The sequence below is a fragment of the Xiphophorus hellerii genome, chromosome 18 (genome assembly GCF_003331165.1).
Source record: "Xiphophorus hellerii strain 12219 chromosome 18, Xiphophorus_hellerii-4.1, whole genome shotgun sequence".
NCBI lineage: Eukaryota > Metazoa > Chordata > Actinopteri > Cyprinodontiformes > Poeciliidae > Xiphophorus > Xiphophorus hellerii.
In genome coordinates this window covers 3495753-3556490 of record NC_045689.1, presented here as the reverse complement: position 1 = coordinate 3556490, position 60738 = coordinate 3495753, and the positions used below count along the sequence as shown (strand labels likewise).

The 60738-nt window shown below is 36.6% G+C and overlaps 5 protein-coding genes across 5 annotated transcripts; 3 read left to right on the top strand and 2 right to left on the bottom strand.

The window, feature by feature from the left end:
• The first annotated feature begins 7096 nt into the window (after nucleotides 1-7096).
• On the top strand, nucleotides 7097-9246 carry LOC116707583 (claudin-4). Its single transcript, XM_032544992.1, has one exon. The coding sequence runs from the start codon at nucleotides 8052-8054 to the stop codon at nucleotides 8718-8720; it is 669 nt and encodes a 222-aa protein (XP_032400883.1). The 5' UTR covers nucleotides 7097-8051; the 3' UTR covers nucleotides 8721-9246.
• Nucleotides 9247-15720: 6474 nt separating this feature from the next.
• Nucleotides 15721-16724, top strand: LOC116707588 (claudin-4-like). Its single transcript, XM_032544999.1, has one exon. It carries the CDS (start codon nucleotides 15944-15946, stop codon nucleotides 16586-16588), a length of 645 nt encoding a protein of 214 aa, XP_032400890.1. The 5' UTR covers nucleotides 15721-15943; the 3' UTR covers nucleotides 16589-16724.
• A 3521-nt stretch (nucleotides 16725-20245) lies between these two features.
• LOC116707587 (claudin-3-like) lies at nucleotides 20246-21489 on the top strand. The gene has a single exon (XM_032544998.1). The coding sequence runs from the start codon at nucleotides 20496-20498 to the stop codon at nucleotides 21138-21140; it is 645 nt and encodes a 214-aa protein (XP_032400889.1). The 5' UTR covers nucleotides 20246-20495; the 3' UTR covers nucleotides 21141-21489.
• A 4256-nt stretch (nucleotides 21490-25745) lies between these two features.
• LOC116707506 (THAP domain-containing protein 5-like) lies at nucleotides 25746-32956 on the bottom strand. Its single transcript, XM_032544880.1, has 5 exons — nucleotides 32717-32956; nucleotides 30919-31102; nucleotides 29249-29925; nucleotides 27725-27911; nucleotides 25746-26160 (listed from the first exon to the last, which is right to left on the bottom strand). Exons 1-5 carry the CDS (start codon nucleotides 32788-32790, stop codon nucleotides 26020-26022), a joined length of 1263 nt encoding a protein of 420 aa, XP_032400771.1. The 5' UTR covers nucleotides 32791-32956; the 3' UTR covers nucleotides 25746-26019.
• A 1665-nt stretch (nucleotides 32957-34621) lies between these two features.
• Nucleotides 34622-45419, bottom strand: ppp5c (protein phosphatase 5, catalytic subunit). Its single transcript, XM_032544845.1, has 13 exons — nucleotides 45299-45419; nucleotides 43327-43568; nucleotides 41100-41247; nucleotides 40894-41015; nucleotides 40746-40811; nucleotides 40136-40234; nucleotides 39872-39977; nucleotides 38784-38926; nucleotides 37402-37489; nucleotides 36917-36957; nucleotides 36653-36831; nucleotides 36200-36281; nucleotides 34622-36093 (listed from the first exon to the last, which is right to left on the bottom strand). Exons 1-13 carry the CDS (start codon nucleotides 45357-45359, stop codon nucleotides 36031-36033), a joined length of 1440 nt encoding a protein of 479 aa, XP_032400736.1. The 5' UTR covers nucleotides 45360-45419; the 3' UTR covers nucleotides 34622-36030.
• Nucleotides 45420-60738: the final 15319 nt, after the last annotated feature.

Below are 60738 nucleotides of genomic sequence, written 5' to 3'. Positions count from 1 at the left end.
AATGGCCCTAATACGCCGCTGTGGATTTTGCACAAAAATCATCTAGTTTTCAGGGGTTTTTTGGGGCTTGATTGAATAAATTTATTTTCAGTAATAAGAAACAGGATTTAGGTCTTTTTTTTCTTTTTGTTTCAAAATGCTCGCTACATTTAGCCGAGTTTAAGAAAGAACAAAAGCTGATTTTGGTGCAGCTTTTCAGTAAAAGTCTTTGGATAAACAAATACTTTGTGTTGTACTTTACATTTTACTGTAAAATAGTTTTTATCCTGATAACAAATTAAAAGTTTCCATCTGCATTTACAGGCCAAATTTGTATCTTGTTTTGAATTGCAGCTGGGGGGGCCGCACAAAATCAGTCCAAGGGCCACAAATGGTCCCCGGGCCACACTTTGGACACCCGTGAAGCATAGCAATGCCTGAAATCTGTAGCCATTTAAAATCCACAAGTTTGAAAAAGATAACAGAACTTGTTGAGCACAATTACAAAAATGTGGGACATTGGTAATTTAGTCCAGAAATACTACTTTGGGTCACAAAAAAAAAGATTTAAAAAATGTATAAATAATTTCAGAGGGGCACGGATTTATCCAGAGGAAAATAAGCAGGTTAATAAAAAATAAATAAAAATACTATTCATTTTGTTTAGCCAATTCTTCGTCACAAAGCAGACAGATAAACTCGCTGCGTGTCTCTGCAGCAACCGCTGAAAAGTTTGACTTTAGAGTCGTGAGAAAATTCCAGAGGGAGAAGCAACAAGTACCAGCAGGTAAACCGAACCAAGCCCAGACTGCAGAGTGTAAGAGCTGCCGATCGCTGTAACTCAGCCCAGCACTTCATCCAGCCTGGGTCGGGAATCACAATTCAAAGAATAGTTTGGATATTCAATTATCTCATTAGCTGAAGCATCTGCTGCCTCGTCTGGGAACAAAAGTAACAAAGTGCTTTCAGGAACGTTGTTTTAACTCCGAGCGGGAAGGAAGTGTGTTTGGTGACCTGTGTGACGCGCCGGCGCACCTCAGAGCGTTGCTCACCGGGAGTCACAGTTTCTGTGGCTATTTATAAAAACGCATGTGGAGCGTGACATAAACATCGACCTCCTGATTCATCGTTTCTACACAGAACCTTATGATCAAGAAATCATTGTAACTGGATTAACTGTAACACATGTCAAATTAGATGCTGTAATGCATTTTATCCATGTATTAAATAATATTTTATACTGCAAGAAACATTTCATCCTACCAGGTATTTTTAAGGAAGACGGTCAGGGCCACTGGGGGGGAGGGGAAAAAAATGTATTCTGACTTTAATCTCAGAAATCTGAGATTTAAGAATTCTGAAATTTAAAGAAGAAATTCTTTAAATTCTTTCTAAAATTAAAGAATTCTGATTTTAATCTCACAGTTCTGAGAAAACTCAGAATTCTGAGATTAAAGTCACTTTGCAGCAAGATATAGGACTTTGTTAATTACTTAATACTGGTGAAAAATGACTAGTTCCACTGCCAGATTAAGTCATTTATAGCAAGACATTTTGCCATGTTAAAAGTGAAATAATGTAATTCTTTTTCATAAATATATATATATTTTTTATTTAGAACAAGCTCCTATTTCTTACTTACAAGAAACTTTTCATTAGCATATAGGTGCCATGATATGTTTAGATTGTGGACCCAAATGCAGAAAAGCAGAGAGTAAATGAAGAATGTTTCATGAAAAAAAAAAAAAAGATGGACAAACTTACAAGGAGCCCAGGGAGCCAGAGCAGAGCAAAAAGCACAAATCCAAGGGAAAATAATCCAGCAGTGAAATAATGTGGAAAATAATGGGGTACAACAGGAGGAACCAGCAAAGAGCGTGAGCAGGAGACCGGTTTAAATACTGCGAGGGACAAAAAACCCGATGAGCTAACGGGTCACAGGAGTGAGGGGAGAGAGAGAGAAAATGGCACAGGGGTAACAACAAGGAATAACTAGAGACAAGAAATAAACATAACTAGAAACTCTAAGGACTGAACTAAAGTAAAACAGAAACAAGACGAATCTAATCAGAATAATCGAACCTTAAAAACAACACAGGAGGACATAACAATAAAAGCTTGTTTTATGTCAATAATTCCTTAATATTGATGAAGAATAACTAGTTCAACTGGCAGATTATTTCACTGATAATATGGCAAAAACATCTTACTATAAGTGAAATAATCTGTCAGTGGAACTAGTCATTTTTCATCAATACTAAGGAATTATTGACTTAAAACAAACTCTTGTTTCTTGCTGAAAAGTTACTTGTCGGTAAGTTTTGTCTTGTTTAAAGTGTACTAACATATTTCCACTAGAAACTAGGCTAAAAGTATTTGGTAAGATTTTGTGTTTTTGCAGTGCAACATGAACATGCAGCAGATCCAATGGGATTCCCTGTTTCTTTTCATTGGGTCAAGTTGAAATGATCTGATTTTATTTGAGATTAAAGTAAAACATAAAACCCAACGTCGTTTCGGAGGTGAACTAGAAAGAAACGCTTTTTTAACTTTGGCTTGTGAAACTGTTGAGTTCAGTTTAATTCAAGGAACAACCGTTTCTTTATCTCCCGCGTTATTGTTCTGGTTCTCTTCCGGTTGCATATTTTCATATTATTCACATCGTACAACTAAACAGCAACAGGAATAAACAAACAAAAGAGGCTGAATAAATAAATAAACAAACCCGTTTGCGCCGGAAGCGACACATGAAGGTGCTTGTGTTTGTTTTTAAAGACCGCCTCGGGTCGTAATGTGCCAACAGAAACGTATTAAAAGGAAAACCTGCTGTAGCTTCTTGGAAGTGGTGCGACTGGTTGCCACTCCCAGGTGGATACCCAGGTGTTCCTTCTCTGACTGCACACCTGCTGCTAGGAAACGGTCCAGACATGTTCGCTGCGCCTGCTGCAACACAAGAGGAACCACAATCAGACCACTTTGAGCAACAGAAAAGTTTTTTTGTTTGTATTATTAAAAGGTTTTTCTTCCTTTTGCTTCTTCTGTGTTGTTATTACCATATTAGCTAATTATTAGCTTTTTTTCTCTGTGGTTTTTAATTTTATTTTTTTTTAATATTTTTTTTTAAAGTGTTTTATTTAACATTTTATATACATATTTTTTTTATTTTATGTAAGAATAAAAATATAGAGACTTTATTGAAAAGTCAAAACTTCTAAGAACATCGAGGGAAATACTAATACTAGGAACCTGGAAGCTACTGAAAAAAATCAAACTCATGACTCAAAATGTGACTTTCTGCTTCTGCACGTTTCAGAATATGTAGTGCATGTTTGGTATTTGTTATGTGACAGTTTGCCCAGGGCGTCACTGAGCCAGGGGACGACACAAGAGACAAAAGCAGCTTATTGGTATGTCTAGTCATACCAATATGACTAGAGGTTTAAATAACCTCCCTGAGATTATTTAAAGGTGATTTGTTATGCTTCCTTGAACAGGTTATGACAGGTAAACAAAACATGTTCATTACGTTTTTTTGGACAAAATAATTTTTTATTAAATTTCAGTCTGCCCAGTTCTGCCTATTTTCAGGTGTTTTAGGGCGTCCTGTCACTTTAAATCTAAATGAGCTGCTGCTGGCCACGCCCCCAAGCTCAACATGAACACTCACACATGAAGATGGCTGCAAAAAGATCCGCAATTATGCGACTGTACATCTTTGAACAGCATTAGTAGAGCCTCCTGCACAACCAACAAGAATGCAGCAACTGGTTTCTGGATAGTAAGTCACCAACAAAACACTTGTGCAGCACATACAGCGGTAAAACCAGCTGACCAAACATGCTGGAGATTCACCGGGGTTGCTAGGTAACGGAGCAGTGCCTGCTGATTTGTGGCGTTACATTCAGAAAGTTTCTGAAACAGCAAATTTTCCAGACAACAAAAGAATATTAACTTATTGCTAAAAAATGACTGGATGTTTGTTTTTAGCGCTTGCGTTGTTTGTAGAAGCAGCTGGAGGATAAAAATGTGCAAAAAGGGAATTTTGCATAGTAGCTTCCTGCTAAGGCTGTGATATTCCTGAGATCTTTATTTGTTTTGTGACAAAAGAGTTTCTGTCTGATACCAGCATGAAAACAATCTGAACTGAATTATCCTACTTGGTTTGTTTTTTTTACTACTCAAATCTCGGTTTTGGCTTTTAAAATCTTTTTTTTAAATAAATAAAATGTCTCTGGCGCAAAGGAGAGGGATTAATGGAAGCATGTTTAAAGTGTAATTTCCAGAATTGAACCAGATTTTACAGAAAAACGTCACAATCTGCAGAGTAAAACAAAGACGGGAAAAAAAGTTAATTTGGGTTTAGTTATTCTTTAATAACCCGTCTACTGGAGAACATTCCTCCTCCTGTGTGACAGGAAGTTTAATCTGTGTTCAAATCTTCTGCTGATTGCTTCACATTTACGCCTCCTGCGGTGACTTCATTGCTTTTAAAGAACGTTCTGTGAAGAAACGAGTTACAACACGTTCACAGTGGACACTCCCTAAAACTCCTGGAACAAACTGTTACAGGAAAAACCCTGCTGTAGCTTAAATCATGGAGTTAAATCATGAAGCAGAGATTAGTACTTGATGATTTAACTTACAGTTAACTTACAGAGAAACAATGGCAACACGGAGAGGGTGGAGAGGAACGGCTAAATGGCTTTGTTCTTCTTTTTTTACATTTCAGCTTTTTGATTCGAGCAGAATTACACAAAACAAACCAAATTTAAGTGACTGGTTGCCTTCTTTTATATGAAGAATGTGACAGTTTAACAGTGATGTGTCTGTTATCCTTGATTTTAGGCCTCAGGATTCTTTGTTTGGACTCTGAGAATCAATATTTGTCTTATTCTGTCAGTTTGTGAGAAAAAGAGAAATGGTGAAGATTCCTGCTCCTTTAAGTGCAACATTTAATTGTATGGTGGAGTATTATGGCCAGACTAACACAAAATAAAACATGAAAATATATAATTAGGAGAATAAAGTTATGCAAGCATAAAGTCATAATAATACAGGAATAAAGTCACAATAATACTTGAAAACAAAGTCATGATATTATGTTATTCATGTAATTTAATGTTTTTATCCTTATAATTTTATTATTTATTTATTTTATTAGCATGTTAGTGAAAAAGTTCAAGCTAAAATTGTTTTTTTTTCTTCTTTTTTAAAATCTGATCCTGCTTTTCCTTTCATGTCTGTGTTTTATTATGGTGATTTAATCTTTATGCGTCATCACAAAGCCTTGAAATGCTGGACTCAGGTTACAGTGGAGCTTCAAGATTTAGACCAAATCTTAATTTGAATTTACGTCTGGATTATGATTAAGCTGCTCCAAAACTTTATTATTTCCACAGAAAATCAATCAATTGACTGATTGTCTGACTGATTTTTGAACTCACCGTTATTTGACTTCATGTTTATCTTTTATCTTTTCATCTCAACTGTCTGACATTTTAAAAACACCAGCATTTTTTAAAATTATAAAACGGTTTGCATAACATGTTTTAGATTCTGACTGATCCTGAGATCAGGAGTTTCAGGAATGCACTGCAAAAACACAAAATCTCACCAAGTATTTGTGTCTAGTTTCTAGTGCAAATATCTTATAAGACATAGTTAACTTACAAGTAACTTTTCAGCAAGACACAAGAGCTTGTGCTGATTCCTTAATATTGATTAAAAAAATACTATTTCCACTGGAAAATTATTTCACTTACAACAAGGGGAAAAATGTCCTGTTTTAAGTGAAATAATTTGCATGTGGAACTAAAACTTTTCATCAATATCAACAAATTATTGACTTAGAACAAGCGTCCTTATCTGGCAGGAAAAAACAAAAATACTTGGTGAGATTTTATATTTTTCTCTACCAATTATGGCTTAAGTGCAACGATGCGGATGAGCAAATGTCAGGAAAATGTAACTGATGGAAATGTGAACCAAAAAACTGAATGCTGGAACAGAAATACAAGCTGAACCAACAAAGTATCACATGTCTGCACATTAAAGCATCCAGGCGTTTTATTTTTAACCTGGTTCTTATTTGAATAAAGCAGATTAGAATTTGCATTAAAGGCAAATCCAAACAAATTCCTGCTTTGACCATATGGACCAATTAAGAGACAGCGGGAGAGACTGGCTCCCCCTGCCGGTGGAACTATGCAATAACAGTTTAATTCAAAGACATTTATTGGGAATTAAATCACGTTTTTTGCTTTTTATTATAAATATTGTCTAATTCTAAAACTGTGTGCTACGATACTTCCACTAGAAACTAGACACAAATACTTGGTTAGATTTTGTGTTTTTGCAGTGCATCAGACAAAAACACAATGAAAGCAAAGATCCTTCACCTGACTTGATCTCTGACCCCCCCGGTGACCTTTGTTAATGAGTGGAGAGTCTTTAATGACAGAGAGTTCCTCATTTATTCCTCTGCTGTCTGTCAGGTAAAAGGATCATTTAGGAGATAATTCCTGGTTCAGGGTTTTGTCTGTTCAGCAGGAAACAATAAAAAGGGATAAAGATGAAAGCAGCTTTAATGGACTCTTCCAGCATGCATTCACCTCTTAACTTTACATTTTCTCATTACATTTACAGCTGAAGTCCACAAAACTTATCTTCTATTCTTTTTAGATGTATGCATGCCAAAAACTAGCAACATTGGAGGAAAAAATTTGAAATGAAGGCTTGTTTTTCTTCTGTTTGCATGACTGACCAGCTAAAAACAAAACGCTGCGTTGTTTTGTCATTTTTAATGCAGAAAAGTCTTATTTAAACAATGAGCCAATCTTTTTCTGCCATGCCGTCATATCTGATCGACATACAGTAAATACGATCTAAAAGAATATATGCCACAATTTTAGCAATTTTACTAATAACAGTAACTTTTTTTTTTGTGGAAATCTAATTTAGATTAAAACACTCATTTTATTTCAAACGCTTTCTTCAAAATTCGTAATGAAAATGTCCAACAACAAATAATTGGGCAGCTTTCACACAAAAACAAAATATTGCCAAATATTTTGGTCTAGTTTCTACTGCAAATATCTTATTATACTTTTTGCAATGTTTTCTCCATTTGGGAGAAATGGAGAAACATTTAATGTGCACACCTCCACTGGGCTCCATTTTAAGTCGCCCCAATGGGTTAAATGCAGCACCATCAGATTATTTCACTATAAAATTGGGAAAATGTATTTTTATGAGTAAAATAATCTGCCGTTGGAACTAGTACCTTCATTGTTATCAATATGAAGGAGTTATTGACTTAAAACAAACTAAAACAGTTACTTCACTAAAAAATTACTAGTAAGTTAGTTTTGTCGAGACAAACTGGACAAAAATACTTTGTAAGATTTTGTGCTTTGTTGAAAGAAACCATCCCAAGTCTTGTTTTGATATTTTAGAAAACGTTTGAACTAAAGATATTGTTATTCTAAATCTAAATTAAACTTCTACACAAGAATGTGGAGATATTAACTGTTTAGTCTGTTGTAAAATTGCTAAAATCATATATCTAGCTGAACAGTTAATTGAAATTTATTTTTTGTCTATTTTCGGGTGTAATCAGATATTTGCAGTAGAAACTAGATAGAAACTCTCCTTAGCACAATTTAAGTCACCCCAATAGATTAAATGTTGCAGTGGGAGATTATTTCACTTAAAAATGGGAAAATGTATTGTCATAAGTTAAACAATCTGCCTTTAGTCTCTTTTTAATCAATACTAAGGACTTACTGACTTAAAGAAAAGCTCCTATTTCTTGCTAAAAAGTTACTTAAAGTTAGTTTTCTCAAGACAAACTAGACCAAACGTCTTGGTAGGATTGTGTTTTTGCAGTGTACCAAAGTTTAAAGGTGAACCACCTGAAGCTGACTCCACCTTCAGTCCTCCAATCTGTAAAAGGAATCTGTTTCTCCCTCTCCTTCTTCCTCGCTTAAACTCCTCCAGCGGCAGAGATCCGATATCGCCCTCGTCTCCAGACACAGAAGGCCTTGTGTCCCGCCGAGCCTCGTCCTCCCACCATGTACTCTGCAGGCCTGGAGATCCTGGGGATGATCCTGGCGGTGGCGGGCTGGCTGGGGGTGATGGTGGCGTGCGGCCTGCCCATGTGGCGCGTGGCGGCCTTCATCGGCCAGAACATTGTCATCTCCCAGGTGATCTGGGAGGGCCTGTGGATGAACTGCTCGGTGCAGAGCACGGGCCAGATGCACTGCCGCGTCCACGAGTCCATGCTGGGGCTTCCCACGGACCTGCAGGCCGCCCGGGCCTTGGTCATCGTCTCCATGGTGATGAGCATCGTGGGAATCGGCTTGGCGGTGGCGGGCGCCAAGTGCACCAACTGCAGCCGGGACGTGAGCAGCAAGCCGCGACTTGTGGCGGCGGCCGGCGTGACGTTCGTGGCGGCCGGGCTGCTGATGCTGGTGGCCGTGTCGTGGACGGCCCACGCCATCGTGCTGGGCTTCTACGACCCCATGCTGGAGGAGACGGGGAAGCGGGAGTTCGGGAACGCTCTGTACTTCGGCTGGGCCGCGTCCTGCCTGCTCATCCTGGGGGGCGCTCTGCTCTGCTGCTCCTGTCCGTCTAAAGCAGCGGCAGCGCCAAGTGGCGCCGTCTCCGCAGCGCCCAGGGTGGATTACTCAGCCGTCAAAAGCACTTCGGTCAACGGATACCCCAGGAAGGACTATGTCTGAACGACTGATGTGACTGAAAATGTTTGTGGATAGAAAAACAAAAACAGAGAATCTTACCAAGTATTTTCCTCTAGTTTCTAATGCAAAACTGAACAAAACTAACTTACAAGGAACTTTTCTACAAAATAGGAGCTTAAACTTTGAAGATGAACTGTGATTTAAACCATTTTACAACTAAATTTATTCATAAAAATCTAATTTTGATTTAGGACAATCGTTTATCGTTTAGTCTAAAGTTTTCTAAAATATCAGATTCTTAATTAAAATGTTCAGAACAAGCAAAAATCGTGATGGTTTTACAGTTTTTTGCAACAACTGCAAAAAAATAAACATTTAAAATAAAATCTTACCAAGTAATTTTTCTCTGGTTTCTAGGAAAACATTTTAACACACATGAATTAAGACAAAACTAACTTACAAGTAACTTTACAGATAGATTTAGGAGCTTATTCTAAGTCAATAATTCCTTAATGTTAAAACACTTAATATTGGAAAAAATGTTTTGTTACAAATAAAATATCAACCAGTGGAGAACTTTTTCATCAATATTAAGGAATTATTTACGTAATAAAAGCTCCTCCATCTTGCTGAAAAGTTACTTATAAGTTAGTTTTGTCTTATTTCATATGTGCTAAAACTAAAAAAATAATTGGTAAGATTTTATGTTTTTACAGTGAAATAATGTCTTTTGTACTCAAAGATATTTTGCATGTAGATTTTGTTCCTATAAACTTTTTGTTTCTGGGATTGTAGCTTTTATTTAAGACTGAATTGTTATTAAAATGATTATTTACTTCAAAACGTTGGATCTTTCATGCAAATTACTTCAGTACACTGTAAAAACACAAAATCTTGCCAAATATTTTTGTCTAGTTTATATTTACACTTGGAATAAGACAGAACTAACTTACAGGTCACGTTTCAGCAAGATTTAGGAGCTTGTTTTAAGTCAATAAATCTTAAGAGAAAAACACAACATGGGGAAAAAATGTCTTGATATGAGTGAAATAATATCCCAGTGGAACTAATCAATACTTTTTAATCAATAATAAATTATTATTGACTTAAAATCTTGCTGAAAAGTTTCTTCAAAGTTAGTTTTGTCTTTCCAAGCCAGCTGAAACACAGAGTTCCTTTAAATCAAGGCTGTTCAGAGTTATCTTTGATTAGTAATAAGTAAATCATTGATCAATATGTTTGATGTGAATCTGATTGATGAGTTTTATATTTGACCAAATGTAATGTGTACTAACTGCTTCATAACTGATGACTGCATGATGTTTTTAGGATGTGAAGCACTTTGAACTGCCTTGTAACTGGAATGTGTGAAACAAATAAACTTGACTGTATTTAATTCAAAGTGAACTGAGATATTCCACTAGAACTAAACCAAAAATACTCGGTAAGATTTTTGTTTTTGTACATTTTTCATGTAGATTTTGTTCCTAAAGATGGAAAAATGTTCCTGTAAAATGTTTCAATTTGAGATTTTAGCTTTTCATTAAAACTAATTTGTTACAAAAATTAATAATTACTTAAAAACTTTGATCTTTCTTCAGTACACTGTAAAAACATAAAATCTTTCCAAGAATTTTTGTCTAGTTTCTATAGCAAATATCTTACAGTACAGTTGAAAGGAGACAAAATTACCTTACAATTAAAATTTCAGTAAGATATAGAGTTTGTTTTAGGTAAATAAATTCTTAATAATGATGAAAACGTTCTAGTTTCACTGGAAAATTACTCTGCTTATGATATGGAAGAAATGTTTTGTTACAAGTGAAATAATCTGCCAGTGGAACTAGAACTTTTCATCAATATCAAGGAAATATTTACTTAAACCAAGCTCCTATATCTTGCTAAAAAAGTTACTTGTTAGTTTTGTATTAATTCAAGTTTACTAAGATATTTTCACTAGAAACTAGACCAACAAACATGTTGTTGCAGAATGCCTTTCTTTACATTCTGTATGTAGATTCTGTTCCTAAAAATGGAAAACAAAGTTTTTAATTCTGTGATTTCAGCTTTTCTTTAACTCTAATTTGTTACTAAAATGAATACTTTCATGCTCCAAATTACTCCGTTATGCAGAACCTCGGACACATGCCAGGTCCGTCGGTCAGCAGAGTCTGACCAATAAGAGCGGTTCTGGTGCGAGCCAAAATGAGGAGTTTTATTTCAGGGTAAGTGCAGGTAAAGAACAATGGGGGGCTTGTTTCCGAGGAGCGCCTTATGCTCTCCGTCCATTGTGACCTGTCCTCCATCTGCAAGGCGAAACTGACTAAGAGATAAAGGTCTCCATCTGTTCGGAGGGGGGATGAAATTTGGACTGTAACTGAGTCCGAACTGAGACACAAAGGTTCTATTGATCAGTCGTTTGAAATGGTTTACCTCATCCTTCTCAAGGTGCCGTACAACAGAGACAAAAAGCATCCAGAACTTACAGAAACATGAACATAAAAATAAAGGAAAGTGCATCAAAAAATGCATATATGTTGAGATATTGAGATAAAACAGAAGCAAAAAGCTTCGTTTCAGATTGAATTTCACCATTTTGCTTCCTGGAAGTCACACAAAATGAAGCCAAAAATGCACTGCAAAAACACACAATATTACCAAGTACTTTTATCTAGTTTCTAGTGCAAATATCTTAGTGCACTGGAAATCAGACAAAACTAACTGACAAGTAACTTTTCAGTATGAAACATGAGCCTGTTTTAAGCGAATAATTCCTTAATATTGATGAGAAAGTTTGAGTTCCACTAGTAATATTCTACTATGCCGTTACCTAGCAACCCCAGCCCAGCCCGTTACCTAGCAACCCAGTTATAGTTCTACTGACAGATTATTTCCATAATAACATGAAAAACATTTCTTATGAGTGAAGTAACCTGCTAGTAGAAATAATACTTTTTTATATGAATATCAAGGAATCATTGAGTCAACCAAGCGCCTAAATCCTCCTGAAAAGTTACATCTAAGTTAGTTTTGCCTTATTTCCAGTGTACTCAGATATTTGCAGAAACTAGATTAAAAAAATACTTGGTAAGATTTTGTTTTTGCTGTGTGTTTATAGTGACTACAAAAACACACAGCAGTGAAAAGCTAGAGGTAATTTATTTAGCTCAGACTCATCTGAATGTGGTAGAAACCTCCATTCAGTGACCACAGATGATATTTAACTTTCCTGTGCAGACATACAGTATCTTCATGATAAAAATCAGTTAGAAGTTGTGCCAAACCCACAAAGTACGTACCTTACATTTAAGAGGAAGCTTATCTACAAAGTCAGCCGCAAAAACATTTATGTAAAGTAAAATATGAGTAGAACCCTGACACTTACTGAACGCATTTAGGAAAGTGAGGAATCCTCAAGTAGCAGTAATGAAGAATATCATGAGGATTTAAATGGAGATTTAAACAGATATTTTAACAGTAGCTCAAGCTTAGCTGCAGAGCTACAGTCCCTTTGCTCCTGAGGTTACCAGGACCTGGAAAAATCTTCATTTTGATTGTTTTTTTTTTATCTGGCTTTAATTCACTATGACAAAGGACACTTTACAAAATCTTTGATTATATACGGATTTTGTGGGGTGGCACATAATGCAGTGTGATTGCAAACAGAAGCTTAGTAATACAGCTATCTTGCTGCTACCTCTCTGACATAAAGGCTATTTGGTTAAAAATTACGATTCACCATTTATTTTAGTAGTTTTACCAATTTCTGCTCAGTTTGATGCACATTATACTTTCTTAGTGCACAGTTCTATGCATTAAATAAGCAAAAGAAAACTCACTAATTAGCACATCGGTTATATAATCTTTTCCAAAGTATTCATTCAAGTTCTCTCATCAGCTTATTAAAACAGGGCAATTGTTAGTAACGAATTAAAAATAGTACATAATTTAATCAGCATTTTAAAATATATATATTAAACATCTGCTTACATAAGCAAATCTGCATAAGCCTATTAATCCCCCTCCGCATTTGTCATCCCAACAACAGTTGCATTCAGCTAATTCGGAATTAGCTCGGTGCTAATTTAGCTTATTTGAAATTAGCTAAATCCAACTCAACTTAGTTATTGGTTATTATAATCAGCGAACAATACAAAACTTTAAAATGTTACTCACTTAGTTTGCTGTACAGAAATACAGCTTCGTGGTTAGCATACATGGCGGATTCCCGAACTTTCCGATGCCACGGACCCCGAACAGCATTAGCTTCTGGCCAATACTACAAAACAGCTGAAGAAACGTCGACTTTTAGAATGATATTGTCTCACTTTTATTCAGTATTTGGTAATTATTAGTCGTTTAGCATAAATGTCGTCTCTTGCCTTCTGATTGTGTAGCCTTCCATAGCAGGGCTTCTGACGGTTCCTTTTCGTTTCGCGCTAGCTGTGCTAGCTTGAGGAGCTATTTGACAGCCAATCAAAAAGAAGAGCACAGCAAATAACATTTAAAGAAGTTTTAATAATCTAAGTCATGATTTTTAATAATGATTAAAAAAGATTAGGTCTTTGCAGGCTCTGTGGGTTGAGTAGTCATCTTGTGATCAGAAGGTTGTAGGTACGATTCCAGTTTCCTCCTGCCCCATGTCGATGTGCCTCTGGGCAAGGCACTTAACCCCCAATTGCTTACTGATCTGGGCATCGGTGTAGAAATGTGTGTGTGTTTGTGAGTGCGAATAGTGTAAAGCGCTTTGAGAAGTCAAAATGATTGGAAAACTGCTATATAAGTTCAGTCCAATTAACATTTTAATTAAGAAATGTGTTAGTTTCAGTATTTTTATTTTTGCATTTTTTCCCATCTCCCTTTCAGTTTTCTACATTATATTTCTGCCCTGTACTGCCTCTCTCTTAACATTTTGGACTTTTGGTTCTGTTATTTCCTTGCATTGACTTTTTATTTACTACAAAAACACAAAATCTAGTATTACCAAGTATGTTAGGTCTAGTTTCTAGTGCAAATATCTCAGTACACTTTAAATAAGACAAAACTAACTTAAAAATTAACTTTTCAGAACGATATAGGAGATTGTTTTAAGTAAATATTTCCTTAATATTAATTTTAAAAGTACTATTTCCATTGGCAGATTACTTAATTCAGAACAAGTAAGTTTTCCCTTGTTATAAGTGAAATAATCTACATGTGAAGCTAAAGCTTTTTTTAAATCTATATTAAAGAACTGTTGACTTAAAACAAGCTTCCATCTTGCTGAAAAGTTAATTGTAGGCTAGTTTTGTGTTATTTTAAGTGTACTGAGAAACTAGACCAAAAATACTTTGTAATATTTTATGTTTTATGTTATTTCTCATTTGAATTTTGGATTTGTTCTTTTGCATTTCCTCCCTGTTTAGTTTATTTCTTCTGTTAGTTGAAGTTGTTCCTTCTTGTTGAGTATTGGATGCGTTTGTTAGATTCAGTATTTATGTCCGTTATCTTTTTTCTGTTTCATTCGTTTACTCCCCTTCAGCTGCTCGTCATTTCTTTATCAGTCTCACTCACTTCCTTCCTTTTGACTGAAACTTATTTTTGAAACTAGCAGACTCAAAAGTTTCACTTGCGTAGGGGAAAGTGATAAGACCATCCCCCACCTATGTGCACACAGAGTTTCATCAGCCTCCACCACACCGGCTCATTCTCTATTTGCCATTCTTGTCCTTGGAATCCTCCAGACCCACGTCGGTGTGGAGTTACAGGACTTGTATTTATTTAGCTTTTTGTCATTTTGCAGGTTTCGAATGTGTCACCGGTGTAGTTTATTCACAGAATGTTTACCATACTTTTGTCTTGTATAGTTTTTAGTTATTTTATATTTTATGTTGTTTTTCATTGTGATTTGATTGCTTGTCATTGTTAGTTGCTTATTGCAATTTTGTTCTTTGCTGCTGTGACATGAATTTCCCCATGGTGGGATTAATACAGCGTGTCCATATGTCTGGGCCTCTACTGCTTCTAAAAAAATACCCAGATGTTTTTGGCAATAAGTTCATGTTTTTTGGTGTTTGAAAAACCTTCTGAAAGTAATGTGAAAAATCAGCAGGCACTGCCTGTTACCTAGCAACCCCAGCAGCCCAGTTCATTGCCTAGCAACCAAAGCAGAGCTCTAGCACATTTGGTTAACTGGTTTTACTGCTGTACGCTGCAAAACAAAATCTTGCCACGTATTTTTGTCTAGCTTTTAGTGCAAACATCTTAATACACTTGAAATAAGAAAAGTAATTACAAATAAGCATGAAGCAAGATACAGGAGCTTGTTTTAAGTCAATAATTCCTTAATACTAATGAAAAAGTATTACTTCTATGGGCAGATTCTTTCACTTAACATTTGAAAAATACATGAAATTAGTATTTTTTATTATTACAGCATTGTTGAATTAAAACAGGCTCCTGTATTTTTTCTGAAAGCTACTTGTAAGTAGTTTTGTCTTTGTTCAAGTGCACTAAAATATTTGCACAAAAATAGACCAAAAACACTTGGTAAGATTTTGTGTTTTTGGAGTGTATGACCTGTACAATGGCTGTTGGAAAAGACAAGTGTTTTGTTGTTGACTTACAATCCAGAAACCACTTGCTGCATTCTTATTGGTTGTGCAGGAGGCTTCACCAATGCTTTTCAAAGATATGGTTGTATAATTACGGATCTGTTTCCAGCTATTTTCACATGCAAGTGTAAACATTGAGTTGGGGGCGTGGCCAGGAGCAATATATTCTAAATTAAAGTGACAGAGGCCCTAAAACAGCTCAAAGTAGTCTGAACTGAGCAGACTATAATCACATCATCTCAGAATGAGATAATGAGAATGTTTTGTTTTGCTCAAAGACCTAACCTGACCTGTTCTAGGAAGCATAATACGTCACTTAAGATGATTGAATGTGTTTCTCAGCAGCAGCAGTGGCTGATAGTTTGCTGCCTCACTTTCATTCATTCATTCTCCGTAGGTTTGAACCACTCTACACCCGTTTACGCCCCTCACCCAAGCAGGTGGGGGAGCTACCAGCGCTGTGGGAGTTGAATGATTAAACTGGAGCTGTTTACATTCCAAACCAAGCTTTCCACTGTTCATACGAGAGAGAATTTGAATTCTCCAATAATCGAGAGGTTCCGCCTTTGATTCCTCCCTCAAAACAACCTGCTGCTTATTTGGACGTTCCACCTGCTGGACGCTCACTAGATCCGTCAGTGAGTGCTGATCGTGGAGGGGATTTCTTCAGACATGCCATCAGCGGGATTTGAGATATTAGGAGTGACTCTGGCTCTGCTGGGCTGGATCTCCGCCATCGTTTCCTGCGCTTTGCCCATGTGGAGAGTGTCGGCGTTCATCGGGGTGAACATCGTGACGGCGCTGACCATCTGGGAGGGCATCTGGATGAGCTGCGTGGTCCAGAGCACCGGCCAGATGCAGTGCAAGGTCTACGACTCCATGCTGGCTCTGAGTGCCGACCTTCAGGCCGCCCGCGCCCTCACTGTCATCTCCGTTGTGTTGGGGGTTCTGGGACTCCTGATGTCCGTCATGGGGGCAAAGTGCACCAACTGCGTGGACGAAGAGGCGGCTAAAGCGCGGGTGATGATTGTCTCCGGAGGGGCTTTCGTTCTGGCCTCCCTCACCCAGATAATCCCCGTGTCCTGGTCCGCTCACACCATCATAACGGAGTTCTACAGTCCGGCCGTACCAGAGGCCCAGAAGAGGGAGATCGGTGCTGCGCTGTATCTGGGTTGGGCCGCCGCTGCCTTCCTGCTCATCGGAGGCGGCATCCTGTCCTCCAGCTGCCCTCGGGGGCCGGAGAAAAGGTACAGAACGCCGTACTCCCAAACCAGATCGGTGGTACCGAACGGCTATGACAGGAGAGACTACGTCTGAAGCGACATCTGCTCCGCTCTCACGCACCGACCAACGTGTACCAACTCATTAAAGACTCCGGAAACAGAACTGAAAAGGACAAAAACGTCTAAAAACTAAAAATACTATTTTTGACAAAAGTATTTTTGACTAGTTTCTTGTGCAAGAAACTAGTCAACTAGATATAGAAACTAGATATATATTTATATATATAAATATATAGATATATATATTATATTATATATAGAAATTGATATATTTCTAGATGTATATCTAGAAATATATCAAGTATTTCTAGATATATTTCAAGTATATCTAAAAATACTTTAAATAAGATGAAACTACTTTACAAGTAACTTTTCACCAAGATATAAGAGTTTGGTTTTAGTAAATAATTCCTTAATATTGGTTTTAAAAAGGTCTAATTCCAGTGGCAGATTATTTCAATTACAACATGTGAATATAAGTGAAATAATCTGCCAATGGAAGCAGAGCTTTTCATCAAGATTAAGGAATTATTGACTTAAATTAAAGCTATTTCTTGCTGAAAAATTTCTTTGTTACTTTTGCCTTATTTCAAGTGTACTAGGAATTTCCACTAGAAATTAAGCCAAAAATACTTGTACTAGGTCAAGTAGTTTTTACCACTAAAGTTATTTTTATTTGCTAAGAAAACCCATAAAAATGAAATTTTCTCTCTATTCAGTCAAAATCCTGCATCATAGTTTTCTTTCTTCCTTTTTCTGTTATATTGGAAGCACTGAGTAAATATTGTAAGTTGCATATGGTAGAATTAGTGATTTCATTAAAGTTTCTTTTAAAGTAGTTTAGAATGTTTGTTAATGTTTTGCATCCAAAAGAAAACAAAAATAGTCATTTTTAATGAGCTCATCTGGGATGTCTGCATTTTAAAAGGTTGTTGGCTTATAAAGTGCTGTTGGAGAATAATCCTAAAGATTTATAATGTTTTTTGCAAGGATTTGATTGATGTTTTTAATTTGATTTGTATTTCAGGCAAACAAAAGTCACAGAAATATTTTACATGTTCCACTTATTGCCTTTTATATGTAAAACATTTTACATTTTTGAGCCCGAATCAATCCTTTATGGTGGCTCTACTTACTTTACATTTAAAATCGATTGTAGAAATGTGTAATTTTACTTACCACAATTCTAAACAATAAAGAATTTTGAGCAAATACTTGTTGCGTAAATGTATTAATGATCCAGTTTGATCAGGAGGAGATGCTGATTGGAAAACCACCAAACCAACCAAGCTTGTCATAAGATTGGCAAAAACAAGTAATTCTTGTGGCTCAACGTTAAGAGCTAAAAACTGACTGAACAGTTTAAAAAGTGGCAACAGCGACCATTTAAATATACAAGTTACATCTTAATGTACTAAAGATGTAAGATACTCGGAAATTCAAACTGTTTGACAAAACCTTTAAAAACAACATTATTCTAGAGCTAAATAATTTAAATGACAGGTTTTAGTTTTCTCAAGTTGTCCTCTGGAATTGTAATTTTATGTTTAATCATTTAAATTGCAAGCTGAAATGTTGGCAGCTTTGCAGCAAAAAGGCCTGCACTGTAAAATCTCATAATCTTACCAAGTAATTTAGGTTTAAAACTTTAAAACATCTTAGAACATTTGAAATAAGACAAAACTAACTTACAAGTAACTTTTGAGCAAAATATAGGAGCTTGTTTTTAGTCAATCATTTCTTAGTAATGGTGAAAAAAAATCTTAGTTTCATTGGCAGATTATTTCATTTATAACAGGAAAAAAATTCTTTTTTTATAAGTAAAATAATCTACCAGTGGAACTACTTTTCCCAGAGTTAAAAAGCAAAGGAAAATAACTTTTTAAAAGCATTAGTTTGATGCTGCTGCTTAGGAAAGGTAAAAGAAGTGATTTTCTTCCTGCAAGCCCAGACCTAAAGTGTGGCATGTCCACCTTTCTTATCCATGAGTTGACTTTGTGATAACTGGCAGTGTAGCCAGCTCTCCACAGGAGGCAGCCATCTTGTTTGGTTTCAGTCAGCAGAGTGAGGCTGAGGAATGGCGGCATTCCTCTGGAAACTGTCCAGACTCCTAAAAAACCCAGTGACATTCTGGAGGCAGACAGACTCATAAAAATCCCCCCAAAACTTTCACTTCTGGTGTTTTCTTAACTAAAGTGAATTATAAAACTATTCAGTTTTCAATATTAAAACTGTAAACTTTCACATATTTGTTTTTACGGTTTTATGTAATAGACTTCATTAAAATGGAAAGATTGAAACCTTAAATAGCAACACCAAAGAACAATTTGTAAGTCTTGTCCTAGTTTCCCAATTCTGACTCATGTCATGTCTTGACTTTGATTAGACCATTCTAACCGATGAATAATTACACTGGATCCCTGAATCCCACTAAACTTACAAGTAACTTTTCAGCAAGATATATGATGTTTCTACTTCAGCAATTCCTTAATATAGCTTAAAAAAGTACTAGATCCTCTGGAAAATTATTGCACTCTTAGCAATTCTTTTCCCCATTTTCCTTGAAGTAAACAAATCTGCCAGAGATTTTTCATTAATATTAAGAAATTACTAACTTAAAACAAGTTCCTTTATTGTGCTGAAAAGTCACTTGCAAGTTAGATTTGTTTTATTTCAAGTGTACTAAAGTACTAAAACCAGACCAACAATATAAGACTTTGTGTTTTTGCAGTGTACCAAAGTAATTTGTAGCAAGAAAGATGAAAAGTTTGAAGTAAGCAACAACTTTAGTAACAAATTAGAAACTGAGATCTCAGACCTGAACACTTTATAGGGACCTTTATTGATTTCTGTGAACAAAATCTACATGCAAAATGTCTTTGGGTACAAAAAGACATGTTTCACTGCAAAAATACAAAATTTCACCAAGAATTTTTGGTTTAGTTTCTAGTACAAATGTCTTAGTACACTTGAAATAGGACAAACCTAACTTGCCAGTAAGTTTTCAGCAAGATATAGTAGCTTGTTTTAAGTAAATAAATCCTTAATATTGATTTTTTTTTTTTTTTTAAAGTTCTAGTTCCACCAATAGAAAGTTCCACTGCGCGTTACTTAGCAACCCCAGCCAAGCCCAGGCCGTTACCTAGCAACTCAGTTCTAGTTCCACAGGCAGATTATTTCACTTATAACATTGGAAAAATGTTTTGTTATAAGTACTTTTTTTAAAAATCGTTTTTGAATTTGAATTATTATTGCTGTTGCTGACAGGTTCCTTATTTCACTTGTGGTACAATATTTCTACCAACTGACCAAAAATACTTGGTGAGACCAAAAAACATTTTGGTTTTTCAAAAATGTTACTTACCAAAAGACATTTTCAAAAACATTTTTGGTCTGGTTTCTAGTACAAATATCTAACTTACCAATATGTTTTCAGCATGATATAGGAGCTTGTTCTAAATCAATAATTCCTTAATATTGATAAAAAGTTGTAGTTCCACTGGCAGATTATTTCACTGATAAGTAAAAGAATCTGCCAGTGGAATTACAACTTTTTCATCAGTATTAAGTAGTTATTGGCTTTAAAAAAACTCCTGTTTTGCTGAAAAGTCACTTCTAAATCAGTTATGTTTTATTTTAAGTGTATGAAGATATTTTCACTAAAACTAGGCCAAAAACTACTGGTGAGACGTTGTGTTTTTGCAGTGTACGGCCTTTCGGCTGTAAAGAGCCTCTTTGTGGCCAGGCCCTTTGTGGTCGCCCTGTAAGCCGATAGAGAATCCTGAGAGTCCCCAGGTCCTTCCTCTCCTCCTAGTGATGTCACCTCCATCCCAGACTCCTCCCCTGCTCCAACCCACTGGTATAAAACGGATGCTTTACCAGTCCAGGTAGCAGATCATCACACACTCACTAACACTAACTGGGCGACCTCAGCAGCCAGTATGTCTATAGGACTGGAGCTGATTGGCATCTCCCTGTGCATCCTGGGATGGATCATCGCCATCGTGGCGTGCGCCCTGCCCATGTGGCGGGTGACGGCGTTCATCGGTAGCAACATCGTGACGGCGCAGATCATCTGGGAGGGCCTGTGGATGAGCTGCGTGGTGCAGAGCACCGGCCAGATGCAGTGTAAGGTGTACGACTCCATGTTGGCGCTGTCGCCGGACCTCCAGGCGGCCCGCGCCCTCACCGTCATCTCCATCCTGCTGGCCATCCTGGCCGTGCTGGTGGCCATCGCCGGGGCAAAGTGCACCAACTGCATCGAGGACGAGGCCTCCAAGGCCAAGGTGATCATCTTATCCGGGGTGCTATTCATCGTTTCTGGCGCCATGCAGCTCATCCCCGTTTCCTGGTCGGCCCACACCATCATCAGGGACTTCTACAACCCGCTGCTGACCGATGCCCAGCGGCGGGAGCTGGGGGCGGCGCTGTACGTCGGCTGGGGCGCCGCCGCGCTCCTGGTTCTCGGAGGAGGACTTCTTTGCTGCTCCTGTCCGCCTCGGGAGACGAGGTACAACAGCTCCAGGATGGCGTACTCAGCCCGGTCCGCGGGCGGCCCGGTTTTAGAGAGAAAGGACTACGTATGAGTCGAAGTCAAACACGACCGGATCCCACAGGAACACCAAGTCTGGAGGGGAGGGGACTTGAAGAAAACAAGAGTTTCACTGCAAAAACAAAACTTTACCAAGAGTTTTTGTCGAGTTTTTTTCTGCAAATATTCTGGTCCTCCTGAAAAAAGGACAAAACTACCATGTAACTTTCAGGAGCTTGTTTTAAGTCAATAAGGCTTAAATATTGATTAAAAAATGTACTAGCTCCACTTTACAGTAAGACATTTGGGGGGAAAAATCTGCCAGTAGAACTACACTGCAAAAACTCAAAATCTTACCAAGTATTTTTTGTCTAGTTTCTAGTGCAAATATCTCAGTACACTTAAAATAGGACAAAACTAACTCAAATAATTTTTCTGCAAGATAGAGGAGCTTGTTTTAAGTCAATAACTTCTTAACACAGATGAAAAAAAGTACTAGTTCCTCTGGCAGATTATTTAATTTAAAACACGGTGGAAAATATCTTGTTATAAGTGAAATAATTTGACAATATTAATAAAATATTGATTCAGAATAAGCTCCTATATCTTCCTAATAAGTTACTAGTAAGTTAGTTTTGTCTTATTTCAAGTGTGCTCATTTATTTGCACTAAACACTAGAGCAAAAATGTTTTTGGAGTGAAAAACACAAATGTTCACCAACTTTTTTGGTCTAATTTTTTGTGAAAATATCTTATTACTCTTTAAGTGAGATACAACTAACATTTTAGGAGCTTGTTTTAAGTCATTAATTCTTGAATATTGATTTTAAAAAGTACTAGCTCCACTAGTATCAGAAAAACATTCTTCTATACGTACAAAGTATGAAAAAATTAATTCAATTATTTCTTCAAAATAGTATTAAATCTAAGCAGATTGCATCAAGTCATTGATTTGCAGCACTTAATTTATCAATATTAAGGAATTAATTACTTAAAACCAGCTCCTACAGCTTACTGAAAAGTTACTTGAAAGTTAGTTTTGTCTTCCTTTAAGTGTAATGAGATTTTTGCTAAAAGCTGGAAAAGAAATACTTGGTGGAATTTAGTTTTTTTATAGTGTTGAAACTGTTTATTCAAATGTCTTTGTGCACTGTCAATTTAAAAGTCTTTCACTGTAAAAATCAGTTCCTTTTATAAGATTGTAGCTTTTTAATGTTTGCAACTGAAAACTGATCTCTGATTTTTAGCATCAAAACCCACTTTAAATTAAAAAAAAATGGATGGATATCCAGTAAAGGGACTTCCAGAGTTGTAAATACTAGCAGTAGAAACATAAACACAGATAATAACTGTATTCAACACAACTGCTAGTTTGTTGTGGTGAAGAGAGATTATGGTGTTTCGAGACATTACGTATTAATTTACAGTGAATCACCTTGACGTCTTAGACACTCACTCCTGTGATGTTTATGTTGTTGTTTTGTTTTTTAAATAAAAGTGTCACTAGCTGCTTATTTGTCTGGTTTTGTGTTAAAAATCGAAGCTTTCTGCAGCGAGTCCAGATGAGAAAATGACTTTGGCTTTTATCAGAAATGATGGAGCATGTGCCGAGGCTGCGTAGGACAAAACCTCGACATTCAATCCCCGAGGATTGCGTTACGTCAAGGTGGCAACGTGGCTGTTAGCGATTAGCCACAAGATCGGTTTTACGGGCAGGGGCGAGGAGGAGCACAAAGGGAGCCGAGTCGAGTTACTCAAACTTTTCATACTGAAACTTCAGTTTTCAGATGTGGACACATTTTAAAAATGTTACTGAATGGTTTCAGAGGCAGAGAAATGAAAAATTGATGAGCATTTCACAGTAAACATGGGAGAGGTGCTTAATTCCATATCAGGTTACTCATATCGGTGTCACCGCCACCAGAGGGGAGGTTACAGTAACTACAGATTTGGAGACATTTTACTGTAACAAACTGCACAGCAGGGGGGAGGGAGGCTATTGTTCACAATCTGAATTAGCAATAATGGTGCAAATTCTGTTTATCACTAATCATAATGAAAGCTTAAATCTAATAAAAGTTTAAATATTGTAGCACACATGAAATAAGGAACTTTTCAGCAACATGGGGGCTTTTTTAACTCAATAATTTCTTAATATTGATTAAATTCAAATTCAAAAATACTTACTACTAAAACAATATTTAAAAAGCACTAGTTACACTGGCAGGTCATTTCACTACAAGTGGAATAATCTGCCAGGGGAACTAGAACTGAGTTGCTAGGTAACGGCCTGGGCTTGGCTGGGGTTGCTAAGTAACGGCGGAGTGGAATATTCTACTAGTGGAATTAGTACTTTTTGACCAATATTAAGGAATTATTTACTTAAAATAATCTCCTATATGTTGCTGGAAAGTTAGTTTTGATTTCTACTGTGCTACAATATTTCCACGTTAAACTAGATCAAAACTTCTCGGTAAGATTTTGTGTTTTTGCTGCAGTCAGTTACTTTCCTCTCCTACTGACCTGCTAAAGACCTTCAGGCATGTTTGGTCATCGCTAAACTAATCACTGGATCTCTGATTTGCACGTTTAATCCAGGAGACAACTTATTTTCTTCATGTGAATAATTTCCAACGAGACCGGCAGGTTCAGGTCGTTTTGAACCAAACACAAAGGAAAGTTGGTGAATGCTGACCAAAACCCCCGAGGCTCCGATGAAACACTATCTCATCACATACCTGGACGGCTGCAGGGAAAGAGAAGAAAGGAGGTTCTGTGAGCGTGTCTTGTCGTGCTCCGTTGGTTCTGGCCAAACTCTGCTCACGTGACTGATACTGGGGAATGTGAAGGGCAGGGAGGCGGCCTGGACCCTGAAGGTAGACGAGGAAAACTCAGCCCCCACCTGCGATTATCACAGACTCACTGTGTCCACTCAGTGGGAACAGAAACTCACCTGACATCCTTCTGGTAGAGTTAAGTTTTTAACCATTTGTTTTCAGAGGAGGGTAGAGTGGCCAGAGTAGAACTACTTTAACAACTTTTTACTCAAGAAAAAGTAAAAAGTACAGAGTAGCAAAAGTATCCTAATAGTACACTTTTCCCAAAACGTTATTCAAGTAAATGTAACTAGTTACTAACCGACTCTGCTTTGTTGCTGCAAAGGTTTTATTTTAGAAGGGCAAAAATTACCTGACTATCCTAAAAGAGATGCAAAACCTGCGGGTCCAGAGGTACCTAAGAACTTCGGTCAAAAATGCTAAAGATTTGGGCAACGCTTTTTAAATGTAAATGTAACAACAAAAAAGCTAGCATTAGCAGCTATTGTTAGCTGTCTGCATACATGCAATGTTAAGAATGGAGCTAATATGAGATATTTTTTGTGTTTTGGTTGTAAAATATGAGCTTTGTTCTACAAAATTTCAACAATCCATTGAAGAAAACGTTTACTAACATGTATGTTAGCCTGCTAAAAATTTACCTCTTGTTTTACCATCAGCTTAGTGGAGCAATCGCCAACCATTTGGCCGTAACGTTACGTAATGAGCTAGTTCGATGCTATGAAGTTTACCGGAAATTGCTTGCGATGTAAACAACCATCCTCCACTGCAAAGAGAGAAGTAGCGAGCCGAACAAGATGGCTGCTGATGTTAATTTCATACTTGGAAGCGTTGACTACACGGACTGAAGGCGAATTTGTTCACCTCCTCTGACGCCATTGCTAAAGCTACAGGTAGCGCAGAATATCGACGTCATCGTTCACGTCTCTCCTTCTGATCGCTGATTGGCCTGGTTGAAATTGTGCCGGAGAAATCAAAGTTAATGGGAGATTAAAATCGAGCGGAATTGTAAATCAGTAGCCAGATTACAGATACATAAAAGGTTTATATTTTTTGTAATATATTTTAAAACCTCAAAACGAAAATAACATTTTTGTTCATCAATTGTCCATTTACACTTGCCTAGCGCCCAGTGCAGGTCACCATTACTGGGTTAGATCTGATCTGGACAGACATTAAGGAAAAAAGACAAGAAATTGGTCAATGTGTTTATTAAAATCCATTGGCTGGTCCACCTGCCAATCAAAATGAAGAACAATCAATTAAGGATTCACTTTCTAAATGTTTGTAAAAAAACATATTTGGTATTTTCTCTTTAACTTTTATCACAGAAGCAAATTGCAGCACACTCGGCAACAAGCTCCGCCCGTCTGTTTATGCTACAAGTATTCTTCAAAAATATAAATTAAATGATAAATTGTTAGCATTTACTCATATATAATGTATGGTAATATTATAATATTTAGCTGTTAGATCGGGTCTTTGTAACAGTTGCGTCAGGTCCAATCTCTCAGTGATGAACCCATTTGGACGCAGCGGACTCTACTGCCCTCTAGTGGAAAGACAGAAAATACAGAACTATTGTGAAAAGCTTAAAACCTGTAAATGTGCATCATAAACAATCTGCGTTGCCAGTTTTCATTTAAACTAAACGGTTTTCTGAGACATTCCCAACATGCTCCCTCATTCATAAACCTAGATTTTAAACATTTTTGTAGATTTTGTTCTTATCTGTGAATGTTATGATGCATTGTTTCAAACTTTCCACATGCAGAAAGTGCAGTTCACTGAATTGTGGTGACGGTTTGATGCAGAACAGAAGCTTTAGACTTTTTGTAAATTTATTTTTAATGATCTGTAAATTTTCATAAAGAAAAATAAATTAACAAGCAAAAAAAAAACAGTCAAACAAGAGTTGGAGTAGAAAGAAAAGACCGTAACAAAAACATTCAGTATTGCCCCATCATTCATTATTCACAGGAGAAGGAAGGAATCACTTTATTTTGATCATGTATGAAGTTCTGATTATGGAAAACAACAAAATTAGCCCCTTTAGTTAATTTTTTGGCACAGACACAAACAGAATATCCAGTCATTTTATTTCTCGTCCATATTCAACTCCATCCCTGCATCGTCGCTCAGTGGAGTGTAAAAGTACGCAGCAGCGTCGTCGTCTCCGTAGATGATGGCGACAGTCTCACCGGCATCCGACACAGCTGCACTCGTCTGCAAATACGCCTGATGGAGAACCAGCAGAGAAAAACATAAAAACAGTTACTCTACTGCAGGAGCGTCAAACTCATTCTTATTTTGAGCTAAATTAAGATTATGAATGCTGGTTGTGCCAGAATGTATCGATAAAACCCGTCAATCGGTTAAAATACTAACAAATATCCTAATCTGCATTAGATAAGTGCTTCTTAAAGTTTAATAATATTGAACGACTTTTCACATTGGTCAGTACCTCCAAGATTTTGTGATTGTTTTTCTGATTTTTTGCAACTGATTTAGTTGTGCTAATTTAAAAACATCTGCACTTATGTATGAACCTAAGTGTGACTATAAATTAACAACAAGTTAGGCTGAGGCAACAGTCATAAAAGTAAGAAATGCTGCCACCTGCAGGTGGGACCTAGCATTACATAAATGGGGGGAAATTAAACAAAATTCACATTTTCCACGTTTTTGTACTTCCATTTAAGTCTTCACTGCTTCTAAAAACAGCCTTCAAAGTCCATTAAATAAAAATAGACCTTAAGAAAACACTGCCACAATAAAACTTTGTTTTTTTGGCAAGAAGTGGATGTTTTTTGGTATCTGGAAAATGAGCCCTTTCTAAAAACCTCCTGGAATGTAACCTCACAAATCAGCAGGCACTACCCGTTACCTAGCAACCCTTGCAAAGCCCAGCTCGTTACTTAGCAACCCAAGCTGAGTTCCAGCACGTTTGGACAAAACTTACAAAGTATTTTTGGTCTAGTTTCTAGTGCAAATATCTTATTACACTTGAAATAAGAGAAAAGTAACATACAAGTAACTTTTCAGCAAAATTTAGGGTCGTTTTTTAGCTCAATAATTTCTTACTACTGATGAAAATATTGTAATTTCATTAGCAGATTATTTCACTTGTTACTTGTGAAAAATGTCTTGTTTAAAATGAAACAATCTACAAGTGGAACTAGCACTTCCTATCTATATTAATGGATTATTGACTTAAAACAAGCTCCAATGTCTTGCTAAAAAGTTACTTTAATTGATTTTTTTGTCTTTTTTAAAAAGTGTATTACAATATTTACAATGGAAACTAAACAAAAAATACTCAGTAAGATTGTGTGTTTTTGCAGTGTATACACTGTACAATGGCTGCTGGAAAAGACAAGTGTTTTATTGTCCAGACACACTTACTGCATTCTTATGGACTGAATAATGTTGCATCTGTTTGCATAAAAGTGTAAACGTTGAGTTGGGGAGGGGGCCAGCAGCAGCTTATTTCGATTTAAAGTGACAAGACGCCCTAAAACAGCTCAAAATAGGCAGAACTGACTAAAATCTCAATATCTAAGAAAGATTTTTTAGCAAAATATGTAATGAAAAGGTTTTGTATAGGCCATAGACCTAACCTAACCTGTTCAAGGAAGCATAACAGGCGAAAAACTGGAGGGACTAATTGATGTAACTTGGCTTACGGAGTCCAGAGGACCACATTAAATAGCTATCGTGGGCCAGATTTGGCCCCTGAGCCCTGTGTTTGACACGGTCTCTATACTGGCAGCAGCTAGGAGTGAGATGTTTGAATAAATACCCTCTCCAGCAGCTGCAGCCGCTCCTCGTTGAGCATGTTGCTCTGCCTCAGCTGGCTCACGGTGTTCTCCAGCCCCAGCAGCTTCTCCAGGTGCCGGCGGTGCCGCTGCTGCAGCACCTTCACCTTCTTCTGCAGCTCGGCCACGATCGCCTCCAGCTGCTCCTTACTCAAGCTGTTCTTGTGGTAGCTGCTCAAGTCACAAAGGCACACAAAACGTGAAAACCGTGATAACGCATGAGGCTGTTTAAAACGGCTGTTTTTATGCTTCCAAGGAACCGTCTAATAATGTCAACCGAAAAAAAACAGACGATGTTTTGTTTCAAAGCTGTTCAAGGAAGCACAACATGTCACCTTTAAAAAGTCTGACCTGCTGATTCCAATTTTGGCCGATACCGATCTTTTGACAGTGGCTGATTTTCAGACGTTTGTGGATTCAGAAAAGATTGACGGATAAGATCGATTTCTCATGCAAGTATTGGCTGATTGCCTAAAACTAAGGAAATCAGGGCCAATTTATCCAGGAACCTCTAGCATGTGTGAACACAAATTAGCTGCCAGTTAAAAAAGCCATGATGAATGTGCAGCAGGGTTGTAATAGTTTGGAGTTTTTCATCATGTTTCAGTTTTATTTCATTTACTTTTTGCCCAATTCTTTTAGTTTTTAGCGTTTTGCTAGTTTTAATTAGTTAAATGTTTATTAGCTCTATAAAAAATAAAGTAAAAGTTTTCATTTAAAATTTCGCAAAAAATGTTTAGCTAATTTTTTTAGCAACAAATGTGCTAAAAATGTGTTTGCTAATATTAGTTTGCTAAAACTAATGAACAAAAACACTTTTAATTGGCCAATTTATTAGTTCATTTTGTTTAGTTGATATTAGATATTTAAACAGTTTTAGTTTGTGTAAAAGACAAAAACATAAAAAAAAAAAAAACATTTTTTAATTACATTTTCTGCAAATTTTTCTTTTTAGCAACAATTTAGTTTGATAAAATTAGTTTTGCAAACAATTTTGTAGCTAAAAACTAATTGGGAAAGAAACTAATTAGTTTTTAGTGTTTTCTAGTTTATTAGTTAAATGTTTAGTTTTGATTTAGTTTTTATTAGAATAAAAATTTATTTTAGGAAAAACTAAAAACATTTAGTTCTTATAGACACAAAAAGCTTTTGTAAAAAAAAAGATTAACTTTTTACACATTTTTTGGGGGGTAAAGTAAAACCGTTTTTGCTAATTTACTTTAACCAAAAAATTTGCTTTTTTTCAGCAAAATGAGTTTTCTAAAATTAGTTTAGCAAACAAATTTATAGCTAATTAGTTTGCTAAAAACAAATTAGCAAACAAACTAATTAGTTTTTAGTGTGTTTGATACTTTTTATTAGTTAAATGTTTAGTTTAGTAGCTTTTATTATAGCAGCAGTTTAGTTTTTCCATATTTTGTTTAATTTTTAGGTGCAGAATTCAAAACGGTCAAAGTATCGTATTGTGATTGTTGATGGTAAGGTAAACAGATGGTGTCTGTCCTCACCAGTGCTCCTCCAGCTGCTGGTCGTCCCTCTCCAGCTCCTCTGTGTCCGTCATGGCGTCCCCGTCCTCTGCTTCGTCCAGCCGCTCCAGCGTGAGGACAAGCGATGGCGGCGGCGGCGTTGAGACGTGTTTGGACACGATGGGCAGAGTGGATGAGATGGGCTTGGAGCTCAGAGCCGGCGACAGCACCGTGTCGGGGTGGGAGGCGACCCGGGTCGACGTCCCGCTGGGGAGAACGTTCGGTACCGTCTCAAAGTAAGCCACCACTTCCTGCGGGACGTCTTCGCCGGCGAAGGACGCGAGGTCCGGATCGGGCGCCGCCTCGTTGAGGACCAGCATGGCGCCCTGGCTTAAGATGGCAGCCGTGATTCCGTTCACCAGCTCCACCTGGCCGTCCTCTGCGGCGCCGTCTGACATCATCAGCAGCTCCGCAGCACCTGCATCGCTCATCAGGCCGTCGGCTGTCTGGTAGAGAGTCAGTGGGAAGTTCAAACCCGATCTGACTCCATCGGCCGGGTCCACTCCTAGAGAACCCACGCTCGACTCCATCGGACCGGTTTCTCCGTGCGGCGACGCGGCGACGGCGAGCTCAAGCAGACGGACCGTCCGGTCGTCTGCTGTCCCGTCGGCCGACAGGCGCTTCGGCTTCCTCTCGTTGTCGTCTGACGCTTTCCGTTTCTGAAGGCGAAAAATAAACTCCGTCAGTTTAATTTAACCTATTTGATTTGAGCAGAATAATCAAATACGCAGGAATTAGCACAAACAAAACAACTTAACAAAAATTCACCGGGCAGAAAACAGTTCTATTAAAAGGAGAAAAAAAAACAAAAGAAAACATTTAAACAAGAAATAACAGAACGAAACAGGATAAAACCAGAATTCAAGACCCTCTGATATAAGCACCGGAAGAGGTTGTTGCATTAAAGTTTACATACTTTAAGCTTCCTTTTTAACAAGTCATCATAAATCTATGGAACATAAAAACTGTTTTTTTTGCTTCAAACTTATTCTCAGATAATGATATTTCAGCTGCCTACAATGAAAAAAAAGAAATCTTGAGCATTCTTGTTCAGTTTTAGAGCAAATATCTTGAAATAAAACTAAACTAAATTATCAGTAACTTTTCAGCAAAATATAGGAGCTTGTTTTCAGTCAATAATTTCTGAATATTGTTGAATTATTTCACTTTTATCATGATAAAAATGTTTTTCATAAGTTTATCTGCCGATGGAACAAATGTTTTTTATCAATCTTAAGAAATTATTTACTTAAAACAAGCTACTATGTGTTGCTGAGACATAGTACTCTTAATGGCTACAAACAGATGCACAACTATACAGCCATGCAGCTTTGAAAAGCAGAAGTGGAGCCTCCTGCACAACCAGCAAGAATGCAGCGAGTGGTTTCTGAATGGAAAGTCAACAACAAAACACTTGGTGGATAAAACCAGATGGACAATAGTCCTCGTCTTCTAATAATAAAGTGGGCGGAGCTCCGCTTGGGTTGCTAGGTAACGAGGGAAGTGCCCACAGATTGTTGTCCAAACACCAAAAAACATTGACTTGTCTTTTTTTTTTAAGTGCTTGTTTTTAGAAGTGGCATAAACCCAAATGGAAGAACGAAAATGTGAAGAAAGTGAATCTAATTGATGAAGGGTTTTATTTCCGTTACCTCGGTATCCGGGAAGACCGTCGGCACGGCGTCGGCGTCCAGGTAGCGGATCCCCCAGCGCACCTTGAAGCACGACGGGGCGAAATGTTCGTGGCAGATGTACTGGTGTCGGGAAGGAGTCCAGTTCTCCCGGCCCATGTTCCTCACCCACCGCTGCAGCCGCGCCGGGTCCTGGAGCGGGAACCTGGGGAAACACGGCTCAGGTTTACAGAAAACCTCACAGCGGTTCATGGAAGCAGAAAGAATCAGAGCTAATAACAAAACAAACAGAGTCATCAAGTTTTCGCTTGTGCTCTCGGTTTCTATAAGCTGTAATTTGATCCGACTACTTTCTCTGCTCAAGGTTGCTGTGCTGATTAAAACAACTTCTGCCGAAAACAGAAGTCAGCAGAAGACTAATTATGTTTTAATGACAGAAAGAGGAAAATATGAAGCAGGCATTTATTATATCTAGCGAGGTTTTATGGATGAGCCTGTCACAATAATCAATTAATCAACAAATCACATGATAATCATAAAAAATCATTTAAATTTAATATTTTTTAAAGGGCAATTTTGTTTGCAGAGACTTAAACTGCAACATTTTATGTGAGTTTTTGTTTTCATGTTTAAGTCTTTGAAGAACTTTTGGATTTTAATGTCTGATTGCTGCTATATATATAAATGCTTTTTACTTATTTTACATTCTTGTTTATGGTTTTAGTTGCACATGGTTTTTATTAATGTTTTTGGTAGTTGTGTTTTATTTTTGGATATTTAAAATATCTTGTTAAGATAAATGTCCTCTACAAAATTAATGTTAGATTATTTGAAAAGGATTTCAAAACAACAATATTGTCATTTATCGCATTACATTCTGGGACAATTTAGTTTTTAAGTTTGTTATTGTGAAAAGGCTTCTGTGTGAAGCAACAGCAAATTTAAACAACCTTCAGGCCACAACATTTATTAAATTAAAAATGCAAAAAATTAGTTTGCAATATTTTTAGTTTTAGCTGCTCAACAATAAACTAATTTTTTCCAAATTCTGCATGGTCCAAAACATAAAAGGTTGCCTTATTAAAAGACAAACAAACAATAATTTGGATCATCAGTTGTTTTCCATTTTGTTGGCCAAAGTTTTATCATTTTTGACTTGTTTTCTGAGGCCGAACAAAACCATTTCAAGTACCATAAACGGCCCCCGAACCACACTTTGAGCACCCTCGTTTTAATGTCTTGAGATTGGATTTGATAATTTTACAAACCCAGCAAAATGAAGGTGCTTAAGTAGAGATACAAATTTAATTTTTCACAATTAAATTTAAAGGCAAACATTAACAATATTTAAACAACGATATAATCACTTCATAATCTCAGAATATCCTGGTTTTAATATTAGTTGTGGAAAATAATACTTTATAACTGTTAATATCCAAGTTTTTACATTATAAATACATGAAATTAAAGGTTATTCTGGGGGATGTATTTTACAACTCTGTGGCCATTTAAAAAAAAATAAATTTATCTACAAAAATCTATTATTTCTAAACACAAAAGCCTACAAGTGTGTAATAGATCCTCATTGCTTAGTTGTAGCACGTTCCCTGTTATAGATCAGATCATTTTCTCAAGGCAGAAGTTGTTTTTTCAGTTACATTATTTCATAAAGGACAGGGTTTATTTCTGTCCAGCATCCAGCATGGGTAAAAATTGTGATGTCTTCGCTAAATGTAAGTGTAGACGCCATCTCTACCGGTGAACTTGAATCAACCGTTTTCGAAGGTTAAAAACGAGAAAACAAACGACGCTTACTGACTTGTAAAAGCTCTTCCTCTCGCTGCTGTTCCCGGAGTCGCTCCTGCACTTCGGAACCGAGCAGTACTTCGGCATCGCTCCCGGGATTCTTCTCCTCCTACCCAGCCGGATTCATGACAAGGTGAAACCAAAGTCCTTCCTATAGTGATACGTCCGCTGTAACTCGTGTCGCGCGTATCGTCAACTCACGGCGCTCGACTGACGAACGACAGATCAGCTGCTTTACAAAACGGGACACGTCAAATACCTGCGACCTGTCACGTTGCGAGACGCTCCGCTCGACTCTGATTGGTTCCTCCGCGACCGGTGACGTCACGAAGGTTCGAAAATGTCGGTTCGTAAACAAGACGAAGCGGCGCTCGTTTACATGTAGTGAAATCGGTTCAAAACGCTCTAATGGATTTCAAACCTCGATTGAATAAGCTGTTATCTGCTTTAAAATGAATAGAGACAAAATTCTAAAAACAACAAACACTGTTTAGTGTCATTTTAACAGCAAAGCTTTTAAAATAAGCACCTCGTTCAAATGTTTTAATCTTGTCTAACAGAAAATTTTGAAAACGGCTAAAACGAAAGTGTATTGAGACATTAGTTTGAGATGCTAACAGACATAGATAGTAACTAGTTACAGTTACTTGAGTAACTTTCTTGGGGGAAATCGCTTACTTTTATTTAACCGTTTATGTTGAAGTGAGACCTCTTGTTCATTCACAAGCTTTGATCTAATGTCATTTTCTATATCGCGCCATTTGAAGGAATAAATATATCATCACTTTACCTTATGCTAGCATAATTACTTGTAGCATTTTTGTCTGATGAAAACTCTTAAATGTTAAATTAAAATTCTTCTGTTTGGTTATTCTGTTACTTGAGAAAACATGTGTTTTGCTTTCTTGAGCAAAATCTGTAGATATTCTAACCATCTCTGGACAGAATATGTAAACAAAAACATACAGGTTTTGAACCTAAATCTGATAGTATATTTGATTTCTAAAGTGGTGTTTTGTAGATAAGGTATTTAATAAAAGATTTAAATATCTAATCTTTAAAGGGGCAGTATCATGTATTTTCCAGGCCTATCGTGCAATTTTACAACAATCAAGTAACTGTGTAAATGCCTACAAAATATATGTAAAATGCTTTACATATCAAATATGACTTAAAAGAAATTTGACATTTTAATTTAACGCCTTGAAATTGGGCCTCTGTCTCTTTAAAAACTCCTGCTCTTCCTGAAACTCTGCCTTCAGGGAGTCATCACAACGTGGCTCCTCCATTAACCCTTTAAAAATATATTTTTTTTTACCAGCATTTCACAAAGAAGTAGCTCCTACAATGAGCTCAGCTGATATGCTGTTCCACCAGGTGTTTGCTAATTGCTGCTGGCTAGTGTGAGCAGTTGAGGAGGGAGGAGCCGTTTCTTGAAGGCGGAGCTAGGCCCACCAAGGCGTTTTGCACAGCTGCCATGGCGATTAAAGGATTTCTCAGACATGCCTGATACACTCCAGGTATGCTTTTGACGAGGGAATAACATTATAACATTACTTAAAGCTAAAAAAAAGTCGATTTTACATGAAACTGCCCCTTTAATAAACCAAATCAGCTGTTGATAAAGCAGTTTGCAGGTTCTTTCAGTTGTTTTTCCCAAATATTTACAGTCAGTTTCATCTTAAGCTCATTGTGAATCTAATGCCAGACTTTGATTATGTCTTCCTGTCAAAATGACACCAAGCCATCAGGAAACACAACGTTTTAAACAACATGTGTAAATATCTTTTTTCATCCATCCACTGTACCTGGTTTTCCTTGTGTTGTTGCTGAACCTGCTCCACTCTGCAGCCCTACAAACATTTCAAACACGGAAAACGAGCATCCTATAAACAAAAACACCAGTTTGTTTCTAAAATCACTGGACTGTCTTTTTTTTTTTTAATTCAATAATTTTCTCCAAACATTACACAGAATCTTTAAATGATACAGTATATATACATACACTAAAGTGTATTCATTTATCTAAAAAGTTCAGGGCCGTTAGACAGTATAGCTGTGCGTTTCACGACAGGATTGTATTCTGGATGTTTTTGTGTAATGCAGAAATTCACACATGGGATAATAAGCCTGAATATGAATTGAAGACTAGAGTGCCAACAGTGTTCGCTAGCTAGCTAGTTGGATGAGCGGACTGTGCAGGAGCTGCCGAGTCTGTGGCACGACAACGACGAAGGATGAAAACATGGAGCGGCGGTACCTTCCCCAACAGGAAGCAATGCAGAAGTGCAAAATAAACTGTACCAGCAAAATACATCACTAATGGCAAACAGCACCTTTAAAAGTGTACCCAGAGTGGGTTTTTTTTTTTTTTAGATCACAAAGAGTTCGATTTTGTATTCTTGAAATAAAAGTCGAACATACCGTAAGTTGGTTTGAGAAACACTGACAGACATGCGGCTCCATAAACCGTTTTGCAAACTGCTTAACTGTGAATGCAGGCCAACGTGGGGATGCTAATATCCAGAGTCACAAGTTCCTCTTGCTAAAACTGAACAATCATTTTCATTACGTATCTTTGGTACAAACCAGCTAATTCGAGCCATCTGCTGAGAGAATCAGGAGTTTTAAAAACCACAGGTCTTCACTGCAAAAATGCTAAATCTTACCAAGTCTTTTTCATCTACTCTAGTGCAAATATCTTAGTACCCTAGAAATAAGAAAACTAATTTACAAGTAACTCTTAGATATAGAAGCTTGTTTTAGGAAAATAATTCCTTTATCAATGAAAAATACTAGTTCCATTTTCAGATACTTTACATATAACAAGATATTTTTACTGTGATAAAAGTGAAATAATCTGCTGTGAAATTGGTACTTTTAATCTAAATTAAGGAATTATTTACTTAAAAAAAGCTTCTATATCTTATCAAAAGATAATTTTGCAAGTTAGTTTAGTCTTAATTCAACTGTAATAAGATATTTTCACTTGAAACTAGACAAAAATACTTGGTAATATTTGGTGTTTTTGCAGTGTTGGTTTCGTAACTCAGTAATGGCACGCATGAAGCAGGCAAATGGACAACAGAAATTCTCCAGGAAAAAGAAAAAAAACAACGTGATGGAATAAAAAGGAAATCTGGACTGGGCTCGTCTAAGGTCGCTCTCTTCCCATCAGAACTACGCCTCGGTTTCTGCGCCACAACTAGCTGACGTTTGTGTGGGAGAGAAACCCCTTAGACTAAGCAGGAACGACGACATGACCAAGCCCCGGAGCGGCTGAGCTGGGAGGGAAGGGAGCGACTGCAGGTCATCGCCGCGCGGCCTCTACATCATCCCCAGCTGCATTAGCGTGTTGGCGTACGCCATCGGCTTGACATTCGGATGAGGCTGTGGAGGCAGAGAATCAGAAAGGTAAATCCTGCGGAAAGTTCTGACAACAAGAAGAATTGATGATTGTATTGTAGAAAACATAACAGTCAGAGAATATACTGACCACAGCAGTGAACTGGTGAAATTCAGGTTTGAGGTCTGATCCCCTGAGGTGGATGTATGCGCCTTTGTTTCCCATCTGATCACTGTTGGAAAGCAGGGAAACAGACAAATGAAGCAAGCAGCAGTGTTTATTCCAGGGTTGGCCAAACTTTTTGTCACACCTCAAGTCAAAATGACCAAAAAAAAAGTTTTTACCATCTCAACAATAACCTAAACATGCTATACTTAAATAAACAAATAAAGAAGTGAGATTTGAAAAGGATGTGTAAATTATTCTAGATTCAAAACTTAAAAAGTGTTCTGCAGATCTGCACTTATTAAAAATAATTTAGCTAATTTTCTATATATTATTTCTAGGATTATTTTGTGTTATTAAGCTTTTCTCGCATTATCAAACCCTCAAATATCTGCAGCTGCATGTCCAGTATGAAAGGCTAAATGTTCCATAACGTACCAGTAGTTGGGTGCTGAGAACACGGTGATGCACTTCCCTGAGTGAGTGACCTCATAACCCTCAGCTTTGACCTCATGACTTCGCACGATGTAGTCCAACTTGTTCTGGTCCAGGAAGTGCTGCGTCACATCGGGACCAAACTGACAGCTCACGCCTCGCTTGCTGATCGACCGGCCGTTCTGCTCCAGACACAGAGGACAACATAATAACTCGATAACAGTAGAGAAGGGAAGAGTCCATGTTAAGCAACGGAGACAAACTCACCTGAGGCTGTGGATCGGACCACAGAAGGTCGCACATCGGACCTGGTGAAAGGAGAGCAGAAGGTATGATAATTATGGCAGCGTTAGGGCAGTGGTAGACGGACAAAAAGACAAAAAGGAGGAGTTAATTTCTGCCAAAGGATTTTGAGATTGAGCTCAGAAATTTTCTAGAAAAAATCTTGGAAATTTCTGAGTTTGAACAATCAAAAATTTGGGAGAAAAGCTCAGAAAATTTTAGATCAATCTTAAAAATGACTAAGTTTCAAAAGTCAAAAATTTGCAAGAAGAAACAGAAATTTTTAGATTCATCACAGAAATTTTCTAGAAAAAAATGGGAAATTTCTGCGTTTGAAAAGTAGAAAATATGCAAGAAAAAACTCTGAATTTTGTACTCCATCTACAATGGCTCTGATACGCCGTCGTAGATAACTTTCTGAGGTGTTTTGTTTTAGACGTTTTATAATGAATGTTGGAGTTTAGCCGAACCCGAGTCTGGAGGCTGTCTGTTCCTATCAATCTTCCTGAGATCCTCCAATGTGACACCGTCTTCGCTGAAAAGTCCTCCATGCATGACCTGAGACACAGAGCAACATTATCAAAACATTAGCAGTTATTAGGGTTTTTTTTATTAATATATTGGGACCTAAAAGCTGACGATGTCTTCACATGAACACTGTTTAAAATGTGTTCTTTTAAACTACTGTTAAAATTCTGAATTAATAGGAGATTGATTTAAAGTTCAGCTGTTTCACTGAATATTTAAAATTAAATTACACATTATTATCTAAATTAGAGGCACACCAATTGCAGTTTTCTTGCTGATTTTATGCAACAAACTAAAAAGAAAGTGTTTTTGCTTGTTTCCTATAATTAATGTGGCGTTAAAATATACCAGGCTGCCCAGTTTGGACAGAAGGATGCAGTAGAGAATAGTTATTATCAATTGTCTGCAAGTTGCGGCTACTGTATTCAATTCAGTTAATTTATATTGCATTAATTTAGAAAAAAAAATTTATAATTTCAATTCAGTCATAAATACATTCCAACTGATCCTAGTTATCAAACATAAGCATTAAGTTGTTTATTTAAATTAGTTTAAAAATTATTCCAACCCTGCGAGTTTTAAAAGCAAAGTGTCAGAGTTATTTTAAAGTTATTTTCGCATCAGATCCTCCAGTATCTGTTTTTAAACACCTAGAATATTTTGATTTCATCACCAGACAACAGTTAAAGGATGAGAATAGCAACAAATGATTAGGAGTTAGATTTAATTTCTGTTACTGACTGAGAAATGTATCTGGTTTGGCGACGTACGGCAAACTTTGACTACATCCCTGCAAAAACACAAAATCTTGTCAAGCATTTTTGGTCTGGTTTCTAGTGCAAATATCTTATTTCACCTGAAATAAGAGAAAACTAACTTACAAGCAACCTTTAAGAAATATATAGGAGCTTGTTTAAAGTAAATAATTCCTTTATATTGATGAAAAAGTTCCAGTTCCACTGGCAGATTATTTTACTTATAACAAGACATTTTTCCCATTTCAAGTTGCCAATGGAACTTGAAATGGGTTGCTAGGTTACGGGCTTGGCTTGGCTGGGGTTGCTAGGAAACAGCACAGCAGAATATTCTACCAGTAGAACTAGAACTAGAAACTCCACCAAAATACTTGGTAACATTTTGTGTGTTTTTTTTTTGTAGTGAGTTAACTTTTCTAAAATGAATAATAAGAAACAACTTAACACCAAAAAGCACTCTGAACCTCAGACACACTTAATTAAAACATAAAATAAGCCTAAATCAAACTGAATAATAATAATAATAATAATAATAATCCAGTGAAACTGAAACATTTATGACCACCTACCAGCACTTTGTTGTTGATGCACTGAGCAAGAGGAAGCCACTGGAAGACCTCACTGAACAGCTGGAACATCTGGGCTGTGTATTTGGCTTTGACCTCGCCTTCAAACCCGTACATCTGGTTCATGTTGTCCGTCTCGTGGTTCCCTGCAGGTACACACATCGGTTCATTTCCTGTTTTCACCTTAAACCAGTCTTTCTCAAGCTGAGAGAACCCTGCTCCCCCTAGTGGTCCGAAGGGTACTGCATGTAAACGACCGTTTAATTGCCGAGACGTGAGCTCAAAGTGCGACGCTACAAGTTAGCTTAGCTAAAAATAATAATGGATACGTGGCTTAAAACCGGGTGACTCTAAAGAAAAATTGAACATACCAGAGGAAAGAAAACAACGTCAGGACTATTTATATCAGAGGAAGCCGAGTCAGACCTACTGAGAGTATTGAGTCGTTCACAAGAGAGTCGATTCTTTTCAACGGCTCTATGTCGTGAACGGTTCCAGTCTCAGCTGGTGAGAACTGTTCTTTGTTTCTTACGATTTTGCTTGCTTATAATGCTCTGCTCACACTTCAACAGCTATTGTTATTTTTATTAACTAAAATACTTCAATTAAATTAATTAAATACGACAGATAAATACAATTGATACAAATGGGTGGATTATTTCATATTTAATAGTACAGAAGAGTATTTTTTGTTTCTGGCAGAGCAACTCGATTATATGTTACTTCTAATGTGCTTCTAAATTACAAATAGCCCTAAAATGTTATTAATGTTTTTAGGATCCACACTTTCAGAATCTGTAAACATCTTAAAATGCACCAAATGAACGTGTTCATTGCTTTGATGTGGCCAGTCAGAGCATTGATGAATAAAGAAAACAACAATAAGTGAGTTAAGAGGCTAATATTTTCATTTCAGGTTGTACATATTAACATGCTGTGTTATTGCAATTTCAAGTTAGGTGGTCTGTGATTGTTTGCTAAATGGGTTAAGTAGTTCTTAGTTTGAAAAAGTTTGAGAAATACTGCTTTAAACACTTGAATATTGGACGCAGCCATTAAAGCGGTTGAGTTGTTACTGCAGCTGCTGTCACCTCGGAGCAAGTGGAAGTGGTCTGGGTAGAGCAGCTTGAAGCCAAACAGGGTGAGAATGACCTCAACGGAGAAGGAGCCTCGGTCCACAAAGTCGCCATTGAAGAGCTGGAAGCTGTGGTTAAGGTCAGTGACGCACAACAACTGAGGCTCCTGACGCATTTTCGACTAAAATAGATCAAACCAGGAAAAACGACTGTACAGGGTATGAATAGAAAACATGACGTGTTTGTGGTTTTCTTTTTTTTAAAAAAAGGAAAGGATACGTAAGGGTTGGCCTCTGAGGGTAAACCGTTCAACTCAAAGATGTTGAGGAGGTCATAGTACTGACCGTGGGTGTCCCCACAAATCGTTAGTTTGTCTGTCTGTTGGTGGAAAAGCAAAATATTATGTAGACACCAAATAACACGCGACTAAGGAGGAGGATTAGGGTCACTACCAAAAAGAAGTTTGACTTTTTTCTCAGAATTATGTCTCAAATCTTAGAACTGTTACTTTCTTCTCAGAATTGTGACTTCAAACCTAGAATTCTCTCTTACTCCAAGATTAAAATCAGAATTTTAGGGGGGGAAAAAAAGAGTCTAAATTCTGATAAGAACATGTTGAAATTCTGAGATTCAAGTCAGAATTATGTGAATAAACTCAAGATTATGAGATTAATGTCAGAACTATAGGATTAAAGTTCAAATTCTGAGATTAAATTCAGAATTCTGGAAAAAAAGACAGAAATCTGAGGTTAAAGCCCAAATTCTGAGATTCAAGTCAGATTAAATTTAAAAATTTGAGAAAAAAGTCAGAATTCTGAGATTAAAGTAAATCTTTTTAGTGGCCCTAATCCTCTATGTTCCCTGTGAAGTTAAATCAGCCTAATCTTACCTCTTTTATTGTGATTTCAACCAGACTTGGTAGCTTTGAGAGAACGTCCTTTACTTGTATTAAAATCTGTAGGAATACAGTGAAGGTGAGTGGGATGAGTTAAATCCAGGCTGAGCGCTGTTTGGTATCAGTGAACGAGTGCGTTTACCTGATAAGCACATTTTCTATGCAGCTTCTTCTGATCTTTGAACCAATCCATCATGTCTTTCATGAACTGCAACGTCACCTTCCCATCTTCCAGTTTGGGCCCTACATAGTCGTCCTCGATGGCTGCAGGAGTAAAATCAGCTTTGACTGACTTGTTCATCATTTTAAATGTTGGATCCATTTCGCATTTCGGGACTGAAAACTTACTCATGCTTTCTATGTCCAGAGAGTCAACGACTGATTTCTTTTTGTCATCACTTGCGATGGCTCTCTCGAACGCCTTCTGCTTCACAATCTTGTTGCATTCTTGGTACTTCATTCTTGCATCCTTGTCATTCGGTCGAACCCTCACTACCTGTCATTAAAACAGGGAAATTATATCAAATATTTATCATTTTCCATTATTAACTTGCTTTAGGTTGACGGTTGCCTTCATATGCAATTCCATTCAATTCTCATCTCCCCTCAGAGCGCAGTTTTGGATTTCTCTCATTGATCTCAATTTCAGTTACAGTTAATTTAAAGGAACTGTGTTTTGGCTTTTTTGCAGTTCTCTGGAAGTTCAATCAATCAGTTAATCAAGTTTATTTCAGCAACAAAGCAGTTTTAAGTGCTTTACATCATAAAAACACAAGAATAATCAATCATAAAATCAAAACATTCAACAATTGTGACAATTATTACATTTTGACGAGTGCCATCATCAAAATCATCCATACACATCGAATAAGTTGGTAAATCTTTTATTTATTATGGTTCAAAAGCAACTCTAACCAGGTGGGTTTTCAGTCTGGATTTAAAGGAACTCAGTGTTCCAACTGTTTTGCAGTTTTCTAGGAGTTTGCTCCAGATTTGTGGTGCATAGAAGCTAAATGCTGCTTTTCCATGTTTGGTTCTGGTTCTGGATGCAGAGCAGACCTAGGACTAGAAGACCTGAGAGGTCTGGAAGGTTGATACAGCAACAGCAGATCTTTAATGCATTGTGATGCTAAACCGTTCAGTTCTTTATTAACTGGCAACAGTATTTTAAAGTCTATTCTCTGAGCTGTAGGGATTTCAGAAATGCACGGATGAGTTTTTCTAGATCTTACTCCTTTAATCCTAAAAGTCTTCTTCAGGTGACAGAAGGCTGACTTTGTAACTGTCTCTTTGTGTCTCTGAATGTTCAGGTCTGAGTCTAGCTGTAATAACTGAAGCTGTGCATTGGCATACATGATTGTCAACCATAAACTCATGAAGCACGTCAACAAGCCCAGCTCTGAGGGGCTCAAAGGTATAAAGCTTCGGGAGTGGTGTAGTCAAAGTCTGGATTTACATCCGATATAGATTCTGTGGTGTGGCCACAAACAGGCTGTTCAATGTGGCTGAATCAGAATAACTTTGCGAAGCAGAGTGGGTCAAAATTCCTCCACAGCAATGTAAAACTTTCATTAAAAAGTTTTTAATGAAAATTAAAACTTTCATTAAAATTTAGTTGGTTTGTTAAGTTTTTGTTTTAATAAATAAAATTAGTGTTAAAAAATTTATCTTTTATTTACTGAGGTCTTTGTATAAAATTTGTGTTTCAATCTATTACAGCAAACCTGAACCTATCACTGAAAGCAAAATAAGATCCTAATAGTGAGTAAAATACATATCCTATAGATTTAAAGATATGCCTGCCACAATAAGCAATAAATCAATTAATGGCAAGATAAATTAAAACAAACTCAAACATTTTTATTTGCATTATTCATCATTTTTCTCTTTCTCTACAAAAACCTGATGATAAAAGTCTTCAACCTGGTGTTTTCGTCTCAACTAATTTTGTTTTTTCAGTTGTTTTATTTATTTATTTTCAATATTTAAAACGTCTTGCAGTTCCAGTGTTAAATGTTTGCTAGAATTTGAAGTTTATTGAACTACGAAAACATGTTCTTGCATTATTATGGCATTATTACCATTATATTACTTGAAAATGGCCTCAAAGCAAAAATATTATTGACTGTTCTATCGCAACAATAATATTTCTGGGACAATTTATCGTCAGTCGAAATCTGTTATCGTGTACAAACCTTAGCCCTGCTGGAATAAATCAATTACATTGATTTATTTACATTGATAAAGTAAAACAAGTTCAATAATTTCCATTTGCATTATTTATTGCTTTTCTCTTTTTCTGCCAAAAGGACAAAAGTCTTCAGTGTTTATCCCTTTTGTTGAAAACCAACTTTGACTTCATAATTCCTTCTATTTGCTGTTCTGTTTCTTTATTTTGGATATTTTAAATGTCTCCGGTGTTAAATGTTCATTAGGAGATAATATTTACTGATATTTGAGAATGTGTTCTTGCATTATTCCATTACGTTATTGAAATGGTCTCAAAACAACAATATTATCATTTCTCACAATAACGTCTGGGACCCTAACATAATAATAATGTTTAGTTTCTTACCGTTTCGTAGTCCTTAAGTGCAGCTTTGAATTTGCCCAGCGCCATGTTGGAGGTGGCGCGGCGGTAATATCCCTTTATGTAGTTCTTGTCCACCTCCAGGGCCTTCGTAGCGTCTGCCAGGGCGTAGCCATAACACTCCGTACGCAGGTACGCCAAGCTGCGGTTGCTGTAGTAGATGGCGTTGGATGGATTGAGCTCCAGGGCCTCTGAGTAGTACTTGATAGCATTTTCATAGTCTTTATCTGGGAAAAACAGGAATCGTAATGTTGGTTAGATAAACAACGAGAGGAAAAATTTCGTTCATGATAAACACAGGGCTCCAATATTAGCTTCAAAACAGAATGAAATTGTGATGGGATCTCTTAAAAGTCTGATGTAAATGTAGTAGTGGGTTGTTTTCAAGGAATACATAACAAATATGCCAGCAATGCAATATCAGTGTGTGATTGTTTGCAATGAAATAATTGCAGAGATGGGTTAGTAACTAGCTACATTTACTCAACTGCATTAACTTCAGTAACTTTTTTGAAAAAAAATTACTTCTAGGAGTATTTTTTACCACTCTGTACTTTTTACTTTTACTTGAGTAAAACTTCTGGATTCTCTACCCACTGAACAGCGTTTTTATGTGTGTTAGGGTGATCTTTTGAGTTAAAGTTACTCTGGAGGTTGATTAAGTTAAAAACAAAAACACTCAAGCTGGTGATGAGGAATTATAATCAGTCCAAAGTCAAATGAAAGACTTTAAACATGAAGAATTACTGTTCTAAATCATGATATAAACTGGTAGAAAGCAGCAGAAAACATAGCACATAGATTTTTTTACCCAAGTAAAATGTATTCCTCTAATAAAATGCTCAAGTATTTTGTAAAAAAACAAAAAAGGTGACTCATAACTTAAGTAGGTCATGTGCAATGTACTTTTCCAAATGAAATAATTTTTCTTTTGCACAACACTTATGAAACTATATTCTGTAGTAGATTTTATATATGTGTGTGTGTGTTATAACAGGATAAAGTACTTTTTATGACAATATATAAACTGTATCTTATTGACTTTCACGTGGCTGAGCAGATAGAAAATAGCATAAACTTTAATATTAATTGTATGCTTTTGTCTGGTTCAAACATATTTGTTTTTCATTCAGAGAAGTTACTCACAGTGGCTAAAGTGTTTAGAAATTTTACTAAAGTAAGAGTAGCGATACAATGTTACTGAAGTAAAACATGGTAGTAAATCCACTCATATTAGTACTTTTTTATTCAGGTAAATGTCACTAATTATTACCCAACTATGTTTTTAAGTAAAGTTGTAGAAAAGTGTCAGCAGTTCAAGGATTAAGTGTAGGACTTTGACTTGTTTTGTTAGTCAAAGAAGTCACTTTATAAGCAAGTTAAAGAGCAAAAACCAACTCTGATAATCAGGAAATCAGAAATCTATGACTTAGAAGCAATGTCCAAACTGACATTTTCTCTACTACAGTGTATTAATGACAAATTAGCCTAATTAAAGCTTACATTTTAAGACAATAACAATGCTTCATTGACAAGAGAGTACTGGCAAGAAGTTAGGAAGGCTCGGCAATCCCCCGCTTTATAAACACGTTACCAGAACATTCTAGCAGTTCTACCTTTTTGTCTCCCTGTATACGCAACTGAACCCCGCAACGCTGCCTCCATTCACTGCTCCAAACCCCAAGTCCGAGGCGAGCATCACTTCCCTTCAGGTTCTAAATCTGACCCGGTTGCGGCGTGTTTCACCAGAACACGCTGACAGCTACGGAGCTAACGGCTAACCGCTGTTCGAATGAATGGAGTTTAAAGTGAGCGTTAGCTCTGCGTAACATCTGAATCCTGCTGCGATTGAGGGGAAATGACGTAAAATTAGAGCAGAAAAATAAATAATTGTGACGTGGTAGTCGGTGGGAATCTCCTGTAATAAATCCCAGACTTGACAGGTCCTGTGATTTACCTTTGAAGAACTTATTTGCCTTCTCCTTGAGTAGCTCTGCTTCATTTGTTACCTCCGCCATCTTCTTCTCACTGCCGTATTCCGATGGTCGCAAAGGTCGTAAACGAAGGCGTTTGTTTCTATTTTTTTCCCGTGTGATCTAAACTTTCTCAGCTGTAAAAAAAGAAAGTTATAAAATGTGGGCAGGACACTTTTATTAATACAAACGTGTATATGGAAAAGCTACGTAAATAAAACAAATTCAACTGTAAATAAAAGATACTGTTGGTTACAGAAGGCTACAATCACCGAATAAAAAGTAACAAACACCTTTTTGCCCCACTTAAATAAGACCAAACTTCTGTTTTAGGTCAGTTGGAATTAACAAAATGATTTCTATTTGCTAAATGACAGAAATAGTATGTAATGAATGTCTTCAAAATCATAAGTAAACATTAATTTTCTAACCGCTGCCCAAATAGCTCAAAAACCACCACTGGATGATAAATTGATGACAAACTTCTGACAGAAACTGTAAATATTAAGGTCGAAACAGAACACAAATCTTCATAGCACATTATTATACAAAAAAAAAACTACAACAGGAGAAATCTTCGCCAAAACATATTATTTATAGTTATGTAAGTCCTAAATTAAATGATTATCAATGGAAACAAATAAATAATAAAAAACATCAACACAAGGATGACAAAATAATGCTGCAGATTATCACAGATATTGTTTGCAGTTCTACATCCTTTACTTTATTTTTTTTACTATTAGTGATATGCTTGTGTAAGTCTGTATCTGTTTACGTTACATTTTTAAAACATTTTCTGTTTATTCATACAAAGACCTAATTCAAGAAGAAAAACAAATGTGTTGGGTTAAATTTGCTCAACAAAGCAACAAATTTGCTCAATTATTTTCCATTTGAAAAAAACATTTTTCAACCACCAGGGGTCAGTATACACCCCACTATAGAGGCGTAAGGCGATTATTTATAGCCTAACAAAGTCCCTGGAAATACCCGTGTAGCCAAGCTGTTTAAGCTTTTAGTCATCCTTATAAAGTAAGCTGCATTCATGGTAAGTTACTAGGAAAAGATAAAGGCAATGACACATACTATTAAATGTTTGAACGTGTTACGTGTTCATCATTAGCAGCCGATTATGAGCTGAAGTGAATTATGAACAGGCATGTCTGGAATTACACCTTTGATTTTCTCCAAGTATATTCTAGAACAGGGGTGTCCAAACTTTGCAAGATTGACAAGTATTAGCAGGCCAAGAAAATAAAAATAAAATTGAGTAAATAAAGTTGTCTGATTGTAGAAGGAGAAGTTTTATTTATATAGCACCTTTTCAGCAACAAATTTCAGTTCAGATTGTATTTTATGTTGTTTGTTTTTTTAAAAGGATGTTATTCGTTTAGATCCAAAATGATTTTGTACATTTGGTGTGCTAAAAGAAAGGCATCTAGTTCTCAATTTGAACAAGTTTATCAGCAGTAAAAAAAGGGATTTGGTTCCTTTCTTTCAAAATGCTTGCTATATTTAGCCACGTTTAATAAATTAGAAAGTACTTTTCAATTAAAGTCTCCTGATTATAAAAGCTTGGTTATAAAATGACAATTACTTTGTGTTGTACTTAATATGTTCAATGGTAGGGAAATTATAATTTTACTCTGATTACAAATCAAAAGTCTCAATCTGCATCTCTTTGGAGCAATAGGTGAGATTTTATTTGGCTAACAGCATAAAATAGTGATGGGACACAAAGAAAAGGTTTGGAAACTTTAATTACATCTACTGAGCAACAAAGAAATACAAAACCAAACAAATAAACCAAAATTGGAAGCAGCTAGACCAGTGCTTCTCAATTATTATCTCCCTATTTCCCTTTTATGATTATATTAATTAATTTATCTGAACAAACCACTGTCACCTTATTAACTAACTAGCTGCAGCAACTTAAATTTTAAGTTATAGCATTAGCTTAGCTGGAAGGAACCAACCATTTAGTGGAAAAGAAGGAGGGAAGCTAAATTCAATATGAATATTATTAAAAAAGAATATTTAATATTCTTTGCTAAGTTAGTGTAAAATCGTTAATGTTAGAAAATTAAAAGAATAGTTAAAGTTACTTTTTTTTTTTGTCTGCCTCTTATATGGCGCCCCTGGATTTTTGGCGCCCATAAGCATAATCCTATACTGCAGGTGCTAGGGGTTAGCCTGTGTCCAAAGTGTGGCCCGGGGGCCTTTTGTGGCCCTTGGACTGATTTCTTTTGTGGCTCCAAACTGTAGCTTAAGAATGATACCAATGTGACATGTCCAGTTGATGGTTGATTTGTGTAAAATTATTACCGATACAATTTCCATTACAAAAACAATTATTATTTTTATAATAAGAAGTGACTTTGCAGGACCCAAATCTGCTTTTATTGAAATTATTAAAGCTTCTCAAAAATTCTGTTCTTATAACCAAGAATAAAAAACTACATTTCTTTCTTTTGATACAGAAAAAGCTTTTTCTGTTTGGCTCTACTATGAATAAAATCCATTTCCTAAAACAAAAATAATAAAGTTAGACGAATTTATTTGTATGATTTTGGTTAATTTCTATTTTCTCGGCCTGGCACTGCTTTTGCCTGAACATTTTTGGCCCGTGTGGCAAAAAGTTTGGACACCCCTGGACTAACCGCATAAAATCAGGCCAAGAGCCACAGATTTTTGCTACTAAATATTGTGTTTCATGTCACACCGGGTCTCAGTTTCACTTTGTTCGTCTTTTAAAAACCTTCAAGGTTGTAAGACGTTTGCGTGGAAATTTCCCGCCGTAAGCAACGGCCACAAATGAAACCAGAACGTGACCGTGGCACAGGTGCACGACTTTACTCACCCAACCATGGCATCTGACGCACATCCAGCCTCTCATTACTGGTCTGCAAAAACATCACGCAACCTTAAGAAGAAACACATTCAGCCTTGAAAAGCTGCTTCTTATTTCTTAGACCTCAGATATTGTTGTCAAACATTCTGTGGCTGGAAGGCATCCAGACATGCCTTCTGCAGATTTGGGGTTTTGTGGTTTTGGTATATTTTTGTGATTAGGGTTAGAAGTTCAAATGATGAAACACACTCCAGAGGAGTGTGTGTGTGTGTGTCACAGAGGATGCTGTCCAGTCCAGTCTCGTCCAGTGACTCACCAGTGAGATGTCACTGTGTAAACGGCGAAAACTGGAGTGACTCACTACGAGACCTGTCGTATGAAAGCTTACCCCAGAGAGTGAGTCCACTTTCTCTCGCTGCGAGTGACCCCCTGACTCGTCACTCTTTCTGAGCCGTGCAGCTTGTAATTCTGCCGTGGTTTTACTAGTAGCCATTGTATGGCAGGCTGTTTGAACATAAAATTGGTTTTGTCTAGCTATGCGTAATTTACAACGTTTTTTTTTTTTGGTATTTTAGGGACCAAAATGAAAGTAATTTATCTGAATAACATAATTATGACAGAATATTAGGGCCACACCAGGAAAATAAAATAAAATAAAATTACAAGATTACAGTCAAATTAATATGAGAATAAAGTCAAAGCTTTGCAGGAAAAGGAGTGAATAATGCAAGAATAAAGTCATAGTATTACAAAAAGAAAGCCACATTATTGCGAGAAAAAAGTTGAAACAATATGAGAATAAAATCATAATATTCTGAAAATAGAGCTACAGTATCACAAGAATAGAGTTGGAATAATATGAGAAGAAGGTTTATTATGACTTTATTCTCTTAAAAAATTTTTTTTCTTAGTATGGCCCTAATACTGCATCGTAAATTACAGACAGTCCGACAAAACTGATTGTATATTAAAACGGCCTGCCATATGTGGCTACTTGTAAAACCAACAAAGAATTACAATATTAGTCATAATATTATGAAAATAAAGTCAAAATAATATGAGAATAAAATCGTAATACTATGACTTTATTCTTGAAATACCGTGATTTTATTCTTGTACTTTTATTGTGTTTTTAATATTCTTAGCGTGGCCCTAATACTCTGTTGTGGTAGTTTCATTCCAGATATTAAAATTATCTGCATTTCAAAAGTCAAAAAAATTTAAACTTTTCCAACTTAGAGATTTTTGAGGTTTTTCTAGAAATTTCTTGAGTTTTTCTTGCAAACTTCCACTTCCTTTTCCTAGAAAATTTATGTGATTAATCTAAACGAATCAGACCAATTTTTCTTTTCCAGAAAAATTGTGGAATTGTCTTTAGATTGTTGGATTAATCTAAAAACAATGAGGTTTCTTTGTGTCTTTTTTTTTTTAAAGAAAATTTTCAACTTTTTAAACTCTGAAATCCCCAATTTTATTTCTGAGATTTATCAGAAATTTTCTGATTTCTTGCAAATTTTCAACTTTGAAGACCAGAAATTTTCAAGTTTTTTTCTAGAAAATTTCTGAGCTTAATCTCGTTTGGCATAAACTTACCTCTCCTGTTTTCTTCTGTCTAGAATGTCCCTAATGCACCGCCATAAGAACGTAAGCGCAGTGCAGCATATTTTATGTCATAAAGGCCTGCCATAGAGCGCAGAGGGAGGCGGTGGGAGGAAGGAAAACAGAACAAGGCCGACTGGGAACGAGCCGGCGTTCCAGCCTCGGTAAACGCAGACAGTGAGTGGGTGAGACGGTGTGGGAGGGGGATTGGCAGAGGAAATTTGGCTCACGGAGAGCAAGCAGAGAGGCTCCGGGGAGGGCTGTCCTCACGTGGGGGGCAATGCATGAGCCTTGGAGGGGTCCTGAGAAAGTTAAAACAAACTCGAACGGAGATATACGAGCAACCGGAGAAAGAAGCAGATGAAGGTCAGGGTGAACGTGAGTGGCATTCCAGCGCCAGTGAATGATGAAGTCTCAGAGAGACTGGAGGATTTGGTTACATGGGCTTGTTCCAGACCTTTCTACTATTTATTATCTTACAGGCTTTACTGTAGGTTGCAAAGTATTCATGACCCTTGAACTTTTACACATTTTGTCATGTTAGAACCACAAACTTGCATTAATTTTATTGGGACTTTTGCGTGAGAACACAGAATTATGAAAATGATACTGAAAAGTGTGGAGTGCTTTTGTATTCTGTCCCCTAAATCAGTGCTGTCCAAACTTGTGGCCATTGGGAACAAAACTGTCAAGTAGAGAGCAGTCGAGATGCAGATGATAAACACATAAACCCTAATATCCTCTCCTCAGCCACTGACAACAAACTAACATTAAAATCTGGATGAAGTTTTTTTACACTATGAAAACTGGTCCAAAAAATGGGGATATAAAAATAAATTTTTCCCATATCATAACTGAAATAACCTGAAAGTGGAACTAATACATATTTTTTTAATCAATATTCAGGAATTATTGACTTAAAACAAGCTTGTATATGTTGCTAAAAAGTTATTTGTAAGTTAGTTTTGTCTTATTTCAAGTGTACTAAGATATTTGCACTTGAAAATGGACCAAAAATACTTGCTAAGAGTTTGTGTTTTTGCAGTGTACTTCTAGATTTGATTCAGTTTAAGACAAACAAAAGTCTGAATCAATTATTTCACTTTTAAAATCCTTTTCAAACCACATATCTATTTCAATAAATCCCAATAAAATACGGTGAAGTTTGTTGTTTTGGCAACATTTGAAAAGGTTTTATTAGCATGAAGACTTTTGCAAGGATCTGTGAGAGTTTTAAGTTCTCAGTAATGAGGAAACGGACCCTAATTCTTTTCCTCCACCCTTTTAAATGTTGCTTAATCCTGGCAGAGATAGCAACAATCTCCTCTGCCTCCCTCCCAACTGTCCAAGTAATTCACTAATGAGTGTTTGACTTCAGGGAATCTGTATGTGGGGGGGGTTGCACTTATCTGAACCACATGTTTTTCTTAGGGGCAGGGCAGAGATTTCAAAGCCAAACGAAAGATAAATTGTGAATTAAAAAAAGAAGGACTCCACCCTCTTCTTTACTGCATTTACAAGTTCAAAAGTAATCCAGCGTTTACGTCCAATTGTTTCTGACTCACAAATTGCAGCGGTTGCTCAAGATCTGGGATGTTACAAAATCCCATGTCTGTGTTCCAGCGATCGGCGTTAGCCATCCGCCGGCGTTAACACGACACACGGAGGGGTTCAGTCAGCAGAACGAGGAGCTGGAATCTTTAAGTCAGTGGAAAAAGAAACTCGATGCATACCTGCTGCCGTTTTACCTTTCCACATTAAAAGCTCTGTGTGTCTTGGAAGCAGAGCGGTCAGGGTGGGGATGGGACGAGCGTATAGAAAGCATTCATGTTTATGTTTTGCTCAGCTTCTGTTTACATTTCTTGCAGGGCTGTTGGGGGTTTAAATAAGGTTGTTACCTCGAGTTCACGCAATAAAAACCTCTAACTGAAACTGGAAATGTTTATTTTTTTACTGATATTAAAAACAGAAAATCTCACATATTTATGACCTACTTCCTAGTGCAAATCCATTGGCAGCTTATTTGACTTATAGGGAAATGTCTTGCTTTAAGGGAAATTATGTCCCAGTGGAAGTAAATTTTTATCAATATTAAGGAATTATTTACTTAAAACAAGATCCTATATCTTGATGAAAAGTTATTTGTAAGCTAGTTTACTAATATACTTGCAATAGAAATTAGACAAAAAATATTTGTGTTTTTGCAGCAAAAGGAGAGAATCAATAGTATCATATTGGATAAACAGTGCTGCAAAAACACAAAATCTTACAAAGTAGTTTTAGTCTAGCTATCTTAGTACACTTGAAATGAGACAAAACTAACTCAAAAGTAACTTTTAAGCAAAAAAATGAACTTGCTTTAAGTCAGTAAGCCCTAAATATTGTTTGACTGGTAGAATATTCCACTGCACCGTTACCTAGCAACCCCAGCCAAGCCCAGCCCGTTACCTAGCAACCCAGTTCTAGTTCCACTGGCTGATTATTTCATTTATAACAAGTCATTTTTCCATGCAACAGGTGAATAGACAGCAAAGTCAATATTCTTGCGTAACCAATTAACTCAAACGTGTTCCTATTGACCATATAATTGCACAATTTGACATTTCGGAAATAAATTTGCCTAAAGGAAACACAGCAATTTTGTAAAAAACTTACATTTTTAGATTTTAAAAAAATTTGCAGTAGGTTGAGGAGTTTTTTTTTTTTTCAAAAATGCAATGGAAACACCTTTTTTTCGCATTACAGAAGTCACATGATCAACAACCGGGTGTTGCCACTGGTGGAAACCACGAAGAAGAAGACGACAGGAAGTAGTTGGAGAATGATGGAGCTTCATGTTTTTTAATAATTTCTTGTGTGAACTTACTTCTGTGTGATTTTTAATTGCATTTCCTGTTTAATGGGAACACCGCAATTGTGCAATTGTGTTTATTTCAGCGGAATATTGACAAAGTTTTGCGTACATTTGTGATGTGCAACTAGTCACTTTATTAGAGGTTTGTCCCCAGTCATACAGTTTAAAAGAAAATTATCCCTGATAATAATCTCTATAAAAAATCCTTTTGCAAGGTTTTCTGGCAATTAGCAAATAGAGATAATTTATTTTTTTTTTTTTTACCCCTCCAGGGGGTCTTTTGTGGGCTCTAGTGTCCCTTATATGACAGTAGGCTGACAGGAAACGGGGAAGGAGAGGGGGGAAGACATGCGGCAAATGTCGTCGGGTCGAACCCGCGATGGCCGCGTCGAGGACTCAAGGCCTCCAAATAGAGATAATTTTGGTGACTTTAACTAACTGAAAACAAGAGAAGTTTAGTTTGAATTAACTTCAGATAGTTAGAAAAAAAAAATGTATTTGTTGCATGTAAACTTATGATCCAGCACTATAAATTTTATTCAAAACCAGCACTTTATAATTCAGTTTATTTAGACACATAACTGCATATTATTCTACATTTTAATACATTTCTTATAAATCAATTCAAGTAGATTTCATTCAGTTTATTTAGTCACTAGCATGATTAAATGCTTTAAAAATCTATTTGTTCTCCCCAAGAAGTAGTCAAGTAGGACTCTTGAACTAATAAAGAAAGGATAATTATGTTAGCCTCTTAAACCATGACTCCATATTTGATTCTGAGCCCACACACAGCCTGACTGTAATTGATTCTTCGTGGTGAAAATGTGAAGCAGACCGGAGGACAAAGTTTCTGGGCTGTTTAACTTCAAGCAGCTCTCTCATTCAACTGACTGGCACCACAGGAAATTTAAAAAAAGAACCGGCTGAACAGATAATTACACGAAATAAAAGCAGATTACAATGGGAAGTGAAATCAGCTCACATTCCTCAAAAGTTAGATAAGGATAAGAAAGCCATCTTGCAGGATGAGCTCATCTTTCTGAGGATTTTTTTTGCCTTATTTGGACTTTCTAAGTAAATAACCACCTTGCATTTACAACCTCCTTTTTTCCACTTTCTTTTGGGGGATTTTTCCGCGTGTCATCGGTCAAGATTTTCCGATCCACCACTCACCTTCACATCTTATTTAGCCATCATTCTCAGAGCTATATGCCTTTAGCATATCCCCTGCCTCCCTTTTTCTTTCTTCTTCTTCTTCTTCTCCTTTTTTTCCAGCAGCAGTTTTGTGTTTGATGTGTGCTGGGCACGAGAGCAAGGGATGGGATACACGCCCCAAACAGGAAATGAGAAATTCAGGCAAACAAACCCATGCCTGTGCGGCTGGAGAGAGAGCGACAGAAACTTTTACGAAGGACAACAGATAGACGGAACTGGAAGATGTGAAATAGACGGCATGAATCAAGAGGCTGTGAACGTTCAAGTTGAAAAGGTTGACGTGTGTGGGCACAAGGAAAGAAAGATGGTGACATCCGGGATGTATTAATAGACAGTGGCCACCCACGATGCAACTCTTCATTTCCCTGCGACAACAAACACCCGAATTAATCCAAGAATAGCAAACATTTCCAATGATCTCACATTGTTTTCCAGAACTGCTTGTACACTCCCTTCCAAAAAGCATGGAACTTTTCTACAATTTGTCACATTACAATCACACACCTCGATGTATTTTTATTTTTTTTATCCCTCCAGGGTTGGGCTCTAGAGTCCCTTATATGACAGTAGGCTGACAGGAAACGGGGGAAGACATGCGGCAAATATCGTCGGGTCCGGGAGTCAAACCCGCGACGGCCGCGTCGAGGACTCAAGGCCTCCAAATACGGGTCGAGCTAACCACTACGGCACGCCCACACCTCGATGTATTTTGTCAGAATTTTATGAGAACATGAATCAAATGAACGGCTCGTTACACGGCGTCAACAAAGCTGAACGAATGAATTCAGAAATTTAATTCAGGTGTGTTGGAGAATTAAAGAACTGGAGTTGGGAATCCCTGAGACAGACCGATCTAAAAAAAAGTGCAGCATGCATTTAACCAGATTCCTCTAATAAAATCTAGTCCAACCAACTTCCTTTTAAAGTTGTCTAATTAGTAAGTAGAGTCCAATTGCGTGTAGTTTAATCTTAATCTAGAAATTCACAGCAAAAACACAAAATTTTACAAGATATTTTTGCAAATATCTAAGTAAACGTGAAATAAGACAAAACCAAATTAAAAATTACTTTTCAGAAAGAGATAGGAGCTTGGTTTCAGTCAGTAATTCCTTAATATTGATGAAAAAGTTCTAGTTCTGTTGGCACTTATAATAAGCCAGTGGAATTAGAACTTTTATATTTCAAACTACTGTCTTGGTTTTAGTTTATGGAGCTACATTGTGGCCAGGAAGTTTAATCAAAAGAAAAAAAAAATTATCTGAAAATTATTTTGAAACTGAAAAGAATGAAACAAAAAAAAAAGTTTGGAAACTGAGAATTATTTTCAAAACTACTTTTCAGATAATTTTTTTTTCCTGTTTCAAAATAATTTTTAAGTTTCGATTCTTTTTTCTTTTGAACAAACTTTATGGCCCCAATTTAGCTCCATTTTAGTACTACCTCATAAACTGGTAACAGTTTATCTATGTAAACTGTAGCCCCTCTACACCAGGGTGTTCCCCAAGGTTCAGTGTTTGGTTCCCACCTATTCATCCTCCCACCTGGTAACATGATCCAACTTCATGGCCACTCCTGCCATGAAGATGTCAATATTAATGAATTATTTACTTAAAAACAAGTTTTTTATCTTTATCTTGCTGAAAGGATTCTTGGTCAGTTAGTTTTGTCTTATTTCAAGTGTAATAAGATACTTGCAATAGAAATGAGACTAAAAATTCTTGCTAAGTTTTTGTGTTTTTGCAGTGTAAGGACAACATTAATCATGTTGTATGGACAGCACTGCAAAAACACAAAATCTTACCAAATATTGTACTCTTGTTTCCAGTGTAAATATCTTAGTACACTTGAAATAAAGCAAAACTAACTTACAAATAATTTTCAGTAAGAAATACTAACCTATTATAAGTCAATAATTTTTTAATATTGATGAAAAAAGTACTGGTTTCACTAGAAGATTATTTCACTTACAACTAGACATTTTGTTATAAGTCAAATAATCTGCGAGTGGAACAAGTACGAAGAAATTATTGATTTAAAACAGTTACTGTATCTTGCTGAAAAGTTACTTGTATGTAAGTTTTGTCTTATATCAAGTGTAGTAAGATACTTGAACTAGAAACCAAAAATACTTGGTAGGATTCTGTTTTGCAGTGAAATGATGGTGGTTTTGTGGTGTTTCACTGTAAAAAAAAAAAAAAGAAAGAAAAAACCTTTAAAAAAAAAATACCCTTTTCTGTGTCCATAGGTAACTGCACATCTAGGCTGAATAAAATTATCTGTGGAGTTCCTCAAGGTTCCATCCTAAGTCCTCTCCTTTTCATCATCCACATGCTTGTTGGCGTTATTGTTTATGTATTTCAAAATGTACAATACATAGTACAAAATATTCAAAAGTTTGCCAAAAAGGCATCTGTATACGCTACTTCTGTTGTTCCATCCCATAAAATCCCAATAAAATGCATTAAATGAAAGTTAGAGAGGTTTTTACACTTTTTGGCAACACTTTGTATCCATTATGATATACGATGTTAGACCAGATGGAAGTGTCAGTAATTTTTGGATTAATTTGTGATTTATTTATATTTGCCAGAAAGCAATAAAAAGCTGCGTCATGGGTGGCCGCTGTTGTGTAACCCAAGATGTTCTTTCTATCCTTTTCAGCTCCAACATTTACAGGCTCTTGATTGATAGTTTTGTATTCAGTGCTTCTTTAAAGCTGTGTTAACCTCACCTGGAGGTAAACTCTGTCACTCCCACATCCTACAGCTGTGCTAGCATGCTAGAGAGGCAGACCCGTCCACCGGCTGAGCCCATCAATCAGGAGGATTATTTATCAGTGACAGCGGCACGTAAGCAGAGCCGCAGTGAACTGTGCGCCTGCGCTTTGGTCCGAACGGAATAACGTCTGTCATTCGATTCTTTCTCTTTTTAAATATTGCTAGCTCTCTCATACGACATCAAACTTTTATTTTATGTTTTTGCTCTTGCTGTTGTAACAAAGGGTGTAGGAACACTTGTGGGTAAGTTAAACTAAGATTTAATAACGGCAGGCAGATCGTGTTAGCTTGTCCGACATTAGCGGACAAGCTAACTTCTCTTACCGCCTCTCTAAACAGAGAACGTCCGGTTACATTTCACAATAAAAGCATCAACATAAATAACTATTTTGCGGTGGGATTTTAGGTACGACGAAGTATTAGGGTAACACTAATAAAATAAAATAAAAAATAAAGTAATAGTATTGCGAAAATAAATACACAATATTACAAAAATAAAGTAATATGAGAATAATGTCGAAATAATGCAAATATAAAGTTGTAATAATATATGAATAAAGTCACAAGAATAAAGTCGTAATATTACGACTTTATTCTTGTATTATTTAAACTTTTGAACTTTTCTAGAAACAACTTGGAAATTTCTGAGCTCAAAAGGATGGACATTTTTGATTTCTGAAACTCAGAAAATTTCTAAAAGTCAAACATCTCCAAGTACTTTCTAGAAAATATATGAAATTAATCTCTCTTTTTTTTCTCTCACAAACTGTAAACTTTTGGAGTTTTTTGGCATACACCAGAGAATGTCTGGTTACATTTCAAAACAAAAGCATCAGTGTAAATAACACTGTTTTATGACAAAGTATTAGGGCCATACTAAGAAAAAGAATAAAGTCATAGGATTACAAGAATAAATTCCTAATATGAGTTGTAATAATATGAGCAAAATGTCTTAATATTGTAAGAATAAAGTCATAATATGAAGCCTTTATTCTCATAAAACCATGACTTTATTCTTTTATTATTTCGACTTCATTCTCGTAATATTTTTTACATTTTATTTTGTTAGTTTTCCCCTAATATTTCGTTGTACTGGTTGAATATCTAGAGGCTTATAAGGAGGCCTAAATGTTGATACTTTACCATTACGTTTAAAACAAAGTCAGTTTTGGTTATTGAAATAGTATAAGACTGAAATAAGTAGTTAAAAAGGAACAAAAACGAGATAAAAATGTACACAAGTACAAAAATAAAGTCTCTTACACTCGCCATGAGACAAATAAAGTGTATCCATAACCTTAACTTTTTATTGCAGCCACTGCAGATGAGTGATTTCTGCCAGATTTCAGCTGCTGGAACAATCCAATCAGTGTTTGCTCTTTAGAAACGCCCACCTTGAGTCTGCAGAGAAGCCGCTCTCCTTTCATCTGGCATGTTGTTTTATTTTCCCGTTTAGCAGTTGACGGTAGCGGCGACATGTTGCGGCCAGTTTATTTGACTTCACAGCCTCTGTTTCTCCTGTTTATGACCAATGAACGACACATGGTCAAGATTTCCCACAAAAAGCAAACACAGCATCATGAGTGACTCAGGCTGTCTGGTTCGACACACTCTGACCATTTCATGACTGTAGGACATGAAAGAAAAATACGACCCTGCAGGCAGCTTAGAGGCTAGGTTATTGAGAGAACGATGGCAGGAAAAATCGTCTGAAATGGTGTGAGAAGCTCAAATATGAAGTGGTGAGACATCAGCAGGCCAGACTAGGGTTCGAAACAAGCTTTACACAACAAAAACACGACATTTTACTAATTATGTTTGTCCAGTTTCCAGTGAAAATGTCTTAGTTTTGTCATTTTTCAAGTGTATTAACTTATAAGTAAGTTTTCAGCAAAATATGGATCTTGTTTTAAGTTAGTAATTCCTTAACAGTGATGAAAATATGGAAGATTATTTCACTTAGAACATGGGGAAAATGTCTTGCTATAAGTGGGGAAAAAATCTGACAGTAAAACTAGTTATTTTTTCATCAATATTAAGGAATTGGTAACTTAAAACAAGCTCTTATATTTCCTGAAAACTTACCTGTAGGTTAGTTTTGTCTTATTTCAAGTAGGACTGGGCAATAAATCAATCACAATATCTATAGCGATAGACAGTGTGATCAATATGTAATAGATCTGATAGAATATTCAATATGTAGAATATCCACTGAACTCCGATTCAGAACTGGTAGATGTACTTTAACAGCTCAGCCTCTCATGGCTAGCTAGCTAAGCTAGGTTGGTTGACACCAACTAATTCACTCACTCTTTGGTTACCTAGCAACAGCCTGTTGAGTAACTGACGCAGAAGCAGTTTAATGTTTCCCCACTGTGCCTCTTAAAAGTAAAAAACAACGGTGTGGAGTGAAAACTGTGGATAAAACAGGAAAGGTTTGGCAGTATTTCAGATATTTAAAACAAAAAAATTAATAAATATTTATCGATATCGACTGATTTGAAATGCTTGTATTGTACTCCATTTTTCAGCCATTTTGTTCATCCCTAATCTGAAGTGTATTAAGATGTTTGCACTTAAAACTAGACTAAAAATACTCTGTAACATTTTTAGTTTTTGCGTTATACCGCAGTAATTTGTAGAATGAAAGTCTCAAAGTTTTGAAGTAAGAAAAGCAAAAATCTCAGAATCAAACATTTTACAGGAACAAAATCTACATTAAAAAATTTGTTTGCGTACAAACATACAATTCTTCAACTGCATGTGTAAATCACAAAATCTGACCAACTATTTTTGGTCTGGTTTCCATCACAAATATTTTATTACACTTGAAATAAGACAAAACTAACTTTTAAATCAAAATTTCAGTAAGATATAGGAGCTTGTTTTAAGTAAATAATTCCTTAATATTGATGAAAAAGTTTTTGTTTCATCTGAATTGATGAAAATACAATAATAATAAGACAATAATTCCTTAATGTTGATTTTTAAAAAGTCAATGTTTATGAAAATAACTAATCCCAACTAATCAGCAGGATACTGGAGCTTGTTTTAATCAATGATTCACTGGTAGATTATTTTACTTATACCAAGCCATTTTTCTCATGTTGTGTTTTAATATTAAGAAATTAGCTACTATATCTTGCTGAAAAGTCACTGATTTCAAGTTAAAACATTTGCACCAGAAACTAGACAAAAATACCTGGTAAGATTTTGTGTTTTTGAAGCCATTATTTTCCCAACCGCCAAATAATTTCACACTTGGAGAAACTGGAACGCAGATGCTTTTGTGTCCTAAACGAAGCGTGCCAGTACTAGCTGTGGAGCACAAATACATCCAGGATGTTGTGGGGGGAGAGTTTCCTTTTCCTGTTGCTTTTGCTGGTGGACTTTCCTGCAGGTTAGCACTGACTGTTGGTAGACCTTTGGGTACCTTCCAGACTCATCACCGGGCGCCTCGGTTTTTTTATCTCTAGGGAGTGGAGTTCCTTACTGTAAAGTATTAGTTCATATCCTGCTCTCCTGGGTGGCCAGGCTGAGGAGAAAGCTCCAGATCTACGCGTAGGTGCGGCGAAAACGAGGACCACACGAGGTGATGAAACATCTGTTCTTCAGGTGTTACTACAAAAAAAAGAAGCAGATATCACCCTTTTTTTGTTTCACTGGACCGCAGTGGCAAACATCCAACTTAACTGACTCCGGTTTTAAAGGGAAAAAGCTAATTAGTGAGTTAATTATACTGTCAAAATCCAGGTTTTGTTTTACTATTCCCTCCTTTTTTTAAAATCCATGTGGAAGCTGTTGTCAAGTCTGATTTATCTGTTCGACGCCTTGAAGCGCAGGAAAAAGAACCCGAAAGCAAAACTATTACATACGGAAAATAAGCATGATGAAAATCAGTGGTTGAGAAAGTATTTAAGATGATTGATCTAAATTAAAGCAGCAAAACCACATTAGCAAAACATTCAGTTACGGCTACAAATCATACTTTCAGGATTCTGAATGCCAGACCAAAGCGTGCCTTTTCCCTGACGCACGGAGGATCGTTCCCTCTTTCTGTCTCCACCATCACTTATTTCAGAAAAACACTGCTGTTACATGGGCTAATGCTACTGGATGATG

Bases quoted from the DNA above. Each gene is read 5' to 3' on its own strand.
- LOC116707506 (XM_032544880.1), bottom strand. From the start codon at position 32,790: ATGCCGAAGTACTGCTCGGTTCCGAAGTGCAGGAGCGACTCCGGGAAC. The intron at 29,926-30,918 runs GTAACGGAAATA...TTTCGCCTTCAG, and splicing joins CGGTCTTCCCGGATACCGAG to AAACGGAAAGCGTCAGACGA. The intron at 26,161-27,724 runs GTATTTATTCAA...GTTCTCCATCAG, and splicing joins GGCTGCAGCTGCTGGAGAGG to GCGTATTTGCAGACGAGTGC.
- LOC116707583 (XM_032544992.1), top strand. From the start codon at position 8,052: ATGTACTCTGCAGGCCTGGAGATCCTGGGGATGATCCTGGCGGTGGCG.
- LOC116707587 (XM_032544998.1), top strand. From the start codon at position 20,496: ATGTCTATAGGACTGGAGCTGATTGGCATCTCCCTGTGCATCCTGGGA.
- LOC116707588 (XM_032544999.1), top strand. From the start codon at position 15,944: ATGCCATCAGCGGGATTTGAGATATTAGGAGTGACTCTGGCTCTGCTG.
- ppp5c (XM_032544845.1), bottom strand. From the start codon at position 45,359: ATGGCGGAGGTAACAAATGAAGCAGAGCTACTCAAGGAGAAGGCAAAT. The intron at 43,569-45,298 runs GTAAATCACAGG...TGTTTTTCCCAG, and splicing joins GGCAAATAAGTTCTTCAAAG to ATAAAGACTATGAAAATGCT. The intron at 39,978-40,135 runs GTATCCTTTCCT...CACAGCTTCCAG, and splicing joins CCTCAGAGGCCAACCCTTAC to CTCTTCAATGGCGACTTTGT.